This window comes from Pelobates fuscus, chromosome 10 (assembly GCF_036172605.1).
Source record: "Pelobates fuscus isolate aPelFus1 chromosome 10, aPelFus1.pri, whole genome shotgun sequence".
NCBI classification, from domain to species: domain Eukaryota; kingdom Metazoa; phylum Chordata; class Amphibia; order Anura; family Pelobatidae; genus Pelobates; species Pelobates fuscus.
The window spans coordinates 141,252,745-141,312,679 of NC_086326.1; the positions used below are offsets into that span (position 1 = coordinate 141,252,745).

The 59,935-nt window shown below is 39.1% G+C and overlaps 1 protein-coding gene across 1 annotated transcript; it reads right to left on the reverse strand.

The window, feature by feature from the left end:
• Positions 1–409: 409 nt before the first annotated feature.
• Positions 410–21,670, reverse strand: LOC134574554 (uncharacterized). The gene is made up of 2 exons (XM_063433676.1): positions 21,605–21,670; positions 410–3,993 (listed from the first exon to the last, which is right to left on the reverse strand). Exon 2 carries the CDS (start codon positions 3,984–3,986, stop codon positions 1,575–1,577), a length of 2,412 nt encoding a protein of 803 aa, XP_063289746.1. The 5' UTR covers positions 3,987–3,993; positions 21,605–21,670; the 3' UTR covers positions 410–1,574.
• Between the last annotated feature and the right edge of the window lie 38,265 nt (positions 21,671–59,935).

Sequence of the window (59,935 nt, forward strand, 5' to 3'; positions counted from 1 at the left end):
AATTGTAAGGGTAGAGGAGTGCTGTTCTGCTGCAACTGTGTTCCAAAAAAACACCAATATGCCCCTGGTGGGTCATCACATGGAACATGACGGAATGTCAAATACCCACTCCCAGTCTGCACACATTGCATTGGATCCTCAATAGAAACTACTGTCAGAATAAAAAGCCCTCCCTCTTAGAACACTGTCCGGCTGTGCCACAATAGAGTGGTGATCTCAATGAGTTTGTGCCTGTGCGTGTTTCTAGGAGTACAAATCTGTGCATACACGTGACCTGAGCAGTAGGAATCGGTGCCTTCCATGGGAATACATTACATGGCAAAACGAAAAGACATTTAAAAATGCCTGAAAACATTTATATTAATATTTAAAACTACAACAACAACAAAAAAAATATATATTTTTTTAAAGTTTACTTTATTTTTATAACAATTTTTAAAGGAACACTCTAAGCACTATAACAACTTCATCTCACTGAAATGGTTATGGTACCTTAATTCCCTGACACCATGTCACTGTTCAGTATTAAACCAAACTTGATTGATTTGACATTGAATGAGAGTCCCTTCACATCCGTGGCTGTGATTCCCACTGTAAGTACAGCTGATACACAATCACACCATACATTAGTCATACCAGTGATGGGTGGAACGAAGTTGAGAGCACTCAGCCTATCACTGCTGCCCATCATCATTGTATTATTCCCCGTAATGTACATTTTAAATGCCATGCTGAAGTTCTGGATGGCTAATCTTTGGAATGCATCATGTCATCCAATTTACAGTTTGACCAAGGGTTGGTAATACATGCACTCACAGAGAGCATTTACTATTTGCAGGAGTCTCCTTTATAAATCGGAGGCTTTACAAGCTGAATCATCGTCAGGAGATTAAAACCAGCCCATGATGGAGTGTAATACATCTAATCTCAGGCAGATCGGGACATGGAATCTCTAGTGCTGCTCAGAGATTAAATGAACTCTTGCAGGAAGCATTAGGCGCACATACACTGTGTAATGAATCTAAGAAATGGAGATTGCAGTCAAAGTGAATTTCAATGTTTAGGCTGATCAGATTAATAATTAGTAGAATCAGATAAGTCATGCAATTTCTTTCTGACTATCTGGCCCTGAAATTTAAAAACCTTTCGGATTCATTATGATTTTCAAAAGCAAACACAAAACACAAAAACAAAACCCAAACACACTTTAGTGAAAAAGCACTAAAGAGTACACTTCACAATAAACATTTAAAATAAAGGATATGCAGCGGTTCAGTATGAACGGAGGGAAAATAAGGACATTTATGGTTTCCTGAGACAATAAAATGTCTCCTTTATGCTTTACGATGTTATCGTCTGCAACTTTAATTATCGTTTTTTTCCCCATATAACATACTGCGCCATTATGTGTCCTCTATACATACATAGCAATGTTTACAGTCACAATCTTAAACATGGTCAAAGTCTCCTTTCAAACCAGTCTATTGTGTATGATTTCCTGAGCAGGCACTTAAAAATCTACAATCTTCTTGGCTGAAAACTTAATGTACTTTTTTTTTTTCCAGTTCCTTGGGTTATAGCCAAGGTGTATATGCTATGTTTGGCGGCAGACCACGTCTTTGAGATACCCAATCCAAGTCAAGTTCACCAGCAGCAAATCTTATCACATCTGCCACCATGGGGTAAATGTGATTTATTGCTTGAACGTCTCGCTTTTTTTTGTTGTGCCAGGTTTTTGTACTTCTTGAGAAATATGGTCTGTAGCGTAAATCACACACTTGCCTGTTGCTTTTACGAGCTCTGTGGACAATTGGTGGCTTTCTGTCAGCATTGGCATTGTGGGCCAATACGGCCAGTTTCGTCCTAGCTGCCATCCCTTCCACTGTGAAACGTACATTTTTGGGATGATACTTTGATAAGAGGCTGTGGAAATCTTCAAGTGTTCCCATGTCACAGAAGTCTGCCATGTGTGGCAAATCTTTTTGAAGTCTTGTATCATTGACAAACCTATCCAACTTTGAGTATACCAATCCTGTTTTTTGTATCCATTTTCGTTTTTTATCGTCAGACTCAAAAAGTTCAGCGTGTTCACATCTGTGGCATAGCGCTCCAGAGTTCCATTCATGTTCATTTATAATATGGTGCAAAACAGAATTCCACTTTTCTCGAAGCAATTCTGGGTTTCCTCTGCAAGAAGCACATGCTGCCCACATGTGGTTAATTATAGATTTTTGCCATGGAGCAATCTCATGGTAGATGCTTTGTTTAGTTAGACTTGCAAGTTTTCTGTGAAGGTTCTTACAGTAGTGCCATACATCAAACTGATGGTTGATTTTTTTGTATTTTTCTTTCATTATTTTCCTAATACGAACGTGCCTATTGGTAACCAGGGTGGCAATGGTCAATCCCTCTGCCAGAACCTGATCCATGCACTGGGTGAATGCCTTTGATTCTACTGCAGCTGTGGATGTTGTTTCACTTACTTGCACAATGTTGCATTCAATTATTTTTTGTGTACTTTCTTCCAAAAGTGAGTAAGTGCAGAACTTAGCATTACGACCCAAGTTGTCACATTGCCCATCCCCAGACAGACATAATGCCTTGCCCTTTAGGCTATCAATAAGGAAATTTCTCTCTCTTACGTAGTGCAAATTTACAGTTGGAAACAAATATTTTTTTTGATAATAATAATGCAAAGCTTGAGAAATGAAAGGAACACCGAAAATGCTAAAGAACTCGTTAACTTTGGCAAAATGCAAACCACTAAACAACACTGAGGCACTTGCCAATATATTGCCACATGCCTGACTGCCAATCATTGGCTGACTTTTCCAGAACTCACATCGATGATTACATTCACAAATGGTGTATACAGTCAACAAAGTGCCAGTTACAACTTTCTCTCTGTGAATAATTGGAGCAGGACACGTAACCAATGCACAAGTTTGAAAGGCTTGTAATAATTCATCCAGACAACGCTCAAAAACAATGAATTTTTTTTCCAACACGTTATCTTCAGGTGTTGGCTCAGCTACAAATGAAAGTTCACCGAGGTCTATAGCTTGTACTTCGGGACTGAAATCTGGGTCATTTAATTCAGTGGCACTTAGAGTGGATTCTGTGTCAGATTCTCGGCGTACAGGAGGTATTTGCGAAACTTGAGTGAAAAGATTTTCACCAGATGTTGGTGGTTCTATAACGGATGGAGAAGCAGCTACATCCATTTCCTCCGACATGGTTTCTGCAGAGTTATTCAAACCGTGTCCTCTAGATCTTTTCTTTTTAGACACTCTTGTGCTGGTATCCCTATCAACCGTTTCCGCAGGTTCTTCAGGGATACCTGTCCATGTCCAGATATCACGTTTCTTTATTAAATCAAACGTTACGGTTGAAGCATCTCTTTTCCAAAGAAGACCTTTTGTTTGAGTGGAAGCATTCCTCCGTCCACAGTATTGAGAGGTTGAAACGCATTTATCACAATTATCACTATAAGTATTTGTTTCTCTGTTACATTTTTTTTTTGGCAACGGTAACGTGTAGCAGCAACTAGGAACATAACTATGATCATACACAACTGTAGCATTCTCATCAGGGGGATCACTTTGGATGGATGAAACATCTGACACACAAGTAGAGTAATCCATTTCGATATCGGAAATGCTTTCTTGTGAAGAAAATTCGTGTACAAAGGCTAAAACACTTGGTCTTGGAAAAATGGTTGGCACAGCATCAGAATTTAGAGTTTTCCTTTTGGGTGTTAACGAAAACATTTCAGGAGCAAAATGGTCTGAGCATATCCGTAAATAACTGGCTTTTTTTTGATGCATAATATGCCGAATGACAATATCTATATTCTGAAAGCGGTCACCAGTTGCTAAGAGCCATTCTTTTATTCTATCGTGTTGTTTGGGAAACCTATGGAACGAGAAATCATCCGCACTTTTTATGTGACTGTTTCTGCAGCCTCTTACCAAACACCTTGGCATTTTTGTTCTGTTAGAAAACAAAAACAAAACAAAAACAGAAAAAAATATTTTTTTAGTAGAAGAAAATAAGTAGGTCAAAGGTTGCATGAACAAAATCAACGAGATGAGATGAACATTTTAGAAAATGGGTAAGAATCATAATTAAACTCATGTCCACTTACTTATCCAATCAAAGTCTACTTTAATTTTATTCTAAATTGTCATGGAAGTTCTCACTTCCGCATTACCATACAAATTCATAACAGGCTTGGACAGCTGACAATTAACACCCAAAGAATATCTAATTTTGGAATGTGTTGGTAATGTGAATGAAGAAGTTACACTTTATCATACCAAACCAGGCCAGCTGTGACCGACCGACATACAGATAGGTAAAAACTGTTCCCAAAAGGTTTGATAGCGTACTGTCTGATGGGTACACCGGACACCATAACCATTACTGTGCAATGTAGCGGTAAAGTGCTTAGAGTATCTTCGTATTAGAGTATCTTAGAGTTTCAGCTGCACTTTAGTTGAGGAAACTTAAAATCAGGGGTGTAGAACTTACATCGTCCGAAGCCTAGGACACACAGTTCTGAGCATCGGCCAAGAAGTTTAAAAAAAATGTAAATTCTCTTAGCACTTGCGTGGGCAAATAGCAGGGTTGCTTTGGGGTGCGATTGGTGCCGGATAAGCAGTGTAATTCTGGCAGATGTAAACCTGGACTGAACCGGGCCTGTGAAACCAGGCAGGCTGCTGCTTACAGGGAGAAGAAAGGATGCACGCGACTGAAGGCTACCGGGACACAGAATGATGTCATATAAGGACAGACACCACTGAGTATGACAGAGAAAGTATGGGGCTGGTTGCACATCCACTACTGAACATCCAGGCAGCTGTTGGTAATTTGTTTTTTTGGATGTGTGTCACTGAGTGTGTGTGTGTTAGTGGATTTGTGCATGGGTCAGTGTATGGGTTTATCAGAAAGTGTATCACTATCAAATAACAACAACAACAACAACAACAACATACTGCCAGCACATACTACACACATTACAAACACCAAGCAAGCACAAACCAAGCACAGTCAACACTAATGACATCCTGCGAGCACACACTATGACAAAGGGAGAGACTATGGGACGGCAGAGGGTGAGACACTCAGGGTAATTCACAAAACAAAAATAGCCATTTTGTGAGAATAGCAGAGTTTGCCTACATTTTTCCACTTGGATTTTATTTGGAAAAAAAAGCAGAATTTAGAAAATAGTGCTGTCAATGTCCAGGACTCTAGTCAGGGGTCCTAATCTTTGCAATTACATTTTTTTCATAAAGACAAGCAGTTTGTCGTGATGGACAAGTATATTGAGCTATACTGCTTTAGTCATTGGGAAAGTAAATCTTCTTTAAAAAATCCGCACTCCTGGAAATGACTATGCCAGGAGCATCCAGAACACATGGACAAACAATTACTCCGCTTCAAAGGATATGCAGCCACAGTCACTTTATACCAAAAAGGTTTACCCAGCCGTGGCACGTGGGAGAGTGGAATTCAACTCCAGATATCTCGAGCAAATTAGAAAAAAGTCAAGGATAGCAAATTAAGGTAATACATTTTTGAGTACGCAAATCAGCAGCAGCACCAGCAGACGCAAGTAGGGACATTATTGCAACTAAAAGTGCATCATAAGGGTCACACAGTGTCCATCTATAGCGATCTTACAGAAAGAAGACAACTGGTCCCAGTGGCTAGGTAACCTCGGGATCACTCTAATCAATCACTCTAGTCAAATATCACTGCAATGCAGAGGGCTCCATTTTAGATACAGATGGCACTGAAATACTCACCTTGTCCTCCTCCAATAATACAGATACACTATTTCACATATTGGAGGAAGCAACTGGGTGGTCATGCCACACAAGAAAAAAGCCCCAGAGAGAGCGGTTCCACACAGCAATTTGGTCCAGTGATACTATCCCAGACCTTGCTCATTTACAAGCACTCTGGACAGACTCAAACTGCCTTTCTGGTTTTCTTTAAGCTTCATGATCATTTTAATCTCTCTTGCATGGCTCTCAGTGTTTTATGCCTAAAGGTATGAAACCTGCGAACATATATAACTCATTAATGAGCAGACTAATCGGTTGACCGTCTGCAGCGTACGTCAGACCATGATTTGCATAGTGGCATCAAATTGACAGTGTCTCCACAATTAATATTTTTTCTTTTCTATGATTTTGTTTGTGGAGCTATGCCTAGCCTTAATATATTCTTCAATTGTTTAATCATTACATATATTGGTACATCTGTATACTATGTGTGCAACTAATAAAATATAAATCAAAAAAATAAATACATTTAAAAAAAAACACAGTTATGTACTTAATGCGGCACTTACTGTGTTACAAAGATAATTGTAGGAACCGCTCTCAATCCCTTTAGCAGCCACCGGTGCTCTGGAGCAGGACCAGCAATCCCAACACGTCAAGTACAAAAAAATAAATCTCCAGGCACTCATGTGTGAAAGCCGCAGGCAGAATTTAATGGAGCAAAAAGAGCAGCAACGTTTCGACCTTCACAGAGGTCTTTGTAAAAAATCTGACGAAAAAGAAAAAATCTGACGCTAAGAAAATAATTAATCTTCACCCATGGAGGATATGGCGCAGACTGAGCTTCGCAGGGCGGGGAAAGGCTTATAAAGCCTTCCCACGCCCTGCAATTAGGCACAGAGCACTCTGATTGGTTGGTTTAAGCCAACCAATCAGAGTGCTCCGACAGGTAAATGAAGAGACTGACAAGTAAGTCTCTACATTTACCTGTCACAGCACTCTGATTGGTTGGCTTGAAATCCAACCAGAGTGCTCTGTGACATTTTACACAGCATGGGAAAATTCCAAAGAACTTTCCCATGCTGTGTAAAATGACTAGTGCTCCGAGTCCAATTGCAGAGCGTGGGAAGGCTTTATAAGCTTTCCCCCGCCCTGCAGAGCTCAGTCTGCGCCGTGCCCTCGCCGGTTGAAGATGGATTAATTTTTTAGTGTCGGGTTTTTTCTTTTTCATCTGTTTTTCTTTTTGACATTTTTGGGGGCTGAAAAATGAAGATCATCAAATGGTAAGTTTTGTGTTTTTTTTTGTTTTTGTTTTTTTTACAGGTACTTAGTTCTTTTATTCCCCCTAACTATTTTTAAGGTGAGGGGGGTAGGTAGGAGTTTATTAATTTTTTATTTGAGTGGGTGGAGGGTGACTAGGGGCTTGGGGACCCCTAGTCACCTTGGGGGGACGGGATATTTTCATTTAGGGCCCCACCGGCCACTCAGGGGTGGGGGCCGGGGGGAGGATAATAGGTCCCCCCCATTGTTTTTATGGCCGCCACCCGCCGCTCAGGGCGGGGGGATGACGACAATAGGCTGCTCACTGTTTAGTATACATGCCCCCACTCGCGGCATAGCGAGTAGGGGCATTCGGGAGATTTTAATCTCCCTTATGCTATTATGGGGGTCATATTGACCCCCATAGAGTGAGGGAGGACTTGGAGGGGCTTAGGAAGTGTCGGGAAGCACTGCTCCCTGCCGCTTCTATTTTTACATCTTACAAGGAGGGAGCTGCGTGCCGGTAAAAACTGAACAAACAAACACTGATATTCAGTGTTTGTTTGTTCGACTGACATTTCTATTCATTGGTCTTTCTGACGAATGAATGAATAGATGAAATTCCTGTTCGCATGCCCTAGTGTTTAACTGGGCATGCGCGGGAATTTAACAGCTACTGTGGGCAGATAACATTTCCCACAGGGCCTTCATCTACCCACACAAAGATGGCGGCGTCCAGAACCTAGGTCCGGGCCGAAAATAAAGTTTAAAAAAAAAAGGTAATATGGGGGCCTAGGGGCATTTGCGGGTGACTAAGGGGTCAATCAGATAGAGTGGAGTCGAGAGGGGGGTTAAAAAAAACGGGATTCCGCCATGACAGTGCCGCTTTAATAATAAAACCCACCAAATATAACTTAGCACAATATCTAAGCAATTGCATTGCACTAATTAGTCTCTTCAGTTAACATGATTCTTTACCAGACAAAGGCATAACTTAATAAAGGAATATTTATTATGAGCAAAAATAGTCACAGTGCATACAAAAATATAGATGACAATCAAAATGATTTACACCAACAACAGATAAAAACAAAATGGAGGAAATAACAGAAGTCCTAATTACTTACTAAATTTTTCAAAGTAACACTTCTCCAGGGGGTCTCTGGTAAGAAAGATGGTGACTCGCTTAGAATTAGATTCTGGCCCCAAGCAAGTACATTGCACCTTTCAGTATCATTAGAGATATACCCTGTGGTTTACCACGCGTCACCCAGAGCTGGAGTTAAAGCGTATCTATAGAGACACTAAGTCAACCTCCCTTGTGTCCAGACCCACATCAATCCAAATGGAAACATTTGGTTCTATCTTCTCATATGTACCTGCTACAGAAATAATAATTGCATCTACAAATTCATTATTATTTTCCCATTCCATAGATATGTCACACTTCTTACTTGTGACCCAATATAGCAGACATCACAATCCCTTCCCTATGGTCAACGTATGCCAGTCACATTCCAAATATAGCAGAAATGAGGCTTAATTATTATTCTGTGGGTATTTCAGTCATATTTGTATATAGCTGCATCCTCCATCTTCTCTTTTTAATACAAATGATTAAATTAATTTTGATGAGATAATTTTTATGAAAATATTATTTTAATATTTAACACGCCGGAAATATTCTCACAATATGTAATATGTAAAAATAGAAGCTGTGCTTGTGGCGGAACCAACCTCGCCACTGTGCACTGGAGGAACCTGGTTGCCTGCCTGCCTGCTGCCTTTTGACTATGGACCGGCATTTAAATACTTTATTTTCTTATGCAGAAAGGTCTATTCATGTATTTCTGCCCTGGCGTTCGGTAGATTCTCTGATTTACTGAATTAACTCATTTAACCCAGATAGCTATGCCATGGAGCCTATTCGTGTAATAAAAGACTTTGGCTCCATGGCAATTGAACTGTATGTGTGTCGTCTGAGCGCCATTCAGTAATAATGTGCGCTCAGACCTAAGCTATCTGGGGATATGTTGCATGTCTGTATTTTATGTAGTAAATGACCTTGTGTATTTTATTGTATTTTACTGCCATGTGCTTAATGGAGTTTTGCCCCTGTCCTTGGAGATAATTGGATTACTTCCCAATTATCTCCAGGAGAGAAGCCATGCTTCATTTGGTCACAAAGGACTTCGATCTATCTTTTGAACCAAAGGACCAATTTGGATGATTTTGACATATGTTTGTATTTGGAGTATGCTGATTCGGAAAATGAAAGTTGTGAATGTGATGCATACTTTTAAAGTTATGAATAATGTGGAAAAACTGTCTCTGCCTGTGCTAATTACATTACCCATTGTGTACGGTAATTGTATCACAGGCAGAGGGGAGGATTTTGTGTGGGAGTGTCTGAGTGTATTGTACATGTTTATTGGTTGTTTTCAAAAACCCTGTGGGCTGTACTATGTTTGTGGATTGTGAATAAAAGAGGCTGTATGTGCCAGTACAGTCAGTTTTGCTTGACCTCAAAACGAAGTGTCGTCTCGTTATTGGGGGAATCGGATTGTATGCCGATTGCCAGGAGTGTAAGCTGATTGTATGCTTTTCCTTCAGCTGTTTACAGCATTCGTATGCTTCTCTGGTTCGGTGGTTGTGGTGTCTGCTGCAGTGCTTGGAGTCCTCAGGAAGCGCTAGGAGCATCCTTCAACGGAGGTACCCAGTCGGGGTGCCAGTCGATCCGTTACAGTGCACCTTATTGCATTTGGAGGGGGGGGGGGGGTCAAGTGTTGTGTTTCTTTTTTGTACAACAGTGAGTAACCATTGGCTGCTCACGGTTTAGTAGACATGCCCCTACTTGTGGTATAGCAAGTAGGGGCAGGAGGGAGATTTTAAACTCCCTTATTTATTAATACTAAGTCCTTTTTACTTCGTATTAGTAAATTTGGCTGAAAGAAGAAATTTGGTCTTTTAGCTTGTTAGTAGATAGCTCCAGAATACTGTGGAAATTTGGGTGCTTTCTTCTAAGCAGCCCCAAAATATAATTTAATATAGGCAGTGAAAAGCACTGCAACTCCACCAAGAGCTTTCCCCTTCATAATTGATAAAATTGTCACATGATTATTATCTATCCCGGAGAGTCAGCGCCAAACTCTGTTGGAAATGCATGTCTTGTGTGTGCTTAGCCAACCAACAAGGTAGAATAGAAACAGTATCAAGTCTCAATACACAAAAAATAACAAAAAGGCATATATTATAACAGTAGTAAAGAATTGAAGAATTATGTTGAGTCAGGTAGAATTGCAATCCCTGTACCGGATGAGGATAAACATTAAAAAGTTCAAATGGGTACAGACAGTGAGTTTTTGAAAATGAGAAGCACAGATCATGTCATTGTTCACAGGTTGTAGCCATATGCCGAGTTTCCTTGGATGAGTTTTCCTTTGTAGGCAATTGTGAGATGGTTTGTCAGTGCTGCCTTTGGGAGGTGACAAGATCACCATACCGTTCTTCACTTGTGTGGCCTTCAGTCCAAGGGCTTGAATAATGGTTGGTACATTTTCCACTGTAATTAAGGTATTTACGCTTTTCACTGTAACATTCAGTGAGAACCGGAATCATGACCTGAATCTGATGTTTTTCTCTACTGAATGGGTCGTGAAGGGCAGTAGATCCCCCTTGGTCTGCAGAGATGTCTCCTGGGAAGAGTTGCATGTTTCCATGATCTAATAGCAGGATATACTCAGGAACTTTATAGGAGAATAGTAGAAGCAATATATAATTTCCTTGAGTCACTCATTGTGTTGCCTTTATACTTTAGTATGTGTTCTGTCAAGTTGAAATAGTGTTAGGGAGTTGAAAGTTAGCACTGAACAAGTTTGTGAGAAGGGAGGTAACGTTTTCATTCCCTCCATCTTGTTCTCATAAAATAAACATTAATGCATCTACATCTGTTATCCACATTTTCAAGGTATTGGTGGATCAGTGTTAATTGAATAGGACATGTTTTGATTTACTAATCCCGGCTTATTATGCAAGCATCATGGCCCACCAGTATATTCTCCTGTCCTATAATCTAGATCAAAGAGATGGATGTTTGGAACTGAAAAGATGCTTCAAGTTTGGCTAGCGTCAATGCTCTATCGTTTTTGTAAGGGAAGTTGTGCAGAATCTCTTTAAAGTCCATGTCCTTCTAAAGTTCATGTCTCACAGGATGGGTAAAAGGCTGGCTAAAATCAATGAATTTGGAATGCATTTCTAACATTGGTCTCAAATGAATTCTATCTTTTTATTGAATTTCTTCTGAAAGCCAGCCAAACTTGCTATAAGGGTTTATTGACCACAATAAAACATTAATAAATGTACTTTTAATAAACATTTATTAGAGGTTTTATTTCCTTTAATGAATAACCTTCTAAGCTTTATTAAACATTTTATTTTAAAAAGTCCGTGGGGGTCTATAGGACTCCATATTTGTAGAAGGCAGATATAATACTTTGGCTGAGGGCATCGTTACTAAAAAGTGATCATCACCCAATGGCTGCTCACTGAATTAAAAACTACCAAATACTATTGCTGGCCAGTTGGTAAGAAAGGGCTCACAGAGATGGAGTTTGTAAAATAGAAGGATGGAGGGTTAAAGGATTGGGGTGGGCTCAAAATAACCACCCTTCCCCACCCATGCAAAATGGCTAGGTGCACTGAAAAAAGAAGTGTCAAAATATAGAAGGAAGGTGGACATGCCTTGTCCAACACCAAAAGTAAAGGCATGTACCAAAGCCCCTAGCTACCCCTCCAATAAAAAAACTATCACACCTACCCTTCACCTTAATAATGAGGGAGCCCAATAAATCTAGCATATGTAAAAGAAAAAAAAAATTCTAGGGCAATGTAAGCTTCCAATAAGCCTTGAACTGTGTTAATTTAATAGAACTTAACTTCAAAAAATGGCTGATAAAGATGAATTGCTCTAATTACATCAAGGCCATTGTTGAGAGATAGCATTTAGTAACTAGTGCTTGTAATAGCCATTAGTGGGCACTAATTACCGTCAGTTTTCTAATGGTACTAGCCAAATGTTCCAGCTTACCCCTATTAACACCTGCTTACAATATCAGCATTTTAGCAGTAGTCTAGCAGTGATTCCTTTGTAGCTTTGTAAAAAAAAAAAGAAACAAAAAAAAAAAGCACACCTTCTACATTATCACCATGGCAACCGCAACAAGACAGTATATAAAGAACATTCCATGCATGCGCAGTGTGCCTGTAAATGACTTAACTGGGATAGAGTCAAGCTAGTGGCGCAGTACGAGGTGATGTGTTAGATAGCGGTTGGTTAACAGTAGGTCAGGGGAGTGTTTAGGAAATTGTGTGACACATACATATACACTAGGTAATACTCTGCACACACATACAACACCTCATGCACACTCAGACACATATTTCAGTCTATTTACTTTTTGTCACCCATAATTCTTATCCCAATCTCATTCATCCCACCTTTTCAATACACCTACTTTCTTACCAAACTCAGTCTTCTTCCCTTGTTTTTCTTTTTTTCCCCTCCCATTTATTTATTCTAACAGTCTTTTATTTAGTTTATTTGTGAGGAAGTGGAGGAGTTTTGTTTTAGGGACTTTGGTTATTGCTAGTATAGGTTATTGTAGATAGGGATGGGAATTCATTTTTTGGATCATCGTTCTCAAATGGTTTAATGCTTAATGCTTAACAGTCCCTGCAAGCTGGAGTCTGTCCCGTGCAATTCACTCTCCCGGGACAGTTCTGGCAACTTCCAGGGCTATGTGTGCCTATTATTTTCCCTCGGACTGTAACGAGTGGTGCTGGAAGATGCTGGGGGCTATAGAGAGAGCTGCTGGGGGCCGGAGGGACGACTGACAATCTCCCTTCCGATTTCCTAGCAGCTTCCCGGGCAAACAGGCACCTGCTCTGCCTCGGGAATGCAGGCTCCACACCCACGTTGTAAGCTCCACCCACACATGCAAGCTCCCCCTCCAGTCATTAAGCAAGAAATCTTGCTGCAGAAAATGGCTACCTGATCTCCCAGCAACAGCCTCCAGTGCCAGGTAGGCTTGATTTGCTCAACCGTGTGTGTGTGTGTGTGTGCGCGCACGCGCATGTGCCTGCTAGTGAGAAAGCTTGTGTGTGTGTATGTGTGAGCTTGTGACAAATCACCACCTCCAGGGCAAAGTACTGCTCACACACACAGCACTCCTGACACAAAGCACCCCAGCACACAACTTCATATTGTGATCCTTGTTAGTAGATAGCACGGTCCTCTAGGGCAAAACATGCACAGTCCTTTTATTTTCTTATAATCCCGGCAACTTTATTTGTAAATTTACACATCAGGCAGCAGCAAACGAAACATAAATGCAATGATGTAACAAAAAATCCCTATAACAAAAAGCCTAGCTCGTCTGAGCACTAACTCACATCAGATTCCCTATCTATCAGGGGTTAAACTATAACAAAATGTATTGGTTTCACCAACCTAGTGTCTTTGTCTGCTCTCAGCACTCCTAGTGCTCCAAGCCAGCATTGACTGCTTCCTTCCGCACTCCTAGTGCTCCAAGCCAGCACTCCCAGAGTCTCAAGCCAGCACTCCCAGTGCCTGGTCTCCTTGACTCTCTTACTGGAGAGAACACCCTCTCTCCTACCTGCTTCCTGAGAGGAAGCCAGCAATCCCCCTGTACCTGCCTAGCAGGGAGTGGTTTATTCCCACTGCTACAGCTGATCATCTGCAGCTGAGTAGTGGGTTGGAGACTGTCCAAAAACCCTGGCCTGGATCTTTGTCTCCCAAGAAAACCACTAAACTGTGGAGTGGAGCATTGGCCCACCCTTCTCCAAATACTCCACCCCAGGGGCCCATAACTAAACACAGCTTTGTGTTGTACAAAACACAAACTACATATACTCCCCCTGGGGTTAAATGGCTTCTCTGCCTTCACTTTATCACATATCCTCCTCCCCAGCTCAGACCCATCGGGTCGAGCGGCCTTAGAACACAAACCGTGAACATTCACGTCACCTAGGGCTGTACCAGCCCTGACTTGCTCCTCAGTTACAGGAAGTGGCCTATTGTAGATGGCTGCTACCTTGCTCCCTTGTAGTTTAAGGAACCTCCACCCAAGTGGATAACCCAAATAGTTAGCTTCCTCAAATCCTAGATAACACTTGTTAGCGGTCAAACCGGCAGCCCTTACATTATGCACAATTAACTGGACCTTCATCAGGTGTGCTTCACAGTCCACCCTGTGAATCGCCACACCACCAAGGTGGGCAGCTGCATACTCTTGCACACACACACACAGTACCCGTCACGCACACACACAGCACCCGTCACAAACTGCTCTCCACCCACACACACACACACACACACCACTCTTCACTCACTGAACCCCTCACACGTAACACCCCTACATACACACACACACACACAGCACTCCATAACAAAAACTCATACACTGCAACACTCACTGCAGTCTGTGTGTATTCAGCAGTCTGTATGTGTATTCAGCAGCCTGTGTGTATTCAGCAGTCTGCGTGTTTTCAGTGTACTGTGTGTATGCACTCTGTATGTGTGTGTGTATTCAGCAGTCTTTGTGTGTGTGTAATCAGCAGTCAGTGTGTGCGTGTGTATGTGTATTCAGCAGTCTGTGTGTATTGTATATATGTTTTGCATTTGCTGGAGGTACCAATAAGTATAAGCTTAATTTTATAGATACTTTTTCGATAATACAGGTCTGTGTGCATAATATCCTGGTACAGTCAGTGCTCCCTGAATAGTGCTGCTCTCTGTATAATACAGGTCTGGGTATAAAATCCTGGGGCAGACTCAGCGGTGTATCTACCGCGAGGCTGACAAGGCATTTGCCTTGGGCGGCACTTTCAGGGGGGCAACCACCCCCCAACGACCTGGCAAATGCCTTGCCAGCCTCTTGTCTTAGGACCCCCCCCCCCCCGAGGCTGGCATCTACCTTATGTGGGAAACGGGCGGTGAGGGAACACTCTACCCTGCTCAGCTCCCTCGCGCACACCACAATAATGCCGGAGCCAGAATATGACGTCACTCCGGCCCGGGCATCACTAAGAGCCGCGCGCTGAGCAGGAGGATCAGAGCCCGCCGCCCGCCTCCACTCTGTGCCTGCCGAACTGCCGTCAGCCCCACTGGACCACAGGGAAGAATCCACTCCAGCACTCTGAAAGGTAGGGAGGCTGGGGTGAATTAAACTTCTAAAATTGTGAGTGTATGTCTGTTAGTGAGTGTTAGTTAGTGAATGTTAGTGTTAGTGAGTGTGTCTGTTAGTGAGAGTGTTAGTGAGTGTTAGTGTGTCTTTTAGTGAGTTAGTTTGTGTCTGTTAGAGAGTGTTTGTCTGTCACTGAGGGTGTATACATGTGTTTCTCAGTGAGAGTGTATATGTCAATGAGTTTGTATGTGTGTCAGTGTGTGTATGCGTGTCTATCAGTGTATGTATGCGCGTAAGCGTGTCTCACTGAGTGTGTCTGTCAGTGAATGTGTATGTCTGTTAGTGAATGTTGTATGTGTTTGTCAGTGTGTGTCTGACACTGCGTGAGTGTGTATGCATTTCTGTCAATGAGTGTGCATGTGTCTGTCGGTGAATGTGTGTCTGTCAGTTAGTGTATGTGTGTGTCGAGCAAAAAATGGGTCGCAAGAGAATACTGAGAACGGGCAGCAGCTGAAATAGCCTGCCCTTCGGTGGATCCCCGCTCAGTTCTCAAGCTGATTTTTCATCTTGTGCCATTACAGAGAGAACATCTCTGAAACATATCAGACTGGTCCCACCCATACGGGCAGTCCAGATCCGAAATGCCAGCAAGTTCCCTCTGCACGAGAGATACAGCAACCCCATGTGTGTGTCTGTCGGTTAAATGTGAGTGTGTTTGTAACAGTGAATGAGTGTTTATGTCTGTTAATGTGTATGTTTCAGTGAAAGTGTGTGACAATGACTGTGTATCTGTAAATTAGTGTAGGTCAGTGCATGCATCAGGGAGGGCGTGTGTCTGTCAGGAAGAGAAATTTGGGGGGCCCCGAGTTTTGTCATGCCTAGGGCAGCATAAAAACCAAAGGGGACAGTCAGTGCTTCCTGTATAGTGCTGCTCTCAGGTACTGTTGGTGGGAATTTGGTGTTATAAAGGTATACTCAATAAAGAGAGAATTGCAGGGAATTGTGATGGGAATTTCAAACTTTAGGTCAAAATACTGCAGCTGAACGGGAGAATTTTTTTAACTCCGCTACTTTGGCCTTAAGTTTAAAATTACCATCTCAATTCCCTGTAATCTGCACGATAAGTAGGCAAAATCTAAATTTAAACCATTTGGGGATAAGGTGTTCATGTCAAAAATCCATTTACTCTCTACTTTTTCCAACTCTTTCACTTTATTTTCTCCTCTCCAATTGTTTTGTATTTTAAAAATAACCATATAAGATAAAAAAAATGGGTCACTCCTATGCTTTTCTAAAAAAAATAAAAAGAAATAGGCTGAAACACTGTGTTTCATATACCCCCTCTGGATGTTTCTAATATGTTCTACGATTCTTGTTCTGAAAAACACCTCAAAATCTTGTTCTGAAAAACGCCTCAAAATCCGGGAGCTTGCAGTCTGGGGGAAATTCAGATATCCAAATAGTAAGTATGACCAGCACTCACAGTTTTCTTGAAGATTAAAAGTTGTAGATTTTATTCATACATGTTAAAAAAAATGGCAGCTCAATGTTTCGGTCCTTGTCTGGGACTTTCATCAGATTCCTGATGAAAGTCCCAGACGAGGACCGAAACGTTGAGCTGCCATTTTTTAACATGTATGAATAAAATCTACAACTTTAAATCTTCAAGAAAACTGAGTGCTGGTCATACTATTTGGGGGGGGGGGGGGACGGACGGGGGGGGGGAGGGACGGACGGACGCACGCACGCACGCACACACACATACACACCTTTCCTATAGATGTCTTTTTTGATATATTCTATATTTTTTTCTATGTCTTTGTATATATTTACATATATGTAAATGTTGTTTTATATGGTCATATAATATATGGTTTATTTAGAATACCTTTTTCGCATATCTCTCATTATATTGAAGTGATAAAGTTCTGTCCGTTTTTCTTTTAAAATATTTTAAGGATCACATTTGCAACATAATAATGTATTATTAACAGCTTGTTTTAAAGGGACACTATAGTCACCCAGACCACTTCAGCTCAATGAAGTGATCTGGGTGCAATGTCCCTCAGGTTTTAACCCTTCACATGTAAACTTAGCAGTTTCTCAGAAACTGCTATGTTTACATTAGGGGCTAAGCCAACCTCTAGTGGCTGTTTTCCGTGGGGGCACCCTCAGGGCACTATAGTGTCAGGAAAACCGCTTTGTTTTCCTGACACTATAGTGATCCTTTAATATATGCTTTTTATTTTTATACTGCTAATATGATATTACAAAAACTGCCTCGATATCTAAAGTGTAGCCTTGTGAGATAGAATGTATTCTCACTGCAGGGACTAATTAGACAATGCCACTGTCCGGCAGGACTTTGAACTACACTGCGTTCCAAACATGTGTTTCTCCGATAGGTAGGTGGAAGTGACGTCATATGAAAAAAACAGAAATTAAGTTCTGCAAACAGAGGTGATTTTTAGAGGATATAAAAAGACGAGTATCAGGACTCATTCATCAGCACTGGAAGAAGGCTTATCTATCCAAAAACACGTCTGCTGCATTTATATATGTTTTTAAAAACTGTTTGTTATACTCCTGGTTACTGTGTTTGGTGGTGAATGGAACATTTGTTTTTTATCACTTGATTTTATATTTTTAGTTCGTCTCCCATTCTACATGTAATATTCCAATAAAATCTATTTCAACTACATATTTGAAGGCCGATCTTCTGCTACCTAACAAGTGCATCCGTAAGCCAGAATTGGCACCTGGTATGGCTCTGGGCCATGTGAGTGTTAGTCCTATATTTTGTTTTACACTTATTGTTTTATACAGTTTACACTATGACAGTCCCGGTCAGCCAACCTCACTACCCAGTGTTAACCCCTTCACCTCCAGCCCCTGTTAACCAACCTCCCGAGAGAGAGAGAGAGAGAGACAGACAAAGATAGAGATATATATATATATAGAGAGAGAGAGAGAGAGAGAGAGAGAGAGAGAGCGATAACACAAAGCTCTATAGGTATTTATGAATTTGTCTGTCCCTTAACATGTATTTATAATAAACATATGACACTATATGATGCATAATGTGACGAGGAAATGTTTGTTTGTGATGTAGCTTGTAAGTTCTAGTATCAGAATGCTCAGGACTCCAAGGACGCTTGGGCAGACATGGGCATGTGTTGAACTGGGTGAAGCTCAGGCACGCCCAGTAAGGCGTGTTATTATTGATTCTCATAGAGCATCACAGGAGCATGGCGATTGGTGGATAGACATTGTGGGCGTGTCATTATTGATTCTCATAGAAAATCACTGGAGCATGGCCATTGGTGGACAGTCTGGCTGAAATGCAGGAAGCAGGGGGAAAGCAAATGGGTATATGATGTGAAATCAGGTGAGGAGCAGAAAAGATTCGGGTACTTCTAAAGCTAACTTTTACACTATTTAGTTAAAGCTTTTAATGACACCAGGTTTACTGTTGGGGGAAAAAGGGATTTGCATTATTTACTTATACAGACCCTTTAATTTAGGAAGAGTCTTAAAATTAGATAACTATTCCAAGAAGACCGGTCAACAAATCCAGACGACCAAAATAGGCTTAGGTGCAGATTTCCATTTACATGCCCCAATATGAAGCACCTACAGATGTTCAAATTCTGAAAGGATCAGTCCTAGCAAGATGTCTGGAGAACCCTTCTAACATCGAGGCAATAAAGATGTCTGGAGAACCCTTCTAACATCGAGGCAATAAAGATGTCTGGAGAACCCTTCTAACATCGAGGCAATAAAGATGTCTGGAGAACCCTTCTAACATCGAGGCAATAAAGATGTCTGGAGAACCCTTCTAACATCGAGGCAATAAAGATGTCTGGAGAACCCTTCTAACATCGAGGCAATAAAGATGTCTGGAGAACCCTTCTAACATCGAGGCAATAAAGATGTCTGGAGAACCCTTCTAACATCGAGGCAATAAAGATGTCTGGATATTGCAACATTGCACGGAGTTTGGCAGAAACAAATCTGATATTATAACAAACGCGATAAACCAGCACACTGTTTTTTTATTTTTCCCTTCAGTTTTCATCTCCCTATGCGCATTGTATCTTAATGATTATACTGCATCCCACCACTTGCCTTTATTAATATATAATCCTTCCTCAGGACACCCCCATTTTATTCTCCTCTGCAAATTATGTCTGCAGTTCTCCTTTCTTTACGATTCAAACTGACTGATTGTGGGTGAGTTAGCTGTAGCTTAGCAACTGAAATGGAACTTGGATCACGCTCCCCATCACAAAATGTCGACCCTTCCTTTTCTTATGTAGAACTAAAAAAAAACTAAGGTTCATTTGAAAATTACATTTTTTTTTTTTTTTAAATGTAAAGGGCAATAGAAGGACAAAGATTTAAAACAAACCTGCAAATTGACAATGCTGTTTTGACAACTTTATGCCTTCATGAAAAGACAATTAGAGTTCATTAGAAGCAAGCGATTTAAAAGTTCTCCAGCTGTTTTTACAGATGTTATAGCTACCAGAAACAGGGTTTTTCAGGAAAAAAAAAAAAAAAAAAAAAAAAAAGGTGCGCAAGACAATCACGAATAGGCTCAAATGGAGAATGAGAGAGTGGAAAGAACTAAGGCAGGGTCCCAGGGTGGAAGGCTGGACAGAATTGTTTGGTCTAATGAAGGCGATAGCTTTAACAAAACTTGCGATGAGAGGAGCAGAAGCTACATTTTTAGTGGGAAAATGCACAGAAGGGTGAAACGTGCATGTTAAGAGAAGTCTTGATAAAACCAGAAGAAACCAAATAACTTGAGGAAATGGGTATCTAGACCAGGACACATATTTCTTCCAGATACGAAGGTAAATAAGCCAAGTAGAAATATTCTGAGTCCTGAAGCAGATTATCTGTAACTTCAGGGTTTACACCTTTAGAATTTAAGAGGAGGTGTTCATAGCCAGACAGTTACTTTGAATCCCACCAACTAAAGATAACAGGTTGGCTGGTGTTCCAGGATTTTGGATAAGGTTGGAAGAAGCTCTAATGAAGCAGTTTTAATTTATAGGCCATGTGCCAGCAGTATACCTGCACACATTTCTGCCAGCTAACAGTTAAATCCCTTTTGTTTCAATTTATGCAGCCCTAGACACACTTACCCTGGCTGTGACTCACACATCAAGCATGACAGAAAATTTTTGCATTTTCCACTGGTTGTATACATTTTTTTTTCATTATTAAACAAAAAACAAATACATTTCAACAAGAATTGAATATATATTTTGGAAATAAAAATAAATAATGACAGGGGTTGCAAAACAAAAATTCTGCGTCACACTGGGGAGCCAGATTGCTGGATGGGCCGAACATTAAAGGGCTAAAATGGCGGGGAAAAAATAAACATAATACACACACAAAACACGTAAAACAGGATTGCACACATCTAATTTAAGATTTCAGAGAAATGTTTACATTGCAGGTCTAAGTCTTTCAGACAGCCACTAGTGGCACTTCCTGGACGCTAACACAGATTAACTCCATGAAATGACATTGATTGTATTCCTAACGCTATTGTGTTCCTTTACTTTTTCAACTTGCAAGGTAGTGAAAAACCCTGTATATGTATAATGAGGGAGATTAAATAGAGAATGTGAGGGACAACTCTCTACATACATATATATACACACGTACATAGACACACACACACACACACACACACACACATCAGGCAACCCCGCAGAGCCTTCTTTTGGTCAACAAGTATAACATTAAAGGGGATAATTTCAGTATGTCTGCTCTGCAGTGCTACGGTTTGTTTGTGTTTGATTATTTTCAGAAATAAAGTTTTCCCACAAGACTTTAAAGAATGAGTTGTTAATGGTTCCTCCTAGTTCAAAATAAAACATTGTGAGGCTGCTTTAGTGCCAGACATGCCAACGGAGTCAAATTATTTTTTTTTATTTTTTTTAAAGTTCAACTTACCAAATAGATCTTGATAGTGGTTTCTAAAAGCGGTCAATGCAGAAAATCTTGAAATGAAAGCTAGACTCCTAAAAATACATGCTTTAATTAGTGACATGATTAACATTGTTTTCTTAAATACACTAGATAGATAGACATAACTGTAGAGAGAGAGAGAGAGAGAGAGAGAGAGAGAGAGAGAGAGAGAGAGAAACTGTGAATTAAAAAAAAAAGTAATGAATTGAGCATGATGTCGACATAGATCATTATATGTAAGTGTGTGTGGTATAGATATTATGAAGTGAGAGAAAACCCCAGTGACACCCAGTGATCGATTTGAACCCCAATACCGAGTCTGTACTATTAAGAAGGAAAATAAAATCAACTTACTGAATAGAATGTAACAGCTGCTTCTCTGAGTACACTTTATTCTGTCGAAAATATTCTAATAAATAGAATCCTAAAAAGTAAATATAATTTGAGTGTTGTTTTTATTTTTAACAGTTTCATTTTATCAACGTTATTCTTTAATTGAGAACTCTCTATATAAGCCCCATCTGAGTGACTGTCACTAGAGGTGTTACTAGGCAGTAATGTAAACATGTTTCTTTCTATGAAAAGGCAGCATTTACATTAAAGGAAAACTATAGAGTCAGGAACACAAACATGTATTCATGACCCTATAGTGTTAAAACCATAATTTAACTTCCCGGGCCCCCTTAAAAAAAAAAAAAAAAAACGTTCACTTACCTTTATTCCAGCGCTGTGCGGGTCCACTGGTGCTGGCCCTGCCCCAATCTGCCCCCTTGGCTGAGATCATCAGAATTCACGATGTCAGCCAATCCAATGCTTTCCACAATGGATTGGCTGAGATAATTAATGCTGATGTTCTCAGCCAAGGATTCAGGGTGGAGCCAAACGCCCCGCTGAGCATCTCCTTAAAGAGATTTAATTTAATTAATGCATCTCTATGGAGAACGTTCAGCATCTCCATGTAGAGCATGGAGAAGGTGAACATCAGAACTGCATGTTGTGCAGCACTGACCTAGGAAGTACCTCCAGTGTCCATCTGAGTGATTGTCATAGGAGGTGTTACTAGGCAGTAAATAAAAGCCTGCAGGGAGAGGCTATAGACACCAGAACAACTACTTTAAGCTGTAGTTGTTCTGGTGACAATAAGAGAAGTATTGGCACTAATAAACCACTTCAGAAACCTGACCCTTAACCCACATTTCATTATTATATTACAAATACCTAGAGGAATATTATACATTTATTACACTGAGAGTATATTATACATTTACTACGCATTATATTGCCACTTACACAGACGATATGCTATTTTGTTTTTGCATATATTGCTGCCCTTGCTGCAAGAGTTCCAGCTTTATGAAGCCCTATCTGTCCTCAAAGTAAATCTCAGCAAATTTGAAATATTAAACATCACCAATACCTGACAACATGTGTAAACTGCTCAAGTCCAGATTCCCTTTCCATTGGTGTGATCACCAAATGCGGTATCTGGGTGTATGGATACCGCGTAACCCTACGGAATTGTACGAATGGAACTATGTCCCAAGAGTCACCAAACTACAGAACAACCTAAAAAACGCAAAAGCTACAATCATATTTCCTGACGATGTGCTACCAAGGATCTGGTTTTTTATTTCAATCAATGCCACTGGCGTTACCAAAGATAATCTTCACCTCTTTCAGAACAATGGTAGTGAAATATATATGGAAAGGTAAAAAGGGCGAGGCTGAAGGATGACAAATTCTGCATACCAAACCACTGGGAAAGACTAGCACTGCTGGACTTCCTCATATACTTCCAGGTCAAGGCTCTACAGAGAATATGGGAATGGCATGTAGCACCTCCTCTGGATAAGGGTTGTCTAGGGAAGCCACTACAAGCTTTAGTATGGTATAAAGGAGCAAAACACACAACTATTGTTGGTAGGGAATCACCAGACGCTGAAAATTTGGGATGCAACCATAGAACATTCCTCATGAGATTGGTGTTGGGGAATGCTGTGGGGATATTTATGGGATAATAATAGTAAACAGAGAGAATTACCCACTATTTTAATTCTCAGATCCCAAAGATCGTTATCATTATAAGTGAAATGTATTCCATATAATAAAATCACAATTTGTTATAAAAATAGATACAATTTTATTTTTATATTCAAATAATAATAATAATAATAAGTAACATGCGTGATAATAATCAATGGAAATTCAGTATAATATGAATATGCAATACAATATGGTAATATAAACTTCCACTGGTTAATACAGTATAGAATCTACAACATAGCTGTCAAGACTGATTTACGATGGGCTTCACAGAGACAAAGTGAAAGTTTCACACAGAGACAAAATTCCTTATAGTGCAGCGTTAAGTCGTAAAACTTTAGCTGACAGAATAACCCTTTCAATGCTGGCTAGACCTCTTCTAGGCATTTAAGATCTATTCTTATGTAATTTTTGAATAAAACAACATTTAACCAGTCATTAGTCACTTCCTAGATCCATCCAATAAAAAGAAATCTAACATGTTCTATAAGCTGATATTTTAATTTGCCTAACAGATATTTTATCTGATTTAAAGCAAATCAATACAGCTGGATAAATATCACGATATGCTAACATGTGATATGTCACATAAATACAGAATTAGTGTTATATCTGCAGAATAAACGTTTAATAATGTATTTCTTAACTCAGATTTCTAAATATCGAAATCTTATCGTGATTTATCCAGTCATATATCATGCTACTAGAACATTTTAATTAATTTAAACTAATTAAATGAAGCCAGTATATTTACCAGTTAATAGATATTCTCACCAGATGTTCTCAGGTAGCTAAGTGTCAAGGAATGTTTCTCTGTCTTTTCTTTCTTAGCCTGCTTCTGACTCTTTTGCCCCCGACTGCTTTCTCCCTCCTGATTTTCTTGATTACTCTGATTGCTTTGATTGCCTTGTTTTCTCTGAATGCCTGAATCTCTGAATGACTCTCTCTTCCCTTTGTCTTAACTTTTAAAGGGACAGATTTTCTGTTCGTCACTGGCTAATAACCAATAACAACACTGTGGGGGTGTGGTTCCTTTCTAGATAACCATTTTAGTATTTGGACTCTAGATGGCAGTCTTGTCCCACTAATCATACCCATCCAGGAAAGAGTTAACTTTTCCTGGTGGCTATTTTGACATCATTTTGGCTTATCTATATAGTGCCATAACTCAACTTTACTCGTCAGATCAAATGGTTTCTTGAATTTTCTTCAGACTATGTGTCTCCAAATTCTGCTGTAATTTCTAATATGACAGTTTGTGAACTAAAAATGACCTCAAAACTTACAACGGGACTTTGTACATATAGAAAGTAAAATTTAATCTTCTCTGTCACCTATGTCTGGGTTTAGAATTTATTCTATTCCATTAGCATTTTAGACAGTCTCTTATCACTTGGTTTGTTTATACTATACATTCCATTAGCTCTGGCCAAGCTTTAGAGAAAGGATAGAAATTCCGTGTCTTTTGTTAAATAACAAAATGGAGTCTGGTCTGTTCAAAGTTACACAGAATATACACTTTTAATTTCTATCTTGGCACAAAATGTCTGCCGATATAAATACCCTGACAATGCAGATCTAAAGAATGTATATGACCTAATGGATGGCAGTGACCCCACATACATTCAGAAGTTTTGAATATCTCAATTGAGACATTTTTATCACAATCTAACCAAATAAAACAAAGATACACCGCAATTAAACATGGTACGAAAAACTATGCACGGAGAATAAGGATTTGGAAGCGAGTGTCAACTATCTACCAGCAACTACTGATTGCTGGGAACCAACAATTCTTTTAAGAAATGATGGGAAGAATTGACGAATGCAACTTTCTCAGAAACCCAATGGGAGAAAATCCTTATCCTGCAACAAAAGAGCTCAATTAGCACAAAATACCAGGAGGACAATTAGAAGTTAATTTTGCACTGGTACCGCATAACAGCGCTATTGCATAGAATATTCCCATCAGCATCGGACCAATAATGGAGATGTGGAAAAGAGGTAGGCTCTGTTAGGCATCCTTGGTGGGTTTGCAGAATCATCGCACCCTTCTGGGCTAAAGTCAAAGCAACAATCACAAACAAGAAACAAAAAAGAGAAGAAACTTTTTTCTTTTTACTATTTATATTTTTTATTTTGGTTTGGCTGATCCTAGTACTGTTTAGTTCTAACAATCACAAAAATACAAAAACGTACTTCTACATTCAACACCTTTCTTCACATATAAGAAGTCAATTCTGCAACATTTGCTAAATGCAGCAAAATCACTGATACCTGCCCTCTTGAAACAGCCACACACTGCAACACTGGACCAATGGAAGACGAGAGTAAAGGAGATCCAATCGGTGGAAGCATTACACGCAGCAATACACAGACATAATGCAAAACACGCTGAACAGTGGTAACCTTGGCTTGACTTCCTTTCGCACACTGATCACCAAGGGAGGAACAACTGAATGAATTAGGGCTGCTGGTGCCCTAGTACTATCTTGTCCTTTTCCGCATTTCTCTGTGCTTCCTCTTTTAATGCTTTATATTCTTGTCCCAACTTCTTTTTCTAACTAGACCTTGCTTATTCTGGTCCCGCATAGGAACACATACTAAGACTCGGGGAGGATTGCTAAGGAAAAAAGGCACCTCGTATAAGGCTCTAAGTCGCTCATCATCTTCTGGTGGGTGAGATGCGTCATGCAAGGGGAAGTGGTCTAAGCAGGAGATTAGATAAGCTACAGAGGATGAGATACCTCGTGACGCATCAACACTACCGACTGTAGACAAGCCTCCCATGGAAGGCGTACCCTTTCAAATCTTATAATGACACATCAGTCACAATGTCAAATAGTCCTGACACTTTTCAGGACAGCAAGGCATTACTTACTCTCTCGAAATCGATTGTTTGCACTATCCAGGAAGGTGGAGTAGCAGGGTAAACCATAGATTATCCAACTGTGCCCCAAAACGTGGGATACTTTTAGACCATAGATATCAGGGAGCAGGACAGCAACAGCAATCATACCCTCAGCAGCTAGGATAGATTTATTGAAAATAACATAGTGCTTATAAAGGTTGATCCACAGAGAGTACCCTAACAAAACAATTAGAAACTAATGCTCCACATTCTTGATATATGGTCCCATGGTCCTGTTCATTACTCCTTGCTGTCCACTTCTTATGCATTTAGAATGCTTGTGATGAAGCCATTGGATACTGTATGACCTATCACTACTAATAAGGGTTGACTATAGTAGACAGATTAATTGATACTATTATATCACTGTGCTATTATAGTTTAGGGTAAATTCTTAGTGTATTACCTACACTATTAGAAACAATAAGAATTTCCAGCAGTTGTGAAGAAATAGTGTAGGTAATACACTAAGAATTTATCCTAAACTATAATAGCACAGTGATATAATAGTATCAATTGATTAATCTGGCTACTATATCTTCACAACTGCTGGAAATTCTTAATGTTTCTCCTTGACCCAGCAAGGCGCATCATGCAGATAATTAGAGGAAACCTGTCAGTCTCGCAAACTTATTTTTAACTTTTTTAATTTATTTTGAGTTGTGCATGTCATTGACTAAGCTTTAATAAAAAAAATTACAAATCCTGATTTACAATAAAAAAAAAAAAAAAAGTATTATACATTATAAGACAGAGAGAATATGATACATTATTACACAGGGAGAATATTAAACAGTAGTCAGACCTATTAAATACTATACATTATAACACAGGGAGATTACACATTTATTACACCTAGAGAATATTCTACATTATCACACAGTGATAATATTCTACATTATTACATTAAGATATTTACACACAGAGATGACATGACTAATAAGATATTACACACAGAGATGACATGACTAATAAGATATTACACACAGAGATGACATGACTGATAAGATATTACACACAGAGATGATATCACTGATAAGATATTACACACAGAGATGATATCACTGATAAGATATTACACACAGAGATGACATCACTGATAAGATATTACACACAGAGATGACATCACTGATAAGATATTACACACAGAGATGACATCACTAATAAGATATTACACACAGAGATGACATGACTAATAAGATATTACACACAGAGATGACATGACTAATAAGATATTACACACAGAGATGACATGACTGATAAGATATTACACACAGAGATGATATCACTGATAAGATATTACACACAGAGATGACATCACTGATAAGATATTACACACAGAGATGATATGACTGATAAGATATTACACACAGAGATGACATCACTAATAAGATATTACACACAGAGATGACATCACTAATAAGATATTACACACAGAGATGATATCACTAATAAGATATTACGCACAGAGATGACATCACTAATAAGATATTACACACAGAGATGACATCACTAATAAGATATTACACACAGAGATGACATCACTAATAAGATATTACACACAGAGATGACATCACTAATAAGATATTACACACAGAGATGACATCACTAATAAGATATTACACACAGAGATGATATCACTAATAAGATATTACACACAGAGATGACATCACTAATAAGATATTACACACAGAGATGACATCACTGATAAGATATTACACACAGAGATGACATCACTAATAAGATATTACACACAGAGATGACATCACTAATAAGATATTACACACAGAGATGACATCACTGATAAGATATTACACACAGAGATGACATCACTAATAAGATATTACACACAGAGATGACATCACTGATAAGATATTACACACAGAGATGACATCACTAATAAGATATTACACACAGAGATGACATCACTAATAAGATATTACACACAGAGATGATATCACTAATAAGATATTACACACAGAGATGACATCACTGATAAGATATTACACACAGAGATGACATCACTAATAAGATATTACGCACAGCAGTAGGCAGCCCACCATACACACCTGCTGTCCGTGCTCAGCGATGTCTCCGCTCATTTAATCTTATTTCTGAATTTTCCAGACTAGCCGCGATTTCTGCAGCCACCGGAAAAGGAAAACAAAGAAGTAGGAAGTTAATTCTTCAGATGACTTTCCCGTAGGCGGCGTGGCTATCGCAGTGTCTCCGCACAGGAGCCATTTTGTTGGATCCCACCACGAGCACGCGGACAGTCCTGGGCTGCGCTGCTGCAGCGCTACGTCATAGCCACGCCCACGTCTCCACGGTAACGGCTGACTGAGCCATAGAGAGGCAGCTCGGTGTGACAGACAGTACTGGCAGGAGCCGTGCAGGGGCTGACTGGATGGCCATCTCTGGGAGGAGCACAGAGGACTTTATTGTTGGAATGTGTGCCCTGGGATTGGGTGATTATCTCTCACTGGGGGCTGGTATACCTGGGGTACTGAGTTAAAACTGGAGGTAGGTCCCATCATTGGGTAACTGTCAGCTTTGGGATATTATACACCATATAACCAATAATACCGATTATAATACACCGTATAACCAATAATACCGATATAATACACCATATAACCAATAATACCGATATAATACACCATATAACCAATAATACCGATATAATACACCATATAACCAATAATACGATATAATACACCATATAACCAATAATACCGATATAATACACCATATAACCAATAATACCGATATAATACACCATATAACCAATAATACCGATATAATACACCATATAACCAATAATACCGATTATAATACACCGTATAACCAATAATACCGATTATAATACACCGTATAACCAATAATACTGATATAATACACCATATAACCAATAATACCGATTATAATACACCGTATAACCAATAATACCGATATAATACACCATATAACCAATAATACCGATATAATACACCATATAACCAATAATACCGATATAATACACCATATAACCAATAATACCGATATAATACACCATATCACCAATAATACCGATATAATACAGCATATAACCAATAATACCGATATAATACACCATATAACCAATAATACCGATATAATACACCATATAACCAATAATACCGATATAATACACCATATAACCAATAATACCGATATAATACACCATATAACCAATAATACCGATATAATACACCATATAGAATGTGACGGCAGATAAGAACCATTCGGCCCATCTAGTCTGCCCAGTTTTCTAAATACTTTCATTAGTCCCTGGCCTTATCTTATAGTTAGGATAGCCTTATGCCTATCCCACGCATGCTTAAACTCCTTTACTGTGTTAACCTCTACCACTTCAGCTGGAAGGCTATTCCATGCATCCACTACCCTCTCAGTAAAGTAATACTTCCTGATATTATTTTTAAACCTTTGTCCCTCTAATTTAAGACTATGCCCTCTTGTTGTGGTAGTTTTTCTTCTTTTAAATATAGTCTCCTCCTTTACTGTGTTGATTCCCTTTATGTATTTGAATGTTTCTATCATATCCCCCCTGTCTCGTCTTTCCTCCATGCTATACATGTTAAGATCCTTTAACCTTTCCTGGTAAGTTTTATCCTGCAATCCATGAACCAGTTTAGTAGCCCTTCTTTGAACTCTCTCTAAGGTATCAATATCCTTCTGAAGATAGGGTCTCCAGTACTGTGTACAGTACTCCAAGTGAGGTCTCACCAGTGTTCTGTACAATGGCATGAGCACTTCCCTCTTTCTACTGCTAATACCTCTCCCTATACAACCAAGCATTCTGCTAGCATTTCCTGCTGCTCTATTACATTGTCTGCCTACCTTTAAGTCATCAGAAATAATCACCCCTAAATCCCTTTCCTCAGATGTTGAGGTTAGGACTCTTATCAAATATTCTGTACTCTGCCCTTGGGTTTTTACGTCCAAGATGCATTATCTTGCACTTATCCACATTAAATGTCAGTTGCCACAACTCTGACCATTTTTCTAGTCTACCTAAATCATTTTCCATTTGGCTTATCCCTCCTGGAACATCAACCCTGTTACATATCTTAGTATCATCCGCAAAAAGACACACCTTACCATCAAGACCTTCTGCAATATCACTAATAAAAATATTAAAGAGAATGGGTCCAAGTACAGATCCCTGAGGTACCCCACTGGTGACAAGCCCAAGCTTCGAATATACTCCATTGACTACAACCCTCTGTTGCCTGTCACTCAGCCACTGCCTTACCCATTCAACAATATTGGAATCCAAACTCAAAGATTGTAGTTTGTTGATAAGCCTTCTATGTGCAACAGTGTCAAAAGCCTTACTGAAATCGAGGTAAGCAATGTCTACTGCACCACCCTGATCTATAATTTTAGTTACCCAATCAAAAAAATCAATAAGATTAGTTTGGCATGATCTCCCTGAAGTAAACCCATGTTGTCTCTGATCTTGAAATCCATGTGTTTTTAGATGTTCAACAATCCTATCCTTTAACATGGTTTCCATCACTTTCCCCACTACTGAAGTTAGGCTTACTGGCCTATAGTTGCCCGACTCCTCCCTATTACCTTTCTTGTGAATGGGCACAACATTCGCTAACTTCCAATCTTCTGGGACTACTCCTGTTATCAATGATTGGTTAAATAAATCTGTTAATGGTTTTGCTAGTACACCACTAAGCTCTTTTAATAGCTTTGGGTGTATTCCATCAGGTCCCATTGACTTATTTGTCTTTACTTTTGACAGTTGAAATAGAACCTCTTCCTCTGTAAACTCACGTGTAATAAATGACTCCTTTATCCTTTTTCTTAACTGAGGTCCCTTTCCTTCATTTTCATCTGTAAATACCGAACAAAAATATTCATTGAGGCAGTCAGCTAGACCTTTATCCTCATCTACATACCTTCCTTCTTTTGTTTTTAATCTAACTAATCCTTGTTTTACTTTTCTTTTCTCATTTATGTATCTAAAAAAGGTTTTGTCCCCCTTTTTTACTGACTGTGCTATTTTCTCTTCTGTGTGTGATTTGGAAGCTCTTATAACTTGCTTAGCCTCTTTCTGCCTAATCTTATAGGTCATTCTGTCTTCCTCACTCTGGGTTTTTTTATAATTACTAAATGCTAACTTTTTGTTTTTTACTATTTTGGCTACATCTGTGGAGTACCACAGTGGTTTCTTGAATTTTTTGCTTTTACTGACAAGCCTAATGCAATTTTCTGTTGCCTTCAGTAGTGCAACTTTTAAATAATCCCATTTCTTTTGGACTCCATTTAAATTGCTCCAGTCTGATAATGACTCCTTTACACATATTCTAATTTTGGAAAAGTCTGTTTTTCTAAAGTCTAAAACTTTTGTTTTTGTGTGGTGTGACTCAGTCACTGTTCTTATATTAAACCACACTGACTGATGATCACTGGATCCTAAACTTTCACCTACAGTAATATCTGATACCAAATCTCCATTTGTTAACACTAAATCTAGTATGGCCTCTTTACGAGTTGGCTCCTCAACGACTTGTTTTAGAGACAATCCCAGTAGGGAGTTTAGAATATGTGTGCTCCTGGCACATGTAGCTATTTTTGTTTTCCAATTTATATCAGGAAGATTAAAGTCACCCATGATGATAACTTCCCCCTTCATTGTCATTTTAGCTATTTCTTCAACTAGTAGATTATCTAACTCTTCAATTTGTCCTGGGGGCCTATAAATCACACCTACACGAGTTACTGTGTGATTACCAAATTCTAACGTAACCCAAACTGACTCTATGTTCGCCTCACTAACCTTTATTAGGCTAGATTTTATGCTATTCTTTACATACAGGGCCACCCCTCCCCCTTTCTTGCCTTCCCTGTCTTTTCTATATAAAGAGTACCCTGGTATTGCTATGTCCCAGTCATTTTTCTCATTATACCATGTCTCAGTAACAGCGACTAAATCTACACTATCAGTTGCCATTATTGCCACAAGTTCATGGATCTTATTCCCTAAACTGCGAGCATTTGTAGACATGACTCTAAGCTTATCATTTTTTAACACACTTGCTACAGGCACCTTCTGTCCTTGTTTTGGGGGACAATTGGATTGATGTTTTATCACCCTTTTGCCCCCCCCTCCTAGTTTAAATACATCCTAGCAAAACCTCTGAACTGCTCACTGAGAACATTTGTTCCCTTTTGAGAAAGATGCAAACCATCTTTTTTGTACAGTTTATTTCCATTCCAAACAGAGCTACCATGAGCAATAAAGCCAAATCCTTGCTCCCGACACCATTCACCAAGCCACAAGTTAAAGTCCCTAATACGCATCCGCCTGTCATTCTGAGTGTTATGCACAGGCAGAACTTCAGAGAATGACAATGTGGAAGCAACCTGCCGTATATCATTGGCAAAAACACTAAAAACTTCCTTAACCTCTGAAACCTCATTGCAAGCCAAGTCATTTGTCCCTAAATGGACAAGTACATCCAATTCCCCTTCCTGCTTTGCTTGCTTAACAATATTACCGATACGTCTCCTGTCTCTGTGAGCAGTAGCTCCGGGAAGACACCTCACAAGACCACCATTGTCCATCTCCACACCTCTTATGATGGAATATATAACCAATAATACCGATATAATACACCATATCACCAATAATACCGATATAATACAGCATATAACCAATAATACCGATATAATACACCATATAACCAATAATACCGATATAATACACCATATAACCAATAATACCGATATAATACACCATATAACCAATAATACCGATATAATACACCATGTCACCAATAATACTTCATATCACCAATAATACCGATATAATACACCATATCACCAATAATACCGATATAATACACCATATAACCAATAATACCGATATAATACACCATATAACCAATAATACCGATATAATACACCATATCACCAATAATACCGATATAATACACCATATAACCAATAATACCGATATAATACACCATATAACCAATAATACCGATATAATACACCATATAACCAATAATACCGATATAATACACCATATCACCAATAATACCGATATAATACACCATATAACCAATAATACCGATATAATACACCATATAACCAATAATACCGATATAATACACCATATAACCAATAATACCGATATAATACACCATATCACCAATAATACCGATATAATACACCATGTCACCAATAATACCGATATAATACACCATGTCACCAATAATACCGATATAATACACCATATAACCAATAATACCGATATAATACACCATATAACCAATAATACCGATATAATACACCATGTCACCAATAATACCGATATAATACACCATATCACCAATAATACCGATATAATACACCATATAACCAATAATACCGATATAATACACCATATAACCAATAATACCGATATAATACACCATATAACCAATAATACCGATATAATACACCATATCACCAATAATACCGATATAATACACCATGTCACCAATAATACCGATATAATACACCATGTCACCAATAATACCGATATAATACACCATATAACCAATAATACCGATATAATACACCATATCACCAATAATACCGATATAATACACCATATAACCAATAATACCGATATAATACACCATGTCACCAATAATACCGATATAATACACCATATCACCAATAATACCGATATAATACACCATATCACCAATAATACCGATATAATACACCATGTCACCAATAATACGGATATAATACACCATATAACCAATAATACCGATATAATACACCATGTCACCAATAATACCGATATAATACATCATGTCACCAATAATACTTCATATCACCAATAATACCGATATAATACACCATATAACCAATAATACCGATATAATACACCATATAACCAATAATACCGATATAATACACCATATAACCAATAATACCGATATAATACATCATATCACCAATAATACCGATATAATACACCATATAACCAATAATACCGATATAATACATCATATCACCAATAATACTGATATAATACACCATATAACCAATAATACCGATATAATACATCATATCACCAATAATACCGATATAATACACCATATAACCAATAATACCGATATAATACACCATATAACCAATAATACCGATATAATACACCATGTCACCAATAATACTTCATATCACCAATAATACCGATATAATACACCATATCACCAATAATACCGATATAATACACCATATAACCAATAATACCGATATAATACATCATATCACCAATAATACCGATATAATACACCATATAACCAATAATACCGATATAATACACCATATAACCAATAATACCGATATAATACACCATATAACCAATAATACCGATATAATACATCATATCACCAATAATACCGATATAATACACCATATAACCAATAATACCGATATAATACACCATATAACCAATAATACACCATGTCATTAATAATACTTCATATCACCAATAATACCGATATAATACACCATATAACCAATAATACCGATATAATACACCATATAACCAATAATACCGATATAATACACCATATAACCAATAATACCGATATAATACACCATATAACCAATAATACCGATATATAATCCACCATATAACCAATAATACCGAAATAATACACCATATAACCAATAATACACCATGTCACCAATAATACTTCATATCACCAATAATACCGATATAATACACCATATAACCAATAATACCGATATAATACTTCATGTCACCAATAATACCGATACAATACACCATATAACCAATAATATAGATATAATACACCATGTCACCAATAATACCGATATAATACACCATGTCACCAATAATACCGATATAATACACCATGTCACCAATAATACACCATGTCACCAATAATACAGATATAATACATCATGTCACCAATAATACAGATATAATACATCATATCACCAATAATACCGATATAATACTTCATATCACCAATAATACCGATACAATACACCATATAACCAATAATACCGATATAATACACCATGTCACCAATAATACCGATATAATACACCATATAACCAATAATACCGATATAATACATCATGTCACCAATAATACACCATGTCACCAATAATACAGATATAATACATCATATCACCAATAATACCGATATAATACTTCATATCACCAATAATACCGATATAATGCACCATATAACCAATAATACCGATATAATACACCATATCACCAATAATACCGATATAATACACCATATAACCAATAATACCGATATAATACACCATGTCACCAATAATACCGATATAATACACCATATCACCAATAATACCGATATAATACACCATGTCACCAATAATACCGATATAATACACCATATCACCAATAATACCGATATAATACACCATATCACCAATAATACCGATATAATACACCATGTCACCAATAATACGGATATAATACACCATATAACCAATAATACCGATATAATACACCATGTCACCAATAATACCGATATAATACATCATGTCACCAATAATACTTCATATCACCAATAATACCGATATAATACACCATATAACCAATAATACCGATATAATACACCATATAACCAATAATACCGATATAATACACCATATAACCAATAATACCGATATAATACATCATATCACCAATAATACCGATATAATACACCATATAACCAATAATACCGATATAATACATCATATCACCAATAATACTGATATAATACACCATATAACCAATAATACCGATATAATACATCATATCACCAATAATACCGATATAATACACCATGTCACCAATAATACTTCATATCACCAATAATACCGATATAATACACCATATCACCAATAATACCGATATAATACACCATATAACCAATAATACCGATATAATACACCATATAACCAATAATACCGATATAATACACCATATAACCAATAATACCGATATAATACACCATATAACCAATAATACCGATATAATACACCATATAACCAATAATACCGATATATAATCCACCATATAACCAATAATACCGAAATAATACACCATATAACCAATAATACACCATGTCACCAATAATACTTCATATCACCAATAATACCGATATAATACACCATATAACCAATAATACCGATATAATACTTCATGTCACCAATAATACCGATACAATACACCATATAACCAATAATATAGATATAATACACCATGTCACCAATAATACCGATATAATACACCATGTCACCAATAATACCGATATAATACACCATGTCACCAATAATACACCATGTCACCAATAATACAGATATAATACATCATGTCACCAATAATACAGATATAATACATCATATCACCAATAATACCGATATAATACTTCATATCACCAATAATACCGATACAATACACCATATAACCAATAATACCGATATAATACACCATGTCACCAATAATACCGATATAATACACCATATAACCAATAATACCGATATAATACATCATGTCACCAATAATACACCATGTCACCAATAATACAGATATAATACATCATATCACCAATAATACCGATATAATACTTCATATCACCAATAATACCGATATAATGCACCATATAACCAATAATACCGATATAATACACCATGTCACCAATAATACCGATATAATACACCATATAACCAATAATACCGATATAATACTTCATGTCACCAATAATACACCATGTCACCAATAATACAGATATAATACATTTCCCAATAATACTGATATAATACACCATATAACCAATAATACCGATATAATACATCATGTCACCAATAATAGCCATATAATACATCATATAACCAATAATACAAATATAATACACCATATAACCAATAATACAAATATAATACACTATGTCACCAATAATACACCATGTCACCAATAATACCGATATAATACACCATGTCACCAATAATACCGATATTATACACTATGTTACCAATAATACCGATATTATACACCATATAACCAATAATACACCATGTCACCAATAATACCGATATTATACACCATGTCACCAATAATACCGATATTATACACCATATAACCAATAATACACCATGTCACCAATAACACCGATATAATACACAATGTCACCAATAATACAGATATAATACATCATGTCACCAATAATACCGATATAATACACCATGTCACCAATAATACCGATATAATACATCATGTCACCAATAATAGCCATATAATACACCATATAACCAATAATACCGATATAATACATCATGTCACCAATAATAGCCATATAATACACCATATAACCAATAATACCGATATAATACACCATGTCACCAATAATACAGATATAATACATCATGTCACCAATAATACCGATTTAATACACCATGTCACCAATAATACAGATATTATACATCATGTCACCAATAATGCAGATATAATACATCATATCACCAATAATACATCATGTCACCAATAATACTGATATAATACACCATGTCACCAATAATACTGATATAATACATCATATAACGAATAATACACATACTATACACCATGTCACCAATAATACTGATATATTACATCATATCACCAATAATACTGATATATTACATCATATCACCAATAATACAGATATAATACATCATATAACCCATTATACAGATATAATACATCATATCACCAATAATACTGATATATTACATCATATAACCAATAATACAGATATAATACATTCACCAATAATACTGATATATACACAATATCACCAATAATATAGATATAATACACTATATCACCAATAATATAGATATAATGCATCATGTCACCAATAATACTGATATAATACATCATATCACCAATAATACATCATGTCACCATTAATACTGATATATTACATCATGTAACCAATAATACAGATATAATACATTCACCTATAATACATCATGTCACCAATAAGCTCATTTGAGCAGGGTTCTCTTCAACCTATTGTTCCTGTAAGTTTTCTTGTAATTGTCTTATTTATTGTTACATCCCCCCTCTCAAAATATTGTAAAGCGCTACGGAATCTGTTGGCGCTATATAAATGGCAATAATAATAATAATAATAATTTGAAACACACAACAAACGAAAACTCGGGTTTGATAAACCCACCACCTAAAACAACCAAGTGATAGTGTAGCGCTATACAGTATAATTAAAGCTTACCCCTCATTGGATATAGGGAAATAATATTGTACATGTAAAGAAAAGAGAAACCAATAGGATATTTCTGTGGATATTATATTTGGTATAGATTGTATTAGATCCAAACTCACATTTTGCAGAGCCTTTTCAGGTATAGGCTCTAAACAGCACACATAGGTGCAGTTCCCAGGTTGCAGCCAAACCTATTGTACTCTCTGGTAAGTCACACAGGGTTCTCAGATAGTAGTATGCTCCACCGGAAACACATCAAGAGTAGCAAAATCTAGGTGTAGTATTTGATATTCACATAGGAAAGAAGGTGACTCAAATAACTATATGCTCACCTTTTTCAGAGCCCATTCCCTGGCTCTGAGTTAAAGAGAATTGTATCAACTATGGGGTTTTACAGCCCCCCAGGATTCAAGAACCTTGTGAAGAAACGAGGATTCTGGATCAATGCAGCCTTAAAAGTATACACTATTTATTAAACAATATAAATAAAAATAAAATACAATAAAAGATATGTGAAATCCTAAAATCCTTCTGTAGCCAAAACGCGTATCACACTCCGTGGGTTTTCTCAATCGGCTTGTGTTCAGTTCCTTTCCTGGTTCTGTTTAAATATCAATAAGGTTCACCCCTTTCCCTCGGTCTGTCCAATGTCTTCATTCATATGATAATATGGTACATAGTAGACACCTGGTATCAGTTGCGTGCCGGAACGTAATACAAATTCGTCCGACACATCACTTCCGATTTCCCGGCGGACGTTTCCGCCAACCATTAAACAACCAATGAAATTTCAAAATCATAAGATGAACCCCCCCATCCACCAATCAAAATAAGGGAAATACAGGTGATTACAATTATAGGTGGTACTAAGAACTAAAGACACCAAGGACTGGTTAATTAGAAAATTAAACTCCAAATGTGAACTCAAGGGAGGACCCAAGAGACATTTAACCCCTTAACCCCTTAAGGACACATGACATGTCTGACACGTCATGATTCCCTTTTATTCCCGAAGTTTGGTCCTTAAGGGGTTAAAAGGCAGAAGGTACAGAGAATCAAGCTACAGCTGACTGAGGAAGCTCCAGGAGGAGTGAAACGTGTATTGGCTATCAGGACTTCAGATTTTAAATACTAAGTTTATTTTATTTGTTTTAATGATCATATGTATTAATAAATTAGATTTTATACCAAGTCCATTGAAGCCTCAGGTACCTTCATTGGGTGAAGTGCCATCCCCCCTAGAGTGGCACAAAACATACCACCCTCAGAGCCAGTACCTATCTTTTCATACCTATCTATAATACCTCTATAATTATATTACACATTAGATGTCTTTATTGTTTTTATCTTTCCAGAGGAAAAATTCCAGCAAAAAATAGTGGTGGGATGCTGCCCTAAAAGCGTACCAGTCTTATTTACAGAGCCAAAAATATAGGCTCTTTAAAATGTGAGTGACCCATTCCTTACCTCACTTAATCCACACAGTGTTTTACAATCTGCACTATATTGTATATTTTTAATATCTGTACTCGATGTACGATTCAAGCAAGATTTTATAACACAACCCCTCAACACCAATAGCGCTCCAATTAAGGTATATGTTAACTATATACTAAAGAAGGGAATGGCACGCCTTTCTGTCGGAGCTCGGCAGTTAAAGTGGAATGGTACACGATCAACAGGAACTGGGGTTGGGGTATCCTTGGTTACGACTGGAGTGCATGGACTAGGTGGGTTGAAGGGTTTGGCTGGGGAGCCTGGATTGAAATATTTTACTAGTTCTAAGGTGCAGACACACACAGATTGTCCCATGCAGACACACAAACTCACTGACCCATGCAGACACACCTTCTCTAAAACACACACTTACCTTCATTTCATACATCAGTTGACAGTACATGTATTCTAGGCATCTTGAATGTGCCTGGCATCCAGTCACTCCCTGCATCAGCCCTATTTCCTGCTAGGCTCCCACACACTTGTCACTAAGTGCAGGGGGCAGGAGCGAGTGAAAAGTGCACCCAGTGCAGATCCTACTGGGACACTCTTTGTGGCCCTGCCCCACTTCTTTACTTGATCCCTCCCTCCCATGTCCCCATGCACAGGGCCGGGCGGCAGGAGTGCACGACTAATGAGATGGGGATAAAGTGCAGCCAGGCGCCAGTCAGGAACTACTTCAGCACCGTGTGAGTTACTGCTGCAACGCAATCGCTGGCGCCTGGCTGCCATCCTGTTCCCATCCTGAACTTAACTGTTTCTGGCCATTTAGCCAGTTTACAATTCGTTAATGGGTCTGTCTTGGCGGTGTAGTCGCCTGGACAGTCCCAAACACCATTAGCCGCAGGCTTGCCAGAGGTGCCCCCAGGGAACTGACACCCTGGGCCACCGTCTAAGTGGCCTAATGGAAGCACCAGCCCTGTATAATAGTGAGATAGCCCCGTCATATATTAATCATGTTTAGAATCAATTCTATAGTAAACTCTTACACTTGTGTACCATAAGGGAAAAATATATTAATTAATTAATACAGTAAATAACTAGTGTGTGCAATCTGTCTAGTGTAGGGATTTCTATTTTTATAGGGATCCATATTTTTTTTTAAATCCCTACTATTCTCTAACTATATATAATGTGCTTACATTTTGGTGTTGATGCTAGGTATGTAGTTACTATAATAGTGAATTATTTATTACCCGTGAGTTATATAGTGGTTGTCCTTGTGAAATAAGAGGATCATAGAGTCTAGGTTCCAACTGTAAGTAATTCAATTCCATTATCTCTTTAATATAGAGATTTTAGTATCTTTATAAAGTAAAGAGTCCTAAATAGTCGAAACATATATCCCCCTAATAATTGAAGAAGAAAAAAAGCGCTCATGCTTTTTTTTAGTGATAATTCCTACTCACACATAGCTATCAGTAACACATGGCAAGCCCATATGGCGTTTCCGAGAGGGTTTTTGATCAAACAGGGCTCTCAAATGCAAGTTTACTACAGGTAGGGACAAACTCCTTCAGGCTTTGAAAAAAGCTGAGGATCCGCATTAAATGACACCAGCTGCAGTATATAGAGCCAAACTTCATAAACTTAGAACTGACTTAGAGACCGTCCAGCTCCAAAATGCGGAACTAGCTATGAGAAAAGCAAGATGTGAATACAATAGACAAGGCAATAGAGAAGCTTTTGTCCTCCCAGCTGAAAAAGCAAGATTCACAATCAAAAATACTGTGCCATCTAACTAGTGACGGGACAAAATTGGTTAACCTGAAAATGATGGTAGACGAATTTGCGTATTTGTACATGATTTAAAATATAATTATTCATTCCCCAATTTTTTCTTCTACCCTTAAGTATATTCTGATTTAATTGTAAGATCACTGCTTGTAAGAGCTGATGAACTTCTATATAACAATGTGCAATGTGAAAATCATCTTTTACTTAGATATATTTCCAAGTATCCAAATGTCACGCATGTCCTATTATTCATCCATTTTCCACCCTAAATTAGTTTATAATCGTTCGATATATTCCTAAACAATTATTAATAACTGTGTTCATATTGGTTTCATTTTCTTTTAAGTGTTAATATGTTTTTGCTTATTTTTGTGTACTAAATACCAGCATTACTTGAATATTTTTCTTAAAACAGCAATTCTATTACCTTATTATACACAACTTTCCCAATAAAAAGGGAAAAAAAAAACCCTGTTGCAAATTTCTTAATTATACACTCATATTTCCTTTACTTACATCTCTAGTTTGGGGGCATTTGTAAACTTTCTTTTGTTGTCTAGATTGTGACATGATTTTAATTTTATTTATTTTTTTAAAGTCTTCCTCAATTTTCTTAATTTTCTTTGCTGCTTGTAATACTTTTTTGACAACAATTTTATAGCTGATTTTGCTGACTCAATAGATTCTCTTTTATCTTCATGTGTTAGCAGTAGTGTGCTGTGATATCCCCATTTATATTTTATGTTACTAAGGATACTTGTGGCTGGATTAACCCCTTAAGGACACATGACGTGTGACATGTCATGATTCCCTTTTATTCCAGAAGTTTGGTCCTTAAGGGGTTAAAGGATTTCCTTCTATTTCTTGTGTGGTATGATATATCTTGAAATATTTTTAAATTAGAGTATTTTCCTTCTTTTATTTCTCTTGGTGCCCTAAGAATATTTTCTATCATTAGGTATGAATGACAGCAGACGATTATGTCTCTTGGAATATCCTTCTCTATTCCTTTAGGTTTCCTGCTTGCTCTCTGGTTTCTTTTCCTTTTTGTTGTTGGATTCTTTTGCTCAGTTTTTTTAGAAGCGAATTGTTGCCTATTAGCATTTACTTCTCTTACTTTTCTTCCAATCTCCTCTGCTTCTTCTTTATAATGTCTGCTTTACAGTTTTTTTTTTTGTAAATCTCTTTTTATTTTTGAGGCTTATGAGTGAACAAAATGATCATATATATGCATGGTACACGAGACATTTACAATTGTAATTTGTGTGTTTTTTTCATACATCATACATTTGTTATGCAGCCTCTTTTTATGGGAGTAGGTTACAGGTTAGGTATGCCGTATGTGGTAAGGTAGTTTAAGCATAGAGGTCTGCAGTCATAAAACACATGTCACATTACGGCTTTGAGAATTGAACTATATTTTAACAAGTTAGACTGTCTGCTTAAGTAAGAACTCCTATGTAGGCACTATCGTGAGGTGTATAGCTGTGCGTCACGGGTTCGGGGCTTCAGGCGTCGGAGTGTTTGCTCATGTTCCTGAGTGTTTGCTCATGGTTCCTTGTGACTGTAGGTGTCTGGGAGTAGCTCGCTATAGGTTGCGTTATGTGCCAGGTGGGGAGTTCAGATGTTATGTGCGGTCACTTTTGTGTGGGTGGTCCCAAATGCATCTATATGTGGTTCCTCGTTTGTAGACACTATTCGTGTGGTGTTTAGGGCATTTGTGAGTTGTGTTTACTCCTAACCAAGGGAGTAGCGGGGGGGTGGAGGGTGTTGCAGGTTACTTATTAGGGTATGTGTACTGCTGCTTATGGTGTTTACAGGTTAGGCTCCAGGAGGTGGGCAGGGTCTACCCGTGAAGGTTTTGGATGCTTTCTCTTGGGACCTGGGTACCATTCCGGTCTCCCCTAGTGTGAGCATGCATTAACATCAAATGGTAAAACAAATGACAATATAAATGAAAACACAAAATGCGAACAAATAGGAACTGTGCTACAGCTCTCGATGTTGCCGTAGGTTTGGTCGACTTTAAGTCCAGTCATGTGGGTGAGTCCAAGGATGTTGTTGCCCGTGGGACAAAGGACACTGCGGTGTCAGGGTTCCAGGAGGTGGTCTGCTGTGGTATCTCCGTGGATGTCGGTGTGAGTCCCAGTGTGGACATCAGAGCAGGGATATCCGTCCCTGTGGTGATCTTGTGGACATTGCCGGCGTGATTGATCGTAAGGGTTCTTGGTAGTCCCCAGCGGTATTGTATCCCTTTGGTGCGTAGCTGATTGGTAAGGTGGCTTAGAGATTTCCGCCACTGAAGTGTTGCTCGAGATAAGTCCTGGTAAAAGGAAAGCTGTGAGTTCTCAAATGTGAGGGGAGTTTTGCCGCGAAGTGCTGTCATAATTTGAGTCTTCTCGTGTGTTGTGGTGCAGCGGAGGATTACGTCTCTGGCATCGTTGGTAGGTGCATTTGTCGGAGTCGGGAGACGGTATATCCCATCCAGGGTGATTTTACGGGCTGTTGCCGGGGGTACAATGGTGGCCAGGAGTCTCCTTGTGTAATGTGGCAGTTCGTCTGCAGTTATGTCACCCGGTATGCCGCGGATTTTAATGTGGTTGCGTCGTGCGCGGTCTTCCTGGGTGGACATCTGCAGCGTGAGTGTTTGTTGTACTGCGTGCAGGTGTTGCATGTGGTTATTCATATTGGACATATTGTTGTAAATATCCGTTATTTGATCCTCTGTCGCCCTTACACGGTCTGTAGCCTTCTGCATGTCAGCTTTAAGGGTCCCTATGTCAGCAGAGAGCATTTTCTGGATGTCAAGCACCCAGTTTTGTAAGTCCCTTTTTGTGGCTAGGGAGTTATCATCTGGAGTCACCAGTGATGGTATTTGGACCTGTGCTGGGTCTGGTCTGGGCTGTGTAATGGGCTGAGCCCCCGAGTGGGGTTGTGGTGGTATGGCTGGGGCCTCTGCGGCGGCCATCTTGGGTTGTGGCTGCCGTTGTAGCATGGCTCCAATGTCTGGATGCTCAGCTGAGGGGCCTGATTGTGTTTTTTGCGTTCGGCGCCCCATATTTACCGGAGTCTTGTCGCCGGGAGAGGTCGGTGTGCTCTGTACTGCAGGGCAGCTCTGCTCAGGCGTCCCGCCTAGGAGGAAATCCAGGTCGCGGTATGCCGCTGGAAGGTAGGCCCGAGTCTGCCGTTTCGTTCTCCCGGTCTTCGGGCTCTGAAAGAAAGGCATCTAGCGATGCGGGTGTGAGTCCCGGTGTTGGTTTCCCCGGTTTCGGGGTCGGATGGTGTCGTGGGAAGGGGATATTCGCGGATTGTCAGCAGCAGTCTCAGGAGTGAGTGGATTTGGCGGCCATTCAGCTCCGGCTCCAGGCTCCGCCCCTCTGCTTTACAGTTTTGACCAAGTTAACTTATATTTAAAAGCTTTGCTTATATGGAACGTTTTGTATATTTTGAGGTTTGAGTATCGTCCGGCCTGTATTCATCAGTCACCTGCCGTTTTGATTATTATTATTTTTATTTTTTTTAAACCACTCAATATGTAGTACCAAGCATTTCCCCCCCAGGTTTTTTTTTTTGCCAACCCAGTCTCAGTATCTCAATATCCACAGTGCTCCAGCCATGATTCCCCATCCGTCCACGCCACTCCGTTCAACGGTCCACTACCTCTTCCAGCATTCCAGCAATATGGCAACAAGATGGGTCATATATGATCTTGCTTACCTCCTTTCCAACTGCCTTCTTGGTTTTATTTGTGTCAGAGGCACAATTCTCTGGTGGATTCTCTCTGAATCACTCCACCAGGTTCCCTGGTGTAGCGCTCCACGTGAACACGTGGTGGGTGTACATTACGTCACCACACCCCCAGATGAAGTGACATCTGGTATATTTAGTTACAATATCCCAATATTTATTGTTACTAGACAATTTTTAATCATATGCCTTTAATTTTGCCCCAGTGCATGGTTCTAATCAGTTGGATATTAGTAAAGATATGACACTGGCACAAGCTATTAATTACCTTTAAGTGCTTGAATAATTTAATACATTTGTGCACACAAAATAGTCAACGCATGAACAATCAGGACCAAAGCATGGGTTCCACAAAGTAGGCAATCCATCAATCTAGTTTATCAAATTAACTATTATCAGGTTAACCTAATAACCTGGATTTATTCAACCTACTCAATACGTGGAGCCTTTGATTTGTTCTTGATTGTTCACTGTATGGGACTGCAGATACCTTCCAAAGGGCTGCATTTTGGCTTTTCTGTCATCCTCTATTTCCTGGAATTTTACATGATGTTACATAGATAAAGCATGCGCAAAAGTTAACTATCTGGTGACCACAATATACTGAATTGTGCACATGATATAATTTCTTAATTTTTTTATCTGGCACCTCTTGTGCTCGTCTGTCTCCCTGAGCAGCTCTCTGTGTGCAGGGAGGAAGTATAATGTACTCAAAAATTGTGAGACAATCAAAACATGTACAATTAGTGTAGTTTAAGTATATTATTTATAATCTCGAGAATTATGAATTAATCAGTAATATAATAAAGTTAAATAATTGTGATACTTATTGTTCTATCATTCCGAAATAATGCTAGAAATTTTTTATACTGTTTAAAAAAAATATAAAAAAGATAATTTCATACAAGGAAGTGCAATGTATTCACTTCCTCCCAGCACAGGTACAGCGCAGAGAACAGTCAATCTGGCAGGGACCCAACTCTGATATGCTGTTAAAGGGTGTGGCATTGGAATGAGTGCCTGATCCGCCAGTAGTTCAATCCATGCTTCTCCTAATACTCCAACTTGCACAAACTCCCTCTATTACAGTTCACACTGCCCTACTGCTGCTTCACACACATTGTATTCTGTTAAACACTGTTTGGTTTGTCAGTCTGTATCTTAACATAATACTAACTGAAATCCATAATATATTACCGATCAAATACAAAAGTTCGATTCAGAGAAACCTTTATATAGTAGTAGTATCTTTTAGCCTGAAGTCTTTGGGAAAGAAGGTGTCAAAGTATGGTGGCTAATCATCCATTCACAAGGTAGACGTTGGTATATCTCTGAATATATGTGGAAAGTTAGGGTGATGTGAAGAACACATAAGAATAAACAGTGGGGAATAGTGAGAAGATGAGAACCACATGAGACTGTGGGGAGAAGGGAGGAATAATGGATGTCAAGCACCCAGTTTTGTAAGTCCCTTTTTGTGGCTAGGGAGTTATCATCTGGAGTCACCAGTGATGGCAAATTAGTATTTTGACCACATCATCCTCTTTATGCATGTTGTCTTACTCCAAGCTGTATAGGCTCGAAAGCCTACTACCAATTAAGCATATTAGGTGATGTGCATCTCTGTAATGAGAGAGTGTGGTCTAATGACATCAACACCCTATATCAGGTGTGCATAATTATTAGGCAACTTCCTATCCTTTGGCAAAATGGGTCAAAAGAAGGACTTGACAGGCTCAGAAAAGTCAAAAATAGTGAGATATCTTGCAGAGGGATGCAGCACTCTTAAAATTGCAAAGCTTCTGAAGCGTGATCATCGAACAATCAAGCGTTTCATTCAAAATAGTCAACAGGGTCGCAAGAAGCGTGTGGAAAAACCAAGGCGCAAAATAACTGCCCATGAACTGAGAAAAGTCAAGCGTGCAGCTGCCAAGATGCCACTTGCCACCAGTTTGGCCATATTTCAGAGCTGCAACATCACTGGAGTGCCCAAAAGCACAAGGTGTGCAATACTCAGAGACATGGCCAAGGTAAGAAAGGCTGAAAGACGACCACCACTGAACAAGACACACAAGCTGAAACGTCAAGACTGGGCCAAGAAATATCTCAAGACTGATTTTTCTAAGGTTTTATGGACTGATGAAATGAGAGTGAGTCTTGATGGGCCAGATGGATGGGCCCGTGGCTGGATTGGTAAAGGGCAGAGAGCTCCAGTCCGACTCAGACGCCAGCAAGGTGGAGGTGGAGTACTGGTTTCGGCTGGTATCATCAAAGATGAGCTTGTGGGGCCTTTTCGGGTTGAGGATGGAGTCAAGCTCAACTCCCAGTCCTACTGCCAGTTTCTGGAAGACACCTTCTTCAAGCAGTGGTACAGGAAGAAGTCTGCATCCTTCAAGAAAAACATGATTTTCATGCAGGACAATGCTCCATCACACGCGTCCAAGTACTCCACAGCGTGGCTGGCAAGAAAGGGTATAAAAGAAGAAAATCTAATGACATGGCCTCCTTGTTCACCTGATCTGAACCCCATTGAGAACCTGTGGTCCATCATCAAATGTGAGATTTACAAGGAGGGAAAACAGTACACCTCTCTGAACAGTGTCTGGGAGGCTGTGGTTGCTTCTGCACGCAATGTTGATGGTGAACAGATCAAAACACTGACAGAATCCATGGATGGCAGGCTTTTGAGTGTCCTTGCAAAGAAAGGTGGCTATATTGGTCACTGATTTGTTTTTGTTTTGTTTTTGAATGTCAGAAATGTATATTTGTGAATGTTGAGATGTTATATTGGTTTCACTGGTAAAAATAAATAATTGAAATGGGTATATATTTGTTTTTTGTTAAGTTGCCTAATAATTATGCACAGTAATAGTCACCTGCACACACAGATATCCCCCTAAAATAGCTAAAACTAAAAACAAACTAAAAACTACTTCCAAAAATATTCAGCTTTGATATTAATGAGTTTTTTTTGGGTTCATTGAGAACATGGTTGTTGTTCAATAATAAAATTAATCCTCAAAAATACAACTTGCCTAATAATTCTGCACTCCCTGTATATATGAGCATCCCTATGTTGCCATTAAGGAACTGGCCCCTTATCTCATAGCCTCCAATCGGCTCCGTTCTCTTAATTAAACTGTAGCACACACACACACACACACATGTATATATTGTTATAGAACAACAGAAAAAGTGCTGGTGCGCAAGAATATATATGCTGAGACACCTTAAATATAAAAGAGTGACTCTAAAATGTGTATACAATGTGAGTGAGATAACACCAATAAAAGACCTTAAGTAGTGGATAATGTAAAAACAATACTTATAGCCTGTCTATAGATATCACTGGAGTCTACAATGTGGGAGAAAAAACAAGAGGGAGGGGGGAACAAAAGAGCTAGTGCAATAAAGTTACTAAGATTAAAAATAAGACACTGTCTCTTTAACCCCTTAAGGACACATGACATGTGTGACACGTCATGATCCCCTTTTATTCCAGAAGTTTGGTCCTTAAGGGGTTAAATAAAAAAACTCACAAGATTGGAGTGGTATAAGCCCCACTTCTGGCTATAGCGCCCAGGGAGTATCAGCCCCTTGGGTGCGTGGGATCCAAGACAAGCTCTTGTGACCAGGTGACAGGTTGGCAAAATTTATTTATAATATAAAAGCACTTCAAACAGCAGCTAAAATATAACGTCCACTGCAAGCTCACCACCCCATATGAAGCCTGTAATCCAAAAAATAGCCGGTATACAGTTCTCTTCTGATCAGGAGTTGGTGTGTCTCGTCGGTGTGTAATTCCAAACACTTCCGCGTATGCCGATTACGTGGTCACGTGACACATTTCACCCCACGTCTTGGGGCTTTCTCAAACAAGCTTGATCCCCTCCCACTGGAGATTGTTCTATATACAGTTAGTCCTCATGCCATGATCCAATTGGCCTCCAGAAGATAAAATGAATTAGTGAAATCCTTAAAAGTCAAAATTTCTGTTCTTAAAGTGATAAGCACATATAATATTGACTAAAGGAGTTTTCAAATGAGTCTATAAATGTTCCATAAAAACAAAGTTATCCACAGATGGTCAAATTAAAATTCTGCAAATATACAACCTATGTTATATATAGCTGTATTGCTTAACAAGTCATAATTAGAAATGACAGACGTGTGTACATTGTCATAATGTAAGAACAATCAGGATGTGGAATTCTCTGCCTGAAGAAGTGGTTTTATCAGAGTCCATACAGATGTTCAAACAGCTACTAGATGCATACTTGCAAAAGCAGAATATTCAAGGATATAATCTTTCAATGTAGGGTAATTGCTTGATCCAAGGATAAATCTGACTGCCATTCTGGGGTCAAGAAGGAATTTTTTTTTCTAGCTTGTTGCTAAATTGTGCTTCAACTGGGTTTTTTTTGCCTTCTTTTGGATCAACAGCAAAAAACAAATGTGAGGAAGGCTGAACTTGATGGACGCAAGTCTCTTTTCAGCTATGTAACTATGTAACTATGTAATAATCACAAAGTGATAGCACCAAAAAAGGGAATGATTATCTAACTCAAAACATGTATACTACAAAATGAGAAAATAGTTTTATCTACAAATTTTAAATAAAACAACAACCATCAACAAGTCTAAACTTGACTTGTTGATGGTTGTTGTTTTAATTAAAATTTGTAGTTGAGACTTAATGAAGTAGTCGAGACTTAATGAAGGGTGAAGAAGAATTGTTTTATTTGTCACACAGCAAACTGGAGTAAAGAATGGGTGTATACATAAATGTTTTCCTGAATGGAGGAATAACCCCTAGTGAATAGCCTTCACCAATAAGACAAAACTAGAGAGAAATTATCAGGAGGGGAGGGATAGCATGGTAGATTATATCCCTAGGGAATGGAACAATAGAACTACTTAAATAAATAAATAAAACTTAACTTTTAATGATAGATATCATAAAAAAATGTAATTCAGTGCTGCTGCCCTACACACAAAAAAACTAAGATATATACAAAGGGAGTTAAAAACTTATGGACTTGATTGACACCTTACAATAAGGGATCATCCATTGAACAGTGCCCTTGTTTGGGTCTAGGCACTGAATACATTCAAGTAGAGAGGTACCGGAAGTATCCTCTAGCTGTAAAGCAAATTCAATAACTATCTAATGCTTTTCAATCAATAACTATCTAATGCTTTTCACAAAGGGACCATCATCTAAACGTTGTGTTCCTAATCAGAACAATAGCCTGTGTAACACATTGATATTTAGAAGTGTAAAGTCATCAGCAGATTTGTATGGATGGATTCACCTCCAGGTATAGGGTATTCTGTGATGAAATGGGATGATCTCCTTGTGGTGATCACATTATTTATTTCCGCATTCCTCTTCCGGACTACCTCTGGGATGCGATAGAGTGGTTGCCATAAGTCTTTCTACCTTGTGTACAACTAAGACGGTGTACCCTGGTTATTGTTAGAAGGTCGACCTCTTTGTTTCTATTATGTGTCGAGCTTGCTCCATCTCTCGGCTGCTTAGCCGATTAAGTAACCAATCAGAGTGTTATGAGTCAAATTAAACAGCGTGGGAAAATTCCAAAGAACTTTCCCACGCTGTTTAAAATGACACAGAGCACTCTGATTGGTGGATTTCAAGCCAACCAATCAGAGTGCTGTGACAGGTAAATGTAGAGACTTACCTGTCAGTCTCTTCATTTACCTGTCAGAGCACTCTGATTGGATGGCTTAAACCCACCAATCAGAGTGCTCTGAGCCTAATTGCAGGGCGGGGCAAGGCTTTATAAGCCTTTCCCCGCCTTGTAGAGCTCAGTCTGCGCGGAGCCCTCCATGGGTGAAGATGGATTTTTTTTTTGCGCTCGTTTTTTTTGAGGTTTTTTTTAAAGTGTTAGTCTTTTTGGGAAAGGGGAGAAATGTGGCGGAACCAGCCTTGCCACTGGGCATTGGAGAAGACTGATTGCCAGCCTCCTGCCCTGTGACTATGGCCCCATGTTAAAATGCTTGATTTTCCCCTGCAAAGACCCGAAGGTGGGTCATTCTGTATTTTCCTTGTATTTTCCCTATGTGAGCAGTGTTACCCCAGATAGCTATGCCATGGAGCCCATTCGTATTACGAAAGACTATGTGAAAGACTTTGGCTCCATGGCAATTGAACTGTATGTATGTAATCTGAGCGCCATTCAGTCATAATGTGTGCACAGATCTAAGCTATCTGGGGATATGTACCTATTTTATGCAATAGCTGCACAGTTATATATTTTTATGTATTTTATTGTATTTTGCTACCGTGTGGCTAATGGAGTTTTGCCTCTGTCCTTGGAGATAATTGGATTACTTCCCAATTATCTCCAGGATGGAAGACTCTGTGGAACTGGTTTTGGGCAGAAAAGCCATGCTTCATTTGGTCAAATAGGACTTTCCCTTAACTTTTTAACCCCTGAACCGATTGCCCTGATTTTTGAGTATGTGTATATTTCAAGCATGCTGATTCTGATTCATGAATCATGATTTATGTGAATGGCATGTATATTTTGGAAGTTATTAATGTTTTGTAAAAACTGTATTTCTCTGCCTGTGATAATTATATTACCCATTGTGTTCAGTAATCATATCACAGGCAGAGGGGAGGATTTTGTGTGGGAGTGTCTGTGTGTATTGTACGGATTGATTGGTTGTATTTCAAAACCCTGTTGGCAGTACTGTGTTTGTGGATTGTGAATAAAAGAGACTGTATGGGCCAGTACAGTCAGATTCTGCTTAACCCTCAAACCGAAGTGTCGTCTCGTTATTGGTGGATATGGATTGTATGTCGATTGCCAGGAGTGTAAGCTGATTGTATGCTTTTCCTGTTCGGCTGTTTCCCGGGTTCGTGTGTTTCCTGTTCGGGAGTTGGAGGATTCGTGTAGTTTGCAGTTCGGGAGATTGGTGCTTACAGTAGCTGCCTGCGCATCTGGAAAGGGGAATATCGCCTAAACGGTTTTCAACCTCTTGTGTGCAAAACGGTTTGTTACAATTGGTGGCAGTGGTGGGAGTACAGTCAGTTCTACTTCACCCTCAATTTGGAGTGCCGTCTCTTATTGGGGGAATCTGCTACAAGGGATTGCTTTGCTCTGCATACTCCCTTGCTATATTCACTGCTAAGCTCTTGTAAGAACTTGTTCCGGTTTTTGCTCTCTGAAGGAGTCTACGGTGGTTATGGTGTCTGCTGGAGTACTTGGAGCCCTCAGGAAGCTCTAGGAGCATCCTTCAACGGAGGAACCCAGTCGTGGTGCCTGTCGATCCGTTACAGCTGCACATACAGAGATATCGTTAATTGTGTGCTATGGGCTAGTTAAATGCCCATCACATGTGACCAAGGCAGCCTGGAACTCTGTATCACTCTGCCTAATGTCAATCCTGTGAATAAATTATGCTTGTTGTCAGCGCACACTGCATTCTGGCAGACGGAAAAATCTTCAGCTAGCAGGCAGAGTGCTTGCCAGGGAAAGCTAGCTCTCCCTCCCACATTGCCGTCCCTCTTGCCTCCTTCCTTGCGCATTATTATTATTATTGTTGTTTTTGTTTATATTCTACCTCCCTCTTCCCATTCCCACCCCTCATCTGCCCAGATCCTCCTTAGAAAGGCATTGGTTTGCCTTTGCCTCTATAAAGTGGCATATGCATGTTTCTGTCTCCATGTTTCTGTGTTTTCCAATTCTTAAAGAATAGAGAGAATGAAATCCTATAAAAACTGTTGAGCAGGGTGTGAAATTTGCTGCACAAACACTGCAGGTTTTTTAAAGTCAGCAAGGGCAGGACTTTTCAGGCCCTATACAGCACTGTAAAAATCTGTTTTTAAAGAAAAGTGAGAATACAAATTGATGTCCATGGTGTGAAAAGAGCTGCCACAATAATAAAGAGATTTTCAAAGTCACAAAGTGCACCACTTTTCATGCACTGCACAACAGCATACATTTTTTTTCTTCCATAAACAAATAATATAAATTTTAAGCAAACTGATGATCAGAGTGTGAAAAGTGCTGCCAAGTCAATGCAGTGGTTTTCAAAATCACCAAGGTCTTCTGCACAACAACATAAAACATTTTTTTATTTCGTTTTTTAAATCTTCTAAATAGCGCTCTAATTTGGTATCTTTAACTAGGCAACCCCACATAAGGATACCCAATTTAGGCATTTACTAAATAGTGCCCTCATTTGGTATTCTAAGTAAGGGAACCCCACATCAGGGCATAAACATAGGGGAGCATCCACTAAACTGCAATCTAATTTGGTATCCCAAGTAGGGGAACCTCACATGAAGGTACCAAATTAAGGGAGCTGTGGCTGACCGCCTGGCACTGACTGACCGACTGGGTGCCTCCAGCAATTGATGCTTCCTAGTGCCTCTGAGTACTTCCAAGCACTCCACCAGATAGCATAACCACTGTAGTCCTCACAGCCAGCGTTACAGCTTGACTGGGGTCTCGCTGTCCTCCACCCATCATGGACCCAAGACCAGGATCCAGCTTCCAGTGGGTATACCTCTCCTAGTCCAGAGAGTAAAGCAGGATGCTCTTACAAGAGCAAGTGTTGTAATCCCAGGGAGTATAGTGATTACAGCAATCCACAGAGTGAATATAGCTGTCCCCTCCACACATGAGACGAGGCTCTATGCTGAGGGTGAAGAGGAACTGATTTATGGGCAGACAAAACTGGCCTTATATGCAGGTCCCCATGCAAGTGTTTTACAATACCATATTCCAGGGGCATTCCCCACTGGACCTGAGAGGGGACTATGACAAAGTACACACCTTAATGACATTGGCTCTTAGGTCCAGGACACTCCCACACAAAACAGGATAATCCCTCCCCTGTGCCTGAGAGATAATTCAGTCAGGAGCTGTACTAAACTCAATTATCTCCAGTCACAGCAAACATATTTTACAATAACCCAAAAGTACCCCCAAAACACATGGAAACCCCACAAAAGTCATATTCCCTGATAGCCCCAATCTGGGGGACCAAAATATCCAAAAATAACCCATAACGGTTCAGGGGTTCAGGGTTTGACACAATACAAACCATTCGGGAATACGAAGTACAATAAAAGTACGAATGCAACCAGTTCGTATGTACACTGTGTACACTGTGTCCATTGTTTAGGAGTGTGTTCCCACCAAATGCCGCCCTTCTCAGACGAATATAACCGAACTTAACTGGAGGTAGAAGTCCCAGTGGTGTTCGTGCCATCGAGTGGCCGATTATAGTTCCATATACTCGACAACCAAACACCACTGTATGCGTTCACGGCTAAAGATGGCCGCCACCACGTGTTAGTTCATACGAGTGACGACCACCAATCCGACCGCTTAGAACGTTGCAGTTTCGAAGTGTTAGTGAGGTCAAAAGGGTCAGTTGGTAGCACATGACTCCCATGGGTGATCTTGCTGTTCGGTAGTTGGTTCGGCATACGAACAGCATAAGTATAATTTGTTCGGTAAATCCCATATACCAAACCAGACCAGGGAAAAGGCACGAACATAGCCTTTCCACAGTCCTGAACCAAGGTTTAATACATGTCCATAGTCATTGGGCAAGAGGCTGGCAAGCAGGCCCCTCCTAAAGCCCGTGGCAAGGTTACTTTAGCCACAGGAGCCATCTACTAAACGGCTTCTCATTTGGTGTCCTAAATAGGGCATTTCCACATCATTAAACCAACTTAGGGGAACATCTACTAAAATGCAACCTTACTTGGTATCCTAAGAAGGGGAACTTGACATCAGGGTACTAAATGAAGGGAGCCATCTACTAAAGAGAGCCCTAGTTTGTTATGCTAAGTTAGGGAACCCTGTCACTCCAAGGGTGCATAATTCATTGTTGCAGAATAGAATATTAATGTAATTTGTGTAGTGAATATATAAATAGACCACTTGGTAAATATCAGATGACAGAAGGGGTAGTGTGAATTGCATAGGAATGTGAAAGGAGCAGAGGGTTTAACATATGCATTGACCCTTTTCAAAAGCTCTGTGAGGAGGGAGAAGTCACACATAAGTGGCCTGGAAGTATGGTTTACATATTAACTAACTCTCTAATGTGCAATATGTATAGGTTTCCTCTTAGATATGTTAATGGCCATTAGCCTTGTTCCAGTATCATATCCCCTCACCCCCCCAAAAAAAATATTAATATTTACCCACAGAATAATAATTAAACCTCATTTCTGTTATATTTGGATTGTGACAAGTGCCGTCTTATAAACAAGCCCAAACATGATGGACACAACTTGAACATAGGGGAAGGGATTGTGATGTCCGCTATATTGGGTCACAAGTAAGAAGTGTGACATATCTAAGGAAAGGAAAAATAATAGCAAATCCGTAGACGCAATTATTATTTCTGTGGCAAGTACATAAGAGAAGATAAATCCGATTGATGTTGGTCTGGAACACAATGGGGTGGTCACTTATGGTCTCTATAGATACGCCGTAACTCCACCTCTAAACCAGGCGTGGTAATCCACAGGGTATATAACCAATGATACTGAAATGTCTCTGTACTTGCTTGGGGCCAAAATATAATTTTGAGTAAGTCACCATCTTCCTTGCCGGAGATCCCCTGGGCAGAAGTTTTACTTTGAAAACCTAAGTGAGTAAGTGTTTAGGACTTCTGTTATGTTATCCCTTTTGGTTTTATCTGTTGTTGGTGTAAATAATTTTGATTGCCACCTATATTTTTGTATGTGACTATTTTTTGCTCATAATAAATATTCCTTTATTAAGTTCTGCCTTTGTCTGGTAAAGCATCACGTTACCTGAAGAGACTAATTAGTGTTTTGCAATTGCTTTAAAGGAACACTATAGTCACCTAAATTACTTTAGCTAAATAAAGCAGTTTTAGTGTATAGATCATTCCCCTGCAATTTCACTGTTCAATTCACTGTCATTTAGGAGTTAAATCACTTTGTTTCTGTTTATGCAGCCCTAGCCACACCTCCCCTGGCTATGATTGACAGAGCCTGCATGGAAAAAAAAAAACTGGTTTCACTTTCAAACAGATGTAATTTACCTTAAATAATTGTATCTCAATCTCTAAATTGAACTTTAATCACATACAGGAGGCTCTTGCAGGGTCTAGCAAGCTATTAACATAGCAAGGGTTAAGAAAATCTTAATTAAACAGAACTTGCAATAAAGAAAGCCTAAATAGGGCTCTCTTTACAGGAAGTGTTTATGGAAGGCTGTGCAAGTCACATGCAGGGAGGTGTGACTAGGGTTCATAAACAAAGGGATTTAACTCCTAAATGGCAGAGGATTGAGCAGTGAGGCTGCAGGGGCATGTTCTATACACCAAAACTGCTTCATTAAGCTAAAGTTGTTCAGGTGACTATAGTGTCCCTTTAGTACTGTGTTAAGTTACAGTTGGTGTTTTTTTTAATCATTAAGTAACTTGGGGGGCCAAGACACCCCATATATAAATTGTCTTGGTGGTACAGCATTAAAATAGTGATATTTATATTATTATGCTTAAGTGTGGGTGGTGGTAAGGGGGATTTTATCATTATTTCCGGTCTAGTGCAGACAAATAGTGAACTTTAACCACTTATCCCTTTGGTGTAGGGTGCGTTCATGACAAATTGGTGGGATAACTAAAAATATTTTTAATCTTTTTGTACCAGATTTTAGTGTTGCTAGATTTGCTGGTTAATCCAGACACTAAAAGAAATTGTCTCAATTTTCAAAGGCTGAACATATATAATATATTTACACATCAATAGTCCCCCTCACCCCCTTCTCTATTTTTTTTTCTTTGCTATCTTTTATTTACTTATTGGAGTATGAAGGAAAACCAAAGATGAGCCATTACAAACACTGGTGGACTATGATATGCAACAAGCAGAGCAAAGTGATGCATCAAACCCTGCAGAGGAGATACTTGCAGCTTCTGTCTGTGATGTGCCGAGATCTGTAGATCCCTTGGATTTTTACTTGCAAACTGCTTAAATATGTAAACTCAGCAGATGCAAACGAAAGACTTCAGCTTATCCTTAAATATGAGGAGGCTGAGAGAGAGAGAGAGAGAGAGGCTGGTGAGCGCCAGGTTGAGAGGGAGAGAGAAGAGCGCCAAGCTGCAGAGCGTCAAGTGGCCAGAGAGCATGAGCTAAAAATGGCTGAGTTGGAGAGTTTGACTGCCTCCCCTACAAGTACTAATTCAAGACACTCTTCTGCACCCCAATTACGTGCAGAAAATTTTCCAATTTTGGAAAAAGATGGTGATTTGGATGTTTTCCTGCGCAGTTTCAAAAAGGTTTGCAGGCAGTACCAGCTACCAAAGGACCAGTGGGCAAGGTACCTCACCTCTAGTCTCCGAGGTCCTGCACTGGAAGCATTTGCTGCGCTTCCAGCAGAATTTGACCAGGACTATGATGTGATTAAGGCTGCCTTGCAGAAACGGTACAACCTTACTCCTGAGGTGTACCGAAATAAATTAAGGACTTTGCAGAAGTGTCACACAGAGAGTTATGCAGCAGTTGTGGGGCACCTGGCGACAGCATTCCGACAGTGGACTACAGGGCTGGAGATTACCACTTTGGAAAGTGTGCAAGACCTGTTAATAAAAGAACAGTTTTTCAGCTCTGCCCAGCCGATGTACAGGAACGGCTGCTGGACTGGAACCCCAAAACAGCATTGGAGGCGGGTGAGCTGGCAGATTTCCACACTGCCAACTGAGCAACAGTGGACCGGAACAGAGGTTTTGCCAAGGGTGCATCCAGCACAACTCCCCATCACCAGGCCTAGCGGGCCATCTTTTGTTTCAGCTTCTACCTCGGGGAGAGGGGGAGCTAGTGCCATTTATGCACAAGGAGATAGTCGCAGATGTTTTATTCGTAACCAAGTGGGGCACATCAGTGTTACTTGCCCTGGGAAATGGCAGCCGGAATTATTAGTTAGGGAGGGACGCTCCTCAGAACCAACGTCCTCTGTGTTTGTAACCAGATGAGAGGGCAGCAACAATGTGAATCTGCAATCTGTGACAATTGGAAAGGAGGTAACTGTGGGACTCAGAGACACTGGGGCAGATGTGACTCTTGTGCTTCCAGAGCTAGTGCGCTCTGAGGAATTAATTCCTGGCAGGACTCTAGCAATTAAAGTAATTGGGGGGGGGGGGGTATGTCTTGTAGTCCCAATGGCACAAGTTTATTTGGATTGGGGAGCAAGGAAGGGCTTCAGAGATGTGGGGGTAGATACGAATATCCCTGCAAATGTATTAATGGTACTGACTTTAAAAAAATTGTTATCCCAGTATGTGCCTGTAAGTAATGTGTTGCTGGGAGGGAGGACAGAATGAGAATGCATGCCAGGCTGTGCCAAAACCAGACTTGTTTGAGATGCCATGTGAAAACACAAGTGGATTAACTCATTGGGAGTCAGGGCAGAATAAGTTGGTAGGCTCACCTGTGCCTCAGCCCGGAGTGGGTCATGGGCAGGGCCGGACTGGGAAGAAATTTCGGCCCGGGCATTTTTTTAATTACAGCGGCCCACTAAAAAGGGGGCGGGGCCAGATAGGGTGTGTTTTGTCATTACCAATGTTAAGGGGGAATTTAATCGTTATTTCCGGTCTAGTGCAGACAAATAGTGAACTTTAACCCTTTCACCACCACTTTTTTTTTATATATTTTATTGTGTGTACAGTGTTCTCTTTTCTAATATTGTATTTTATTGCCTATTATGAGGGTTGTCAGCTGTTGGATCAAAGAATTGTGTTTGTTTATGTATAGGACTATTCCAATATCAGCAAGTTTTCTCTTTAAAATTGTTATTCCGACGTTAGTCTTTTCGTACAGATGCATATGTAGGCGACTGGGACATGTTTATATTACACATGCGCTGTAGTAGTCTTTTCACGCATGCGTATGTATAGGTTTTCAGTGGTTTTTGGCTTTCAGACGTGATTATGCGGACAGTTACCAAAAAAGCGCGCTAAGAAGTCTGTAAAAATATAGAGAGACACACAAATAATAGTGCAGACTATCGGAATTAGCACCAAAAATACAGCTGGGGATATGAGGGAGAGAACGCCCATGTACCAGAGCCCTATTACCCCTGGCTTTGGGTATCCAAAGCTCCTTTGGAGAGGGAATGTCCCCACGCTAAAGATGACTTCAATCAGTATGTCCACAAAAAGCTTGATGTAGCTGTGCAAGATAGAGAGAGGCAGGACCTTCAATTGAATATCAAATGTGTTTATTATGTAAAAAAAAAAAAAAAAAAAGGTTAAAATCCGTACTTGGTAAGTGGTGGGTTTGGCTTGCACCTATTGCGATTATGCGGACGTTCTTCTTTTGGAAGAGTCTGGAGTCACTACGCTGACGTCACGTACAACACGGAAGTGCTGGCTACAGCGGTGGATTTCTCTGTAATTTTTATTGTA

What these genes read in the sequence shown, in the direction of transcription:
- LOC134574554 (XM_063433676.1), bottom strand. Translation starts at nt 3,986, where the DNA reads ATGCCAAGGTGTTTGGTAAGAGGCTGCAGAAACAGTCACATAAAAAGT.